Source organism: Zea mays, chromosome 3 (assembly GCF_902167145.1).
Source record: "Zea mays cultivar B73 chromosome 3, Zm-B73-REFERENCE-NAM-5.0, whole genome shotgun sequence".
Taxonomy (NCBI): domain Eukaryota; kingdom Viridiplantae; phylum Streptophyta; class Magnoliopsida; order Poales; family Poaceae; genus Zea; species Zea mays.
The window spans coordinates 68,309,432-68,381,520 of NC_050098.1; the positions used below are offsets into that span (position 1 = coordinate 68,309,432).

The following is a 72,089-nucleotide window of genomic DNA, read 5'->3' on the forward strand; positions in this document are numbered from 1 at the left end:
GTGTGTTTACATGGAGTACCGAAGAAGATTGTTTCGGATAGAGGCTCACAGTTTAATTCCAGATTTTGGAAAAGCTTTCATGAGAATATGAACATAAAGTTGAGTTTTAGTTCGGCCTATCATCCTCAAACTGATGGCCAGACTGAAAGGACTAATCAAGTACTTGAGGATATGTTGAGAGCTGGTGCCCTTCAGCATGGAGGCAGTTGGGACAAGAGTCTACCATACGTTGAGTTCTCACATAATAATAGTTACTAGGACAGTCTGAAGATGTCACCATTTGAAGCTTTATATGGCAGGAAGTGCAGGAGTCCTCTATACTAGGATCAGACTGGAGAAAGACAGTTCTTTGGGCCTGAACTTATTCAAGAGGCAGAAGAACAAGTCTGTATAATCCAGGAGAACTTGAGGGTACCTCAAACTAGGCAAAAGAGCTATGCTGATAATCGAAGAAGACCACTAGAGTTTGAGGAAGGTGATCATGTGTAACTCAAGGTGTCACCACTTCGTGGAATGAAGAGATTTAAAGTCAAAGGCAAATTATCCCCTCGCTTTATTGGACCATTCAGAATCTTTAGGCGAGTTGGGGAGATGGCATACCAACTCGAGTTACCTGATAACCTATCTGATGTGCATGATGTATTCCACGTGTCTCAACTTAAGAAGTGTCTCCGTGTCCCTGAGGTACAATTACCAATGGAAGAGCTCAGTGTTCAGGGTGATTTGACTTATACAGAATATCCAATTAAGATTCTTGATACTTTGACTCGAGTTACAAGAAATAAGGTGATAAAGATGTGCAAAGTGCAATGGAGTCACCATGGAGAAGATGAAGCTACTTGGAAGAGAGAAGAAGAGCTTTAGATAGAATTTCCCCATATTTTCCCTAGTCCTTCCTAAATCTCGAGGACGCGATTCTTATTAAGGGGGGTAGGATTTGTAATACCCAAAAATATAAAATTGAAACATAGTTGGATTACATACATGTTTATACATCTATTTATTATAACATGTGAACAAACACCCCAAAAGCCATTAATTAACTAATGACACCAAAAATAATACATGCATCATGCTGGATTTATTTGTGTGTGCATTTAATAGCAACAAAAATAATAATTATAGAAAGACATTGGTATCCACATTGAATTGAGACCCAATCTGCAATTCTAGGATTTGAGAAAAGAGAAGAAAATACTATACAAATAAAATAAAATAAAAATGAATTAAAATTTGGATCATATGGTTATGTAAATGTAGACATTTAACCCGAGTTTGAACTTCACACATATAGATTCAAATTTGAAAAAGAAGAGAAGAGAAAAGAAAATATAAAAGAAAAGAAAAAAGGGAAAGCTCACCTGGGCCCTAGACCTCAATTCGGCCCACCCGGGGAATTCATTAGCGCAGCCCATCCCATCACCGTGGCACCGACACGCGGGCCAGCCAGGTCAGTGGCGCGCGTGTTTCCTTCCTCCCCGTTACGCCGACCCGTGGGGCCCGCTCGGTAGTGCTACTCGCGCCCACGAATCGAACCGGTCATCTCGCTGCGCTTAGGGGGGGCCCACCTGTCACCACTTCGTCGCGCGACCGGGACAACGACGCTCGCGAGATCTGTGGCGAGCACCCGCCACGTTCCCATCAATGTCGCCACCAGCTGAACCACCTCTCACGAGCCATATAGCTTTCGGGCGCACCTCATACCTCCCCTATTCCATTCTCCTGCTCGGGGTCGAGTTCGGGATCGAGCCACCGCCGTCGCGCACCATTGCCGAGAAGCGAGAGGCCGCCGCCGCGGGCAAACCACGCCGGGGTTCGCTGTCGAGCCATGGTGTGTGGCTTCGAAGCATCTGGGGCCCTCCACAAAGACACGCGGGATGAAGTGAGGCGCGCGGGGGTACCCCTAGGACGGGAATTCCTCGTCGTCGGTATGGCCGCCTCTATCAAGTTCGTGATGTGCGCCTTTATGTTTTTCTTGAGTTCACGCGCGGGATTGGGGCGTCTGGCCGAAGCCGAGTGAAATGTCCGGCGATGGACAACGTGCCATGGGGCAGCGCCGCGGTGTCTGTGGTCGGGATAAGGAAGAAAGCCTCGGGACCGTTGATCTGTGGATGGACAACCCTGATTAGCGCACGCATACCCCTTCGCTAGGACTCTCCTGGGTCGTCGGATCGGGATCCCGTGGCCCAGGATTGATCTAGGGCGTTTTTAATCAGCACCGTAGATTCCTAATCTTACGGACATAAATTCATACCGGTTCGCTTCATTCTAGATCTAATCTGGGTCGTTAGATTTTGATCCGATGGCGGGGGAACAGCCATACCCCTTCGACCTGTTCATTTCGCAAAAGAGACCCTGGGCTTGTTAATAATCGACCCGCTGTCCGTGCAGTGGTGCTCTAAGTCTTAGGAAGATTTATACCGAGACCCCTGCCTTTCTCTGAAATCATGCGTGCAATCCAAGAACTAGTGAAAATTGGAGAATTAGTTATAGAAACTAATTTTTAATACAAAAATAATGATAGAACTTGTTTAATTCATATAAAATTCATATTAATTCCAAATTGATCCATTCTAGTTCCTATAATTTTGTTTTAATATTTTTATCACTCAGTAACACTGTTTTAGCATGAAACTCATAATAAAATTTATCTCTTAATTAATCTTGTATCAAATACCTAAAACCTTTAGAAATTCATAACTTAAAATCCATAACTCCAAATTTAATGATTCTTGTTCCTATGATCTTATTTTAATGTAGATTATTAATGTGCCTATTGTATACATGTTTGGTGTGAGGTTAATTTCCTCTTTATACTACGCTTGTTTGTATTGTGGCGAGTAGAAGAGCTAGTGGCTGAGGATCCCGATGTTCAGCAGGTAAAAGTTGCTGAGCAGGAGCTTATTGAAGGCAAGTTGTGCCCTTGACCACTTTTATTACCCAATAATGTCATTTATTATCACTTATCAATGCATATGTTTCATTTTGATGGGACCCAGTAGATCACCCTAGACTGGTTATCTTTTTACCTTGTTCATCCCTGAATCATTTGGGTAGTTTTGCTATTGCTTTATATGTTTTTGGGTTAATATTACATTATATCCATGTTCCAATTATTCTGTTATTTTATTTATGTTCATGTCAAGATCATTATTTTTAATTGGAACATGGAGCTAAACTTGAGAAACACATGCCACCACAAGGGTGGAATGGGACGCCCTTGGCTGACTAACTAGGAAAGCTAGTGGACGACTACATTACCCAATTGGGGCAAGGGCAGTAGGGGAGTAGGCGTGTAGGGAGGTTACCGGGTTGATTTTGCTGCGATGGCGGTCAGACGGGGTATTCCTGCATTGCTTTTCCTAGAAACTGTAGCGGGTTTTCTAAAGCTAGTGGAACTGGGTAAAGGCCTCGTAGTGTTGCCCTGCCTCGCTTCCTTGGTAGAGGTGTATGGGAGTCGCGATCCCTTGGCAGATGGGTGACATGACTTGTGGGTACAGGGTACAACCTTTGTAGAGCAGGCCCGTCTCCAGAAAAATGAGGCCCCCGGAATGAGACTAAAATAGATGCTCTAAAATTATAAAAATAATATGTACTTAATAATATATACTTCTGAACTATAGTGCTTACCTCATGTTCTACTAAAAAGCAACATCCACCTTGTGTTTCTTGAAATAAAATCTTCAATTACGCCTTCATAATCAGTATCCTCGAAGACATCACTTTCAATTGATATCATTGCCAATCCATTGAGTCTTTCTTGTGTCATAGTAGAACGCATGTAAGACTTCAACAACTTTAGTTTAGAAAAGCTTCTTTCTGCAGATGCAACAGTAACCGAAATGGTTAACAAAATTCTATATGCAATGATGGCATTTGGATAAAAGGGACGCTTTTTTAGAAACTTCAAAATATCAAGAGGGCCCATAGATTTTTTTAGTAAATCTTGGATCAAAATCAACTCCCCAAATAATTCTGTCCCATCAATATCTTTGTGTTCTTTACTCTTAAGGGCATCCTCCATATTAACACAACCAGCCATCAGACTTTTATCATCCAAGGATCGCAGCTTGTCTGAAGTAAACAAAAAACCAAAAGTTTTTTCAAACCCTTGATATTGTTCAAATCTCCTAGTAAGTGAAGCTATAGCTAGATCACACTACAGGAAACGCCTAAATTTTCGTGGGCCAAAAACCCACGAAAATAAGCCTAAACCGACGAAAATAGCCACCGAAAATAAGTTCGACAAAAATAGGCACCTATTTTCGTCGGTACCGATGAAAATAACCTATTTTCGTTGGTACCGACGAAAATAACCTATTTTCGTCGGCTTTCCCAAGGCCGACGAAAATCAATGGTCGGCTGACTATTTTCGTCAGCCCGGTGATGGCCGACGAAAATACGTGCCAGGCTATTTTCGTCGGCCTCGGTGATGGCCGACGAAAATACGTGCCAGGCTATTTTCGTCGGCCTCGGTGGTGGCCGACGAAAATAGCCTGGGAACATATTTTCGTCGGCCACCACCGAGGCCGACGAAAATTGATGGTTCCCCCCCAAAACAGATTTTTCTGCACCTATTAATAATTCACAGCAATATACACAATATCACAATTCACATATACAGATTCACAAGCCTAATACATAATTCACAAAACACATTCACATATACATAAATAGTCCATAGTCCATTCAAATAAGTCTAGAGTCCATAAGTCCATTGTCCATTCAAATACACAATTCACAAAACTCTAGTCCATAAGTCTAGAGTCCATAAGTTCATAAGCTACTCACTACTCACTACTCACTCCTCACTCCGGCGGGCTGTGGGAGTTTTGGCCACTCCCTCCTCCGCCACCAGGAAGGTGGCCACTCCCTCCAGCACCATGGACGAGGAAGTCTTGGACGTTGACACCACCCTCCGATCCATGAGCATGTGACGCTGAACCCTGCAATTCATCAACCATTCAAATAAGGTTGTATTTTGCTATCACTATACCTATACATTGCTGTGTTTGGTCAATATTTGCATAAAACTAAACATGGAACGTCACCTGTGATCCATGGTGAGGAGGAGGTTGTGCATGCATCCACGGGTACTGTTGTGCTGGCCACCCCAGAGGTGGTGGCACCCACCCCGTCGGTGGCGGTGCCATCCACGCTTGAAATGGCTGAGAGCCCGCCGGTGGCTGGGAAACCGGTGGCACCCATCCCGGGACTGGCTGCGATCCTTGGGGTGGAGGCGTCCAAGTGCCTGGAGGTGCTTGCGTCCACCCAACACCGGTCCACTATGGCTGCGACGCTGGAGCTTGTCCTGGCCACTGTCCCCATCCTTGTGCCTGCGAGCCATTTTTGATAATAAAAAAAGAGTTGCTATGGAATTGAAGTGTTCAGATAGTGTTACCTGGGGAGGGTGAAAAGCGGGCAAGTTCATATGAGGGCCGAGTCGAGTAGTCATTTCCTGCAAATGGATGCAACGTTAGATTTACAACATTATACTTTGAATTCAATGACGACACGTGATGAGATAGACGGATTACCTGAAAATAAGAAGCCATATATTGCGTCAGCTGTCCAACCTGCTCCTGCGCTGCTCGAGCCTGCTCCTGTGCTGCTCGAGCCTGCTCCTGTGCTGCCCGAGTCTCCTCCTCCAGTTGAGCCTCTCGAGCAGACCTGGAGGAGCGAGAACTCCCTCCCGAAGACGATGCCTTCCCTTGACCTATTGTCCTGTTATATTCCACAACGCCGGTGCCAAAGGCAAACCTGCATGATACACATAGTTGAGCCATTAAGTGGACACATTCTTGTTAATGAAATCATCGAATCAAACACAACACCTCACCTGCCATGCTTTCTACCCCCACCACTGTGGTACAACGCCGAGGCATCTAAGTCTGAATGCATCCAGTCGAAGTCAGGCCCATGGCGTTGAGTCATTTCCTCCCCATATGCATTCTGCAAAGAAAGTTAGAGTTGGAGTTAGACACAAAACATGCAATTTAATTCGTAAATACAAACTTGTTTACCATTTTCTCCCTTGCCGCCTCGCTGCATAGCACATCAGGGTTCGCCGGATCAGGGCCACGGTGACCACGGACGTAAACCTCCATAAAACTTGGAGCAACTCCACTTTCAGCTTCCTGCATGAAAAAGAAGAGTTAAACCATATAATTTTCATAGATGTAACATACAAGTTTGATTTATATACTTACCATGTGGCATGCGGTACCAAGGTGTCCATCGGCGTCGTACCTGTGCCCCGGTCCTTCAGTGCCACGGTTGGCACGGTGCTTGTTGGACTCTGCAATCCACTCAGGCGACGCCCATCTCTTAGCCAACCACCTCCAGGCTTCCATGTCCTTCGCCAGCCAATCCACAACGCTCTCCAGGTATTGCTCCTCTGTGAGGTAGATCTCATTGGCCCCTAATGCTTTGCTCATTTTCTGCCCCTTTATCTTCTTGTAGTAGTAGTTGACGGCCGCGATGCGAGCATTGTACATGGCATCCTTGATTATCTTATCAGCGCACTTCCAAAAGTGCCTCTTCACACGTGTCCACTGAGCCTGATCCTCCTCGATGTCATCCGGCAATTGGAACCTCCCCTACATATCAATGTAGAAGTTAAGTTAAAGTAAGATTAGGAGAAGCAATAATTCAATGAATTGCTTATATACGAAAGTAAACTCACCCAGAACTCGTCCCACACAGCCACCTGACAAGTCCTTCGTTTTTTTCCGAACTTCCCCCTCCGCTACTGCTTTCCCTTGACTCCCCTGGCTCGACATAGTCCTTTAGACCCCAGTCAGCCCACTGCATAGCCGCGAACCTCTCGCCATTCAGCTCCACCATGCCAGGGTAGTAGAAGCGACAGAGGCTACCCAACACCGCGTTCACCTTCGGACGTCTGCCTGTACCGTCCCAAGTCAAGTCTTCCCATGACCTACAAAAATTAATAAAACAAGTAAACTAGTGCAATCACGTTCACATTAAAAAATTAACACAACAGAAATAAGCCCCACCATTCTCCATGCGGCCGGATGAGCCTCCTCTCGGCAGGTCTCGGACCAAGCGCATTGCTCTTCTTATACCTAAGTATACAAGTAAATTCAATATGATGAAATGATTAGAAACTAATATCAATTAAACTAATATGCATAATAATACCTGAAGGACGTAGAACCATCTAACGCGTCGCCCGCGCTGCCTGCCCCCATTGGGTCAACCTCCTCATCCTGCTCACCCTCCTCATCCTGCTCACCCTCCTCACCCTGCACATGAGCATCCTGCTGAGGAGTCTCCTGCTCACCCTCCTCACCCTGCACTTCGTCTAGACAGTCGAGAAGTTGCTGCTGCCTCTGTCGGCTCTGTGAGGTGCCCTGAAAAAGCCCACTGCCCGAGCTGTCCTCGCTGGCCGCGCTGCCCCCACTCCTCCTCGATCTCCTATGCTTGAACATGTTCAACTGTAGATAAATTAATGTCAAACCACAGTATATGAAACAAATAATATGAAACATACTAATCAAAAGTCATCCGCATCCGATGATGCTTCTTCGGCTCGTTGTTTATTCATACGCTCTTGATTTCGTTGGATCCTTACTGATCTTCTAACGACGACAGGTCGTTTGCGCTTTGACCTAGGTTCTTCAATTAAGTCGCTTGAATTGCAACAGAGATTTTCATGTCCTTCTCCATTGGTCACATGGAATCGGTGAGCTATGTCTTGATTCGACGCCGCTTCTGGTTGAAAAACAGCATCATCGTTGTCCCTGCTCGTACTCACGTAGTCAGCACTCTCTGGAGCGACGACTTGTGGGTTGACTTTGATTGCAACCCACCAAGCCCTAAGGTTTGGGTGAGGATATGGCAGGTAGTACACCTGTTTTGCGTGATTTGCAAGGACAACATCGCTCATACTGCTCGGAATCCTAGAGCTATGCTTCACCTCGACATTACCATACTTGTCGACACGAGTCCCACTATGAGCATCAAACCAGTCGCACTCGAAAAACACGACTTTAAATTCTTTGGGGCCATCAAAAATCAACTCTACAATGTTTTGAAGAACACCGTAATAGTCCACTACTTTGTCATCGTTAACATATGAACTTGCCAACACACCACTATTGGTGGTGGCTGCCAATGGTCGACTCTTCTCCAATTTTGCGGTTCGGAAGCGATATCCATTTACATCATAGCGAGTATAGTTTCGGACGGACACAGAGGTATGTGCCATTTGCTGCAAGTCCGGGTGCACAGAGTTTTTGGAAACCTATACAAGTAATTAGTATATGCATTATATCTTCCAAGTCCAAAATTCAAAGATTAAGTATGGACAATGAGAGAACGACAATTACTAACATAATTACGAAACCACTGCACGAAGTTTGGTCCACCTTTCAACCCATCACGTCGAAGATTTTCTAATTGGATGGCCGTAGGTTTACTAGTAGATTTCAAACATTCTTCATCAAACATGCTGGACATATTACAAACATGGAGATTACACACTATAGAAATTATGAGATGAGAAAATGGATGTAACTATGAGGAAAACTTACTCGAACGCCTCCTGTGTGCTGTCAATATTGCTATACATATATAGCATTAGCGTGTTCAAATCTGATGCTTCAATGTGACGTACACTCCCTTTTCCAATTGCTTTACCCGGATTCGCAAAAATTTGAAGGGTGCTTTGGGGTGATTCATTTTCGACATGAAGTCGCACTGAAGGCGCAAACACATTGTTGTCTCGAGCGAAATACCTGGTTGAGAATTGAGATATCTCCTTAAGGGCAAAAGCCTCCGCAATACACCCTTCGACTCTAGCCTTGTTCCGAACAGACGCCCTGAGCTTTTTCAACGCCCTTTCTATAGGATACATCCACCTGAATTGCACTGGTCTGCCTACCAAAGCTTCCCATGGCAAATGCACAATTAGATGTTGCATCACATTGAAGAATCCTGGCGGGAAAACCTTTTCAAATTTACAAATAAGAATTGGAATTTCTTTCTCAAATTTTTGCATCAACCTCTTCGATACCGTCTTTGCGCATACTTCCCTATAGAAGTAACTCAACTCTGCAAATATGCTCCAAAGCTCATCCTTAAAATAGCCTCGAAACATCACGGGCATCAGCCTCTCCATAATAATATGGTAGTCATGGCTTTTCAAACCGATCAATTTACCGGTCTTCAGATTGACTGCCCGTTTCAGATTTGCCGCATACCGATCTGGAAATTTCAGATTCTTCAACCACTTAAATATTTCTTTCCTTTCATCCGGCTTGAGGCAGTAATCAGCTCGGGGCATACTTTCATGCCCTTTATCGCTTACTTTCAACTCGAGCATCGGCCTCTTACAAATTTCAGCCATGTCTTTTCTTGCCTTCATATTATCTTTCGTTTTATCAGTCACATCGAAACATGTGCTTATGATGCTTTCAGCAACGTTACGCTCTTGGTGCATCAAGTCTATGTTGTGCGGCATGATCAAGGCTTTTGCATACGGAAGCTCCCATATTGATGAAATATAGGTCCAGTTATGGTCCTCCCCGTAGCCTTGGAACCTATCATTTTCTCCTTGCTTCAGACAAGCATGCCATGCCATTATCTGCGGTGCAGTTTGCCTCTTTGGTGGCCCATTTCTGATTTTGGCTCCACCTCTGAATGCAGTAAGCGAATTCCTGAAATCATGCTTGAATGGAGTCCAACGTCGATGAGCATCAAAGAATGACACTTTCCCACCATGCTTCAATCTGAATGCATCCGTATCATTCATACATATGGGACAGCACAACCGACCATGGACACACCATCCAGACCAATCTCCATACGCCAGCAGATCATGCACTGACCACAAATAAGCAGCGCGCATGGTAAACTCATTTTCAGTATGGCTGTCATAAGCCTTCACACCTCTCCACAATTGTTTCAGCTCTTCAATTAAAGGGCGAACAAACATATTCAGCTTTGGCCCTGGATGCTCGGGGCCTGGGATGACTAGTGCAAGGAACATGAACTCTTCTTTATTGACCAACTCAGGAGGAAGATTATATGGCACAATGAAGACAGGCCAACACGAGTAAGGGCTTGCACTGGTATTGAAAGGTGTGAATCCGTCCGTCGATAGACCAAGCCGTACACTCCTAGGGTCGTTTGCAAATTCGGGATCAAACTCGTCAAATGCCTTCCACGCATCACCGTCCGACGGATGGACCATTATGTCTGGATCAGTGGCGAGACGTACACCATTCTTTGGCCACGTCATATGCAGAGCTATTTCCTTGTTGAGGAACAACCTTGAAAGCCGAGGAATGATGGGCAACCGACGAAGTTGCTTAGCTGCGACCTTCGTAACTACCAATTCACCCTCATCATTTGTCACCTCGACATATCTAGAAGCTTCACAATGCTTACAACGGTCCAGCTTGTCATCCTCCTCAAAGAATAGCATGCAACTGTTGGGACACACGTCGATCTTCTCATATGTCATCCCAAGACCAGCCAACATCTTCTTTGCGAAGTACATATTCTTTGGCAACTTATGATTCTCCGGGAGAACCTCGCCCATAAGTTGGACGATGTCGTTGTAAGCACTGTTTGAAATGTTGTGCTTCGACTTTATCGCCATTAGTCTTGTGAGAGTCCCAAGAACTGACATCTGAGTGTGCTCGTGCAGGCTTTCTTCTCCCGCGACGAGTAGCCGGAAGAATTCTTGAGCATCGCGTGGAAGCTGCCCCGGCTCCTCAGCGTTCATTTCAACCTCCCTACCAAGATCATGCAACATATCGTCCATCCTATCATGATCGTCATCAAGCTCCACCTCCGCGTCAACGTGTCTAATAGACTCTCCATGCCGGTACCATACAAGGTAGTTCGGCATAAACCCACTTTTGCAAAGGTGTTTCTCCATTTCTTCCTTCTTCTGAGGCCACTTGTTCTCGCAGCGATTGCAAGGACACTTCACTAGACGACCAGTTGCATCTTTGAAAGCGTGATCAAGAAAAGCCTTTGTTACTGTTGGGGGCCTTCGGCTTCCGAAGGTCCTCAAAAGTATGATTTAACAATGTTTCTGGAGTAAAAGTACATTAACAGGTACCTTCGGATTCGGATCAGAGCCACGGTACGAAGAAGCACAAAGGTTGGCGCAGAGCCGAAGCTGTGTGTAGAAGAGCTTCGGAGTAGCGGCGGAAAAGGAAACCGACTTAAAGATGAAAAACCAGATTAGACCTCGAAGAGTTATCATAGAGTTATTGATAAATGTAAAGGGCATTATTGTAATTTTCCATGGGCTGCGACCCGTGCCTATAAATAGGTGAACAGTATCCCTGTACAGGGCACGTTGATTTGGCATTGACTTTCGCGTCACACTTGTACTTTTACCTTCTCACGAGTCGAAGGTACATTTGTAATTTGATATTATTTCTATTCCGTCATCATAATAAAATAGAAATGGGTTGTTAATAATACATAACCGTTTATGTTAACTTATATGTTTCATATGATTCCTTCCTCATTATTATATTTTATGCTTATGAAGGTATGTCCTTCATAACCTTCGTCCAAAAATCATTATATCCTTAGGGAAATAGTGTTTCAAAGGACGAAGGATATTAACATTTAACATTTTGTGTTGCCTTGTTCTTAATTCGAAGCATTTGAGAACAAGTCCCCAACATTGGCGCCCACCTCCGGTGAACTCACTTCCATTTTTTGAGTCTTGAACACTTTCGGCAAGCATCACCTTCGTCATGCCGCCGAAAAAAGCTTCAACGACAGGGGCTGGTACTTTACAGCCGCTGGATCCCAATCAGGATGTCCTTTCTCTTAGAGAGGCCCGAAGCCAGAAGAGGAAGGCTGTCAGTCCAACACCTCCGGAGGATGACCTGGATCAGGAGATCCAAAACCTGGAGATCCTTCAGCAGCAGGTTCAACGCAAGAAGGAGAAGATGGCTCGTCTAGCTGATCTTCAGAGACAGATAGACGAAGCTTCTGAAGAGGTTCGTCATCTTTTTCAAGATGATCAAAGCCGAAGGCCTCCACGCAGAGAGCTTCATCAGGAAGGCTTCCACAATGAGGATGACTGGTATGAAGATTTCCATCATGGAAACTTTGCTTTTGATGATGCTTCGCCTCTTTCAACAGAATTGCAGGCTACACCATGGCCACAGTCTTACAAGCCACCCCAGCTCCCCTTGTATGACGGTCACACAGACCCGAAGCAATTCCTAATGAGCTATGAAGCAACAATATCTTCGTATGGTGGCAATACGGCAGTCATGGCAAAATCTTTTGTCATGGCCGTCAGGAGCGTTGCTCAGACTTGGTACTCCTCCCTTCGGCCAGGGACAATCACTTCTTAGCAGAAATTGAAGGATATGCTGATAACTAGCTTCCAAGGGTTTCAGACGAAGCCAGTCACCGCTCAGGCTCTCTTCCAGTGTACCCAGGACCACGAAGAGTACCTTCAGGCGTATGTCTGGAGGTTTCTGCGCCAGAGGGCACAAGCGCCAACAGTGCCCAATGAAATTGTCATTGAGGCCATGATTAAGGGGCTTCGGCCGGGGCCATCAGCGCAGTACTTTGCCAGGAAGCCACCACAAACGTTGGAGAAGCTGCTCTAGAAGATGGACGAATACATTCGAGCTGACAATGGCTTCCGCCAAAGAAGGGAGGAAGCATTCAGGTTTTCTGAAATGACCAGGGGCTTCGGAGGAAGATTTCACCCGAGGCATGTTAGGTCAATCCATAACTCTGCTCAAACTGATGATCGAGGAAGCCAGTAGCAAAGGCCACAACACTCTTCACAAGCTTCGGCCCAACAGAAGAGTTCTTTTCGGCTGCCAGCGCCAAGGGGCAGAGGCGCCAGGGGCTTCGGGGGAAGGTTTGGAGACCAGCCAAGAAAAATGTATTGCCTATTCTGTGGTGAAGACAAGGGCCATACTACCAGGATGTGCCATGTTACCATCCAGAAGCAGAAGGAAATAGCGGAAGCAGCAGCGCAACAGAGTCAGCCGAAGCAGGTCATGCATACTGCTTCGTATCACTCACCTTATATTCCAGAATATGTAGGCAACCACCCTGCAGCTTCTGTTGCTTCGGCGAGCCAATCCCAAGCATTCTGGCAGCAACCTCCACCGCCACCGCCGATCCAAAGAGGTCAGCAGCCAGAAGGGAGTCAGCGCACTAACCTTCAGCGGGACTTCAGAGAGGAGTCTGAAGCTCGCACAGTCAATAGCACTGTGCCAGAGTCGAAGCACATTTACTGACGAATATCCTACCTCAACAGCAGTTCTTTTGCATTTTTCTACATTCCATATTACCCTTTTGTTAATAAGGAACAATTATGAAGAGTTTAAATGTCTTTAATTGAATTTCAATTTATTGTAATACTTCCGTCTTTTACCATAATAAAAATATGTTTTTTCCATAGGCTCGAGTTGCCGAAGCATACGAACTTATACTGATTTGAAGGATTTTTGTATTATCAAAAATTTGATCTAATGGACACAGTACAAATTGTTCGAAGCAGTAAAAAGTCGTTCCTAAGGGAGCGCAGTGTAAGTTTTCTAAACGTACAGCGAAAAATAAACGCTGATTCCGCTGAAAGTAAAAGGCGAAGAAGCTCCTAAGGGAGGCTTACAGCGAAAAATAAACGCTGATTCCGCTGAAAGTAAAAGGCGAAGAAGCTCCTAAGGGAGGCTTACAGCGAAAAATAAACGCTGATTCCGCTGAAAGTAAAAGGCGAAGAAGCTCCTAAGGGAGGCTTACAGCGAAAAGTCAGCGCTGATATAAAAAGTGTGTGTGCTTTATTACAAGGATATGTATCTGCGGCACAAATATCATTTTTGCATAACATAACATCATCACATCATTTTTGCATAACATAAGCATCATACAGCATAATGCATCTGGAACAAGAAGGGGATACAGTATTGACCTTCGGAACATATTTTGGGAAAGAGAAAATCGTGCTAAGGCACAAGGCAAATCGGGATGAAGTGCAGCCTCATCGGAAAAGCAACACAAAACTTTTTTACAGCTTCGAAGAATATTTCACGAAGCTTGGACATTTTTTATCAGAAAAGTAAGCAAATTCTTATAGAAAAGATTTTCTTCACGAAGCATGAAAAGAAGGGAAGGTGATTTTTCGCCAAAGGCTCAAAAAATGGTATGTATGCAAAGTTTCATGCATCGTAAAGAATTAAACTATAAATAGATTGTATATTACATTTAAAGTTACAATATATTACACATTTTTACATTTCAAATGTTTTTACAATGGCATTCAATCCTCTTTAAGCACTATTTCTGCAGCTTCGTTCAATAGTTGGTTGACAACTTTGTCCATAATGGCTTCGGCCATTTGTCTAATTTCATCGTCCCCCTTCGGGTGGGGGCCCGGAGATGCCTCAGCAGCTTCTGAGGGAAGAAAAGATACGGCTATATTACTATTACAAACCGAGAATGGAGTTTGAAAATAAAAATTACAGCATGATAAAAACCACTAATTAATACCTATGTGCCCTTCGGGCTCTGTACTTTTTTCGGCAGCTTCCGCTACTTTTCTAGCATCGTGGATGTCTTTTTCACTCTTTTGAATAATTTCTTGCGCCAGTTCTCGGCCGCCGTTATCCCAGATATCGGTGAAGAATTTTCCGCCGACCATGCTTGCTTCGGGTGAGGGGTCTTTAATGTCTTCAGTAGACAAAGTAGCTTCGGACTGCGCTAAGGATTTTACATGCTCGCAGCCTTTCTTCTCCAAAACAGTAGCAATCCCTCTAGCACCCGAAAAAGCGCGCCGCGGCTGTTCAGAATTTCCTCGAAGGCCTCTGCTTCGTGACTGATCCATTCCATGGGACCTTCAGGATTGCCTCTTGAAAAATTCTCTTCACTAGAAAATGCACCAACGCTGGCGAAGCTGGATTTTATTTTCTTTACGCACTCTATGGATTTAACATAGCATTTTCTCTGGGATGCACGAAGCTCTTTAACACTTATCTCCAAGTGATTGGCCAATTGGTCACTAAGCTCTCGTTTTGTCTCTTCAAGTATACGTTCTTCTCTAGCTCTAGCTAGCTGTTTCTGAAGATCTTTAATTTCACGTTTGTGAGCTTCGGCCTGAACCTTTGAAGCAGCTTCGTCCTTTTTTACCTTGTCTATCAATGTAAGCAGAATTTTATCTTTTTCTAGAGCTTCGTTTCTCAGTTTAATAACTTCTGATCGTAGATTGTTGAACGCAATTTCATAGCTCTCGTCCTCGGCACTCTTTTGTGCTCTCAATGCGTTGCTTAGAATTAAACCCTATATGAAAACGAGTCCGTATAAGAATAAAAGAATGAGTTACGAATTATAAAATTTTCAAACGTCTAATTCCCATACCTTCAGGCTATTGTACGCAAGACTATCCACGAGATCTTCTTTCGTCATAGCGCTTAAGCCAGCTTCGAGCTTCGGAAACCCCATGCTTCTAGACATCTCCCGGCAGACCGATAATTCTTTACTGTCTAGGAGGCAGTATAGGAAGGACGCGGGGGGCGTCCAACGCGCGTTGGACCCGGAGCCGTCCAACGGCCGCACGACCGTCCGATTAAATAGCCAGTGGCCGTACGATTAAAAGAGGAACGTGGCTTCCGTTCGGCTAATCCAGCCGCCCCCACGAGCCTACGTACGTAGCCGTAAAACATGGTTTGTCATCCAGATTGTGGAGTAGAGGACAATGTTCTTGGAAGATTGTGGAGTAGAGGACAATGTTCATAGTTATATTATATTTGATGGACGCTGGCAGCGAACCATTCAATATAATATTTCTAATGATCACTGGGTCACTGGATTCTAAAGAAAATAGTGTAAGTTTATTATACCACTTTATTTTAAATATTGGGTCTTTGGGTATCACCATACATGTTTTATGTTGCTATGCAGGCTGTGCAAATTCCAATGCATGGATCTGCAATAAACCTTCTAAACTCAATGACTTTTTCTAATACAGGAGGTATTCAGACTTGTCATTACTAATTGTAGTATGTTCCGTTATCTAGTTTTAATTTTTATATTTATTTCAGATTCAAGCACTGTGCAGTTTGGATATATGAAATCCGATTGAAAAGAAAATGATGATTTTGATAGACTGCAGAGATGAAGGATGAAGAATTAATTTTGATAGTCTGCAGAGATGATAGACTGCAGATATGAAATCCGGTTGAGAAGAATTAATTTCTATACAGATTAGATGAAAATGTAATTTAATTTTTACATAAGTACAATTATTTGTAGTTACAATGATTTTAATCTAGATATTTCTATCATCCGTTGTGCACTGCAATCAAGAGTAATGAGTGATTTTACCAATGGATTACAAGATTAACGACAGTGTTTAACAAGCAGGCTGAATAAAAACTAATCTGGATGACAAACCATGTTTTACGGCTACGTACGTAGGCTCGTGGGGGCGGCTGGATTAGCCGAACGGAAGCCACGTTCCTCTTTTAATCGTACGGCCACTGGCTATTTAATCGGACGGTCGTGCGGCCGTTGGACGGCTCTGGGTCCAACGCGCGTTGGACGCCCCCCGCGTCCGTATAGGAAATCCTCTTCGTCCGTCCCATTGAATACTAGTGCCCCCTCGGATATTTCAATTCTTTGGCATAGTGATTAGCTTCAAAAACTTCTTCTTCCGATAACTTTTTCCCCGAAGCATGACGCATAATATAATCGTATGTTTTGGAAGATGCTTCGGGGACGGCGGTATCAACTTCTTCAACCGAAGCTGGCTCCGACATTTTCAGTTCTTCGGTTGCCTTTGCAATTTTTACTTCTTCTGCTTCCGAAGGTATTACCTTGGTTGGTTCTGAAGGCCCAGATTCAACTCCAGTTTGTTGCTTTGGAGCTTCAGCAACAGACACTTCAGCAAGTGCCTCAGAAGTTTCAGCAGTTTTCTTTGGAGTTGTGCTTGGAAGTTTAATTGTTTCCAAAACATCTAACACATTAACCATTCTTTTCCTTTTTGGGGTTACTGTCGGCCCCTTCTTAATTTCTGATGCTTCAATTTCCTCTGAAGGATTTAAAATTTCTGATGCCTTCACTCCCTCAACTGATGTTTTCGCTTCTTCTGCCTCTGGTTCTTTTATCTTTTCTGTCGCTGGCACTTCGGCCATTTCTGCGACTTCTGGCAGCAGGGTTGGCTCTTCAGCCTCGGTGGCCGAAGAGGTTTCTCCGGTAAACTCAGGCACCGTGGCTGGTTCAATATAGCATGGCCGATGTGTCAGAACCTTTACCCTTTTTCTCTTCGGTGCTGGCTCACTAGGAGCAGCTGCAGCTTTTTCTTTCGCAGAAGTTGTGCCTTTTCTTTTCTGCCCTCGAATGGGATAGCGGTAGTCGGGGTAGACGAACCCGATTGCATCAAATACCTGGTTGAGTCTTTTCCTTTTTCGGCCTCCAAAGGCCGCTGACAAAGCAGTATCTTCGACCTTTGAATATGCCCCAAACAATTCATCACTTACAGTCTCAATGCTCTTTAACCAATCATCATCTGGTTCAACGAATTTGTCTCCATACTCGAATGTGTACTTCAGCCGGACTAGCCCACCTTCGTCAGTTTCTTTAATAGTTTCTTTTGGCATTTCCCAATTATCCGCAAGAGGCCACACTCTGAAGGCAATATGTTCTTGTGTTAAATCCCTCGACCCAATAAAAGAACAAACAACTCCGAAGGCTCTCTGGCATTCTTCGGTTGCTTCATTCATTTCCACCTTCGGCCTTCGCAGGCCGAAGCGTTGCCAGATGGGATGCATAATAATCTTCTTTATATCTTCTCGAGATTTCAAGTCATTTTTCACGTAAAACCATTCCGTCATCCAATCGCCAGGCCACCTCTTCCGAAAGGTCGGCACGGGGCAGCTTGACCTAGACCGAGAGCCGAAGCTATAGCAGCCAAAGTTGTTGTGATATTGTTCCTTACCCCAGGGTTTTGTCTCGTATAACAATTCGTGTATATTGCAGAAGCTCTTTGCATCAGGTTCCAAGCCTTGGCTCCTCACAGCCCACACGAAAATATTCATCCTTATGATCGCTTCGGGGATAAGTTGGTGAAGGTGGATTTCAAATATCTTCAGCACCTCCACAACAAAACGGCTCAGGGGAAATCGTAGTCCAGCTTTCAAGAAGCTTCGAAATACTACAACTTCATTTTCCTCAGGAGTTGGGCAAGTCTTCTCTCCTTCGTCGGCCCTTACAATAGACAAATCCCGGAAATATCTTCCCCTCATGTTAGCAAGATGACTTTCTTCAATACTTGATTTGCCGAAAACCGCATGGCTTGGTCGCCAAGGTCGATCTTCGGAGTCTTCGCCACCACTATCCGCATCATAGTTGTCGCTATCACAAGTATCTTCAGATAAACCTTCCAAAATTTCTTTAGTGATCTTCTCTGTATTAGTTTTCGACATAGATTGAAGAAAACCCAGATGCATCTCTTCAGAAAGACTCAGCTTCATTTCGGCAACAACCTTCTTCTCCTCAGACATCTCTTCGGAATTCTTGCCTCTCGCTTCCGAAGCTTAAAACTAGGGAGGCAACAAAATATTTGTGGGCAGAAAACTATTTGAGCAGGCAAAACAGATTGCAAGGGAGCGTGCCGAATAAATTGTGGCGAGCCTGTATTTATAAACCCATTATGTCGGAGACTGGAGGGCCCCATTTGCCAATGACTGTTGCTATTCTAGCAAAAGGAAGGTGTTTTTTCGGACCTTCGGCTTATAGCCTTCGTCCATTTCGCAATCTGAATTCATCATTCTGACAAATTAATATTGCGCGGGGCTACTGTTGGGGGCCTTCGGCTTCCGAAGGTCCTCAAAAGTATGATTTAACAATGTTTCTAGAGTAAAAGTACATTAACAGGTACCTTCGGATTCGGATCAGAGCCATGGTACGAAGAAGCACAAAGGTTGGCGCAGAGCCGAAGCTGTGTGTAGAAGAGCTTCAGAGTAGCGGCGGAAAAGGAAACCGACTTAAAGATGAAAAACCAGATTAGACCTCGAAGAGTTATCATAGAGTTATTGATAAATGTAAAGGGCATTATTGTAATTTTCCATGGGCTGCGACCCGTGCTTATAAATAGGTGAACAGTATCCCTGTACGGGGCACGTTGATTTGGCATTGACTTTCGCGTCACACTTGTACTTTTACCTTCTCACGAGTCGAAGGTACATTTGTAATTTGATATTATTTCTATTCCGACATCATAATAAAATAGAAATGGGTTGTTAATAATACATAACCGTTTATGTTAACTTATATGTTTCATATGATTCCTTCCTCATTATTATATTTTATGCTTATGAAGGTATGTCCTTCATAACCTTCGTCCAAAAATCATTATATCCTTAGGGAAATAGTGTTTCAAAGGACGAAGGATATTAACATTTAACATTTTGTGTTGCCTTGTTCTTAATTCGAAGCATTTGAGAACAAGTCCCCAACAGTTACACCCATCCATTCATTCGAATGTACCCCATCCTTTCTCCACCCGTCATACATCACCCTCCGATCACCGTCCATTTTAAAGGCTAAACAAAAGTCAAAGAACATCAACGATCGTCCGTGGCTTAATTAGGTGAACTCCCTATTAGGTAAAGGCCCTAAACCCAACCAAGAGTGTAGGCTGATGCTTGTGATTTATGACGTGTAGCCTACGATTGTCGCTAAATTTCGGCAGCATAACCCCGCTGCTCTCCAAGCACACGCCTGAACATGGTGTGTTGGAGAACAACTGGGTTACACAACCGAAATTCCGCGTCAATCGTAAGGCACATGTCACAAATCACAAGCATCGGCTTACACTCTCAGGCTGTCCAAAATATGTGGACAATTCCAGAACGGCGAACCTCACAAGCCAATGTGACGTTCGCCGTTCCCGAACGGGTGACGCATACGGTTCGCTACGGTTAACGATTAAAACTGATAATAATGTATACCTGAGAAATTACGAAAACAATGTATACCTGAGAATAATGTACGAGTCTAGCTAACTGTGGAGAAGATCAAGTCGGAAGAACACCTATGTACAAAAAATATTATTGTCAATAAAAAATTCGGCAGCACCTCCCCTATAAACTAATGTTTCTAAAACCTGCAAATAAACAACAACACGATGGTTGCCAACACAGAAAACTATACGATAGCTACATAATAAACAATATGCTGACCAGTATATGCTAAACAATATGTTGACCAGTATATGCTAAACAATATGCTACAAGTATATGCTAAACAATATGCTACAAGTATATGCTAACTATATACTCACTAACTTTCCTTCATCAAATATACTAACAATTTCCTAACTATATAATCACTATATGGTTAGTTTAACATAATGCTATGTTAAACAATATACTTTACCATGTGCTAAGTAACTAAAAAATTTAAAATTTTACCTGTCGGACTAGGAGGCGAGGCGGAGCTCGGTGCGGCTGCGGCTGCGGCGGGGGACGGCGGTGGAGAGAGCCGGTGCCCGAGGCTCTCGGGCCGAGGGCGGTGGTGGGGGCGAGGCTGCCGCGCAGTGGGGGCGCGTGTCGCCAGAGCTGCACGGGCGAGCGGTGCCCCTTCGAGGAGCCGGGACGCAATAGGGCGGGCGCCGCCGGAGCTGCAGGGGGCCGGGGCGCGATGGGGCGGGCCGCCCGATCGCTGGTGGAGGGAAGGGCGCGCGGCGGGCGCGCAGCGGCGACGGCGAGAGGCGGCCGCGCAGCGGCGAGGGCGTGTGAGGACGGGCGGCGTTGCGGCGAGGGAGGACGGGGGGCGGGCGCCAACGGCGGCGCGGCGACGGAGGGCGGGCGGGCGGCGGCGCAAAGAGAGATTGACGAGCGAGAGAGAGAAACTGCGCGCTGAGACCGATTAACGGGCCTATATTTTCGTCGGCCTCAGTGAGGCCGACGAAAATAGTGGTCAGTTAATGCCTTATTTTCGTCGGCCGGGAGAAGGTCGACGAAAATAATTGACTTATGTTCGTCGGCCTGGCTATGACCGACGAAAATAAACCTTATTTTCGTCGGTCTCGGGGCCCACGAAAATATCGTTCCTATTTTCGTAGGCAGGCCGACGAAAATATGTACTGGCCCACGAAAATAAGGTGTATTTTCGTCGGTCCCGAGGGCCGACGAAAATAACTATGTATTTTCGTGGGCCGACCGATGAAAATATCTAGGCCCACGAAAATTTAGGCGTTTCCTGTAGTGTCAACAATAGGTAAAAAATAATTGATCCTAAATGACTCCTCTGTGGATTGTGACTCGATAGATGGATCATCCACACACTCATCAAATTGTCTTTTTCTCTTAATTTTACGCTTTGTTCAGAACATTGGATGAATATCCATCCCCGCTGCAATTTCCTTTGCATCTTCCAATGATTTTGAAAATCCATCTTCTCTGTACCTTGTGAAAAAGGAAATCAGTCCCTGTACACTCTCAATTGCAATATCAATAAGCATATCTTTTGATTGCAACTCCTTACTGATCGAATCAACTTTAGATAATATTTCATACCAGATAATGATTGACACTAAAAATTCAAATCCACCAAGTTCATTTTCTGCTAATGATTTAGCTTCACTACTTGCCAATGGATCATTATCACTTTCAGCCACCTGTAGCAAAGCCTCTCTTATTTCTGGGAGCTGAAATCTTATAGCCTTAACACTGTCAACACGACTCTCCCAACGAGTAGATGACAATGACTTTAGAGTCAATCCTTTTATGTTTTCTTTAAGAATGTTCCATCTCTTTGTAGAATTTGCAAACGTTGTGTATATGCGTTGGATCACTCCAAAAAAATATGTTGCTTTACGACAAGACTTTGCCATATCACATAGTGTCAAATTCAAACTATGACAACCACAAGCTGAATAAAAGGCTCTTGGATTTATATCCAAAAGTTTCTTTTGTACTCCTTGATGTTTTCCCTTCATATTGGACCCATTATCATATCCCTGTCCTCTCACATTGTCCACATCAAGGTCAAGACTTTTTAGTTCCTCTTGTAGAACATCAAACAATCCTTGATCAGTGGTGTCATTCACATCCAAAAAACCTAAGAAGGATTCTTCAATGCAAGTAGAATCTGTAGTTGCATCGACATACCTTATTATCAAAGACATCTGTTCTTGGTGGCTTGCATCAGGGGTATAGTCAAGGATAACTGAGAAGTACTTTGCTTCTTTTACCTTTGCAATGATTGCAGATTTGATCACAGAAGCTAACAGATTAATTAACTCATTCTGGATAGAAGGACCAAGATAATGATCACGGATTTTATCATTGGTGATGCGGTCAACATGCTCTTTGATAACCGGGTCAAATTTAGCCAACGTTTCAATTAGTCCTAAGAAATTACCATTGTTGCCTTGATACAACCTGCTATTACTACCACGAAATGCTATATTATGTTCTGCAAGAAATCTTACAATCAAAATACTCCTGAGCAATACTTTTCTCCAATGCTCCCTTTCTTTTTCAAGCTCTCGTTGAGCAACTCTATCAATAGTTTGATTCTGTTGAAATCTGAGACGCAAATCATACCATGCAGCCATATTTGTGACATGTTCTCTACTAACTTCATGCTCTTTTAGTCTAGTGCCAATATGACCCCAATCACTGAAACCATCATTTGCTAACTGACCTCTCACGTGTCCCTTTTTTAGTAACTTGTAGCAAAAACAAAAAACTTTATCAAGCTCTTTGCTATATACAAGCCATTCTCTGTCACATTTTTCTCCGTTTGGGAGAACTCTATTGTAAAATATTGTCGAAAACCTTCTAGATAATTTGTCTCTAGGACCATGTGTCACACCCGTTTCTAAAGGGCAGAGCCGGGTGCATAGCATATGTGTGCCAGGATCTATTTCCACACATATGTTGACGTCACAAGTGTAATATATCAAAAGAACAATGCATAAAAGCGTAAATAGTGATTATATTAACATATTACACTTTGAACAGACATAATGTCTTAACCTTTATCCATCAAAGTACAGCGAAACAAGGACATCCATCCACATGAAGATGACCGGGGGTATCACTAGACTAGCATCCATGGAGTTCAGCATCATATCTTCATCTGCAAACTTCTGATCAAAATTAAGCAAGGGTGAGCTCACTTATGGTCGGGGCTCAGCAAGTGGGGGAAAAACTAATGCAGGTTTAACAAGGTGAGGCTAAGGTTGAGCAGTAAGCATTTTAGTTGGTCAACATTTTATTAACAACACCTGTCTTACTAATAAGTGTGAATCCCAAGTATTCCCATTAAACAAAGGTACAAGAGTATATCAAAAACACTTAAGTGAAACCACTTAAGCAAACCATTGGCAGATCATCGGATCTCGATTTATTTCCATCTTCAAGTTCAATTATCATGTGAGGAGTCCAGGCTGCTCATAACCGTGAGCACGGCTGATATATCAGTTTTACACTCTGCAGAGGTGGCGCATCTTTACCCATGAGTCGCGATTCCCTTCTAGCCCGGGTTAGCTAGACCCGTATTCACTTCCGAGGTGAATGGCCAAGGTCTCACTACGAGGCTTCTCCCTAGAGTCCTCTTTACGCAAATGCTGGAAATGGTCAAACTGCATAAGGCACACCTACCGTAACCAACTTATAGTCCAGACTACAGGGTAAAGCTTTGGGAACTATGCCCATATCCAATCTGCCTGAGCCGGAACTATAAGAGCTTGCCAGATGCCCCCGTTCCTGTCGACCACGACCAGCACCCAACATAAGACTTCCCTAGTTATTTAGCCAAGACCAGAGCCATGATAGTTCTCATGGTAGCACTGTTTTCCCGGGGGGTCACTCCATGTTCCAATTAATATGCAATAATCTTGTTTAACCATCGGGTTAACAACAATAAAGTAAACTTACCATTTGGAACATCAGTATCATAAATAGGAGTGACTGCATAAATTTAAAGTTGTAGCAATAGCATAGCTACTAAGGTAAAGTATAATTCCCAAGTTTGATCAAGGAATAAGGTTGGAAAGGTTATCTAAATAGGTAACCCGTCAAATTATGCATATATTCGTCGAAAAATAAACTTTATTAAATGTATTGTTTGGGATCAAACAGAGTATGCAGAGGGAGAAGTCCACTTGCCTTGCTTATTGAAAACTTGAGGTTCTTCCACGGATAGGAATAGATCTTGATTCTTAACTACTAGATCAACCACTGAATATCACACAAACAAACAAGAAGAACAAACACCACTCAATAACATACAACATTCACCATACGTAAAGCTAAAAGAGAGCCTAACGAAAAGAGCGTTCGCTTATCAAAAACGTCGTAAGTAATGGTTATATTAAGAGGGTATTCTTTTCAAAATTGTGTGATCTATACTTTATAAAACAAGACATGAGCTTAAAAATATCTTAATTAAACTATACAAATATTAGGTTCACTAATTTAATATTTTATAAAACGTCATACGCGATACGTCTAAGATAAAGGATTTATAAGACGATAAAACATGTTATAACGATATTAAACATTTTTAACCTTTTAGAATAGATATAAGTTATATATCTAGGGTTAATGGTCTACTAATCACGTTATTAATTTTAGAAGCATTATGGAGCATATAATTCATTGTTAAACCTATCACTTATGATAAATTAAGATATAAGTCTAAATAGGTTTTATGTGAAAAGGTCATTATTATTATTAAACATCTATTTATGGAAAGTTATGGTATATGCCTTAAATGAACTTTTATGTAAAAGACAATGAACAAACAACTATCTTTTAATTTCATTTAGAAAACACATAGCCTATATTATTATATTCGAAGTCAAAATATAAAGTAACATTTTAAGTTATAAAAGAAATTAAACTCTTATTATTTTATTTTACCCTTTAGGAAAAACTAAATGATTTATATAACATGGACTAAATATGATAAAATAATTAATCAAGCCCATATAACTAGTTATGAACAAGTTGACAATAGGTGTGACTAATAAATTATGATAAAGGATAATTAATCTACTAATTATCTTTAATTCTATTGTAGGAACAAATGATCTAGATAATTAAAATGAATACTATATTTATTGGTATTAACTATCATTTAAGTTATGACGGTGTGAGCACTTAATTAAGCCATTATATCATTATTAAAAAAGTTATATGACATATTACTATTTAGTACGGCTATACTTAAACATTTATAACAAACCTTATTAAATTAAAACATGATCTATTAAAAAGGGTCGTTTTACAGCTAGAAACAAATTCTCTAATTCCTTAGTAAGAAACCTATATTTACCAATATAACTATCAATTTCTTTGTTAGAAAAGTATAAGCGCCTAGTTAAGTCATTTTAGCATTATTATAAATTCTACTCTTTCGATTTCTCATTTCTTTTCTAAATAGAATTTATATGTATATCTAAAAATTGTTTATTTATAATTCTTCTAACATTAATATACTAGAATTAATTGTAAATTACTAAATGAGACTTTTAATAACCTATTCATGGTTATTATGACATAAATAAATGTCTTACTAATTCTAAGTACTTAAGTGCCATACTTATGAATACATTTATCATGACTAGTGAAATCTATATTTTTATTTTACCGGAAATACGTGGCTTAGTACCTATTTCAATTTATCCCTAAAATTATACTTATATCCATACTAATCAACTATCTCTCTACACACTAAAGCGAAATCAAATCCGTAAACGTATTCTAGTATGAAAATCACCGCGGTACTGACTAGTGACTGTGTTCATTTTTAGAATTATAAAATCATACACATATTTAAAATATTATCGCGAGTTTCGATTTTGGCTACACGTATACATCACATCTCTAAAAATCATACGTGAATCGCCAAATCGCATCATCATAATATTACAACGATAATTCATAAATTCGTAAATTAATTCAACACATGATTTAGACAATAAATTAATGGGTTGAGGTTGTCTTCAACCTTGGGTGAACGGACGACGGCGAACGGGCTCGAGCGCGCGACTAGGCGAAGAGTTGGATGGGGTTCGGGCACGTCTCCGGCGAGTTCCATGGGAAGTCCGAGCACGGCGGGGCAGTGGATGGTCCAGCCGGGGTGCTGCGTAGCTGCGTCGACAGTGGTCGATGAGCGCCAAATTTACAAAAGTCAGGGACCAAAACAGAAATCGATCATCTTCTACCTCCGGTTTTTGGTTTCCACGGCAAAGGAGACAACAGGCTAGAGACTGGGTCAGCTTCACTGCGGCGGACAGCGTTCTGGGCAGTGATTCGTCGAAGGGGACGCTAGTGACTTGTGTTCACCTTCGCCGGCGACGGGGGAGGAGCAGGGACCTCTAGTCACGGCGAGCGGCGTGATGGCGGGAACACATACGCAAACAAGCGAGCAGCAAAGTGGAGCGTGTGAGAGCGAGCTTGGGGATGGAGAAGGAGGAGGGAGAAGAAAGGAGTTCGGCTGCTCTTTTATAGAGGATGGGAGAGAGATGCAGGGTCGGCCGGGGTGCTTCATGGCCAATAATGGCGTCAGCATCAATGGAGAGAGGAGTAATGGCGCCAATAACTCGGAGAAACGCTCGGTTGACGCTCCATTACACAGGTGAGGAACGGACGCGCGGCACTTGGGGTCGCTTGGTCTTCCGTTGTTGCTCGATGGCTCGGCTTCATGGCAGCGAGGCACAGGGGCGCGGGGTCGGGTGCACGGCGTCGCACTGGTTCCTGGCGGCGCGGTCAGCATCGGATCCTGCAGGACTCGACCGCGGTCGGCGTCGGGCTTGGCTTGAGCGCGCGGCTGGAACTTCGTGGCGCGGCGGCTTCGGAGTCGGGGCACTCGCACGGTCGCTCAACGGCGTCGGCCGGTCGGGCTCGGGGCGGCTGGCGTCCATGCGGCTCGGCGGGCTGGGCGCATCGGAGAGAGGAGCGAGGGGGAGGAGAGAGAAGGAGGCAGGTGGGAGAGAGAGGAAACGGCTCCTTACGGCGCGCTGGCGTGCGAGAACAGAGGGATAGAGAGAGAAAGAGAAGAAGAGGGGGAGAGAGTCCCTGGCGGCGGCTGGGAACAGGAGAGGAGTGGCGGCCGGCTAGGTCAGGGGGCGCGGCTGATGGGCCCTAGTGGGCCGGCTAGGGTTAGATTAGGTTTGATTTTCTTTTTTTTTCTTTTCTAATTTCGAAATACCTATTCAAATAATCATAAAATTCATAATAATCAAACCAAAATTATTTATAAATAAAATATTAATTCTTAGATTAATATTTATTATATTATTTATGTGATTTTTAATTTAAGAAGAAATGATATTCAATATTCAAAATTACTTATGAGCAATCAAAAATCATTCCGAATGAAATAAATAACAAACACTTCAATGGAAAATTTATTATCATAAATACCATTATTAACTAAATGTATTATTTTTATTTAATGATTTTCATAGTGTCACAAATCTACCCCTCTTAAAAAGAATCTCGTCCTCGAGATTAGAAAAGGCTAGCACGAAAGCAAGGGAGATACATGGTTTATTTGTAGGTTCTTAGTTCTCATTGAACTCCTCCAGACTTAAGGAACTTCCTTACTTCTCTGCTCCGAAATGTATACTAATCAAGCGACCTTCATCATCATACTTATAAAATGGTGGGTCTTCTGAAGTATTGCTTAGGTCATGCTTGGCAGCTTTCTTCTTTATTCGGTCTAGACGCTTCTTGGGGCATTCGCGAATAAGATGTCCTTCGTTTTTGCAGTAGTAGCAAGCACCTCTTGCTTTGAGTTTTTGCGAGTCAACTTTGCTTGATCAACAGGGGGTGAGGGTTGATTGGGTGTCTGTATCTCATGTAGCTGAGCCTGACTTGATTCTTCTGTTTGGGTATCCATGTGTTTCGTGGCTTTCGCTTGAGGTGGACTAATCATGTATCCAAACATTTTTCTATTCCTTTTGTTGGTCTTCATTCCATTCATCAGATATCTCTGTGACTCATTTTTCTCGTTCATAGTTGTTAAGGTAGGAATATTGTCGTTGGCACCATTTACTTCATTTCCATTGGGGTTCGTCATCTAGTCAGAGGATAAAAGAGTTAGTGAGACAGACTGCATAAGAGGCTTGTATGACATTAAGATGAAGAGTGAACACAACTTTTTGATTTCCAATATAAGATTAGTCAAGGAACAAGGATGGTTTCTAGCTTCCTCATAATTCAAGAGTTTACAGGTGTTATATTCCTTAACAAAGATCTTTTGAACTTTATAGATTTCAGAGCATGATATCCAAATCATCTTTCTGATCCAAAAGTATTTCTTTGAGCACAAATTGAGAGAATGACTTGAGCGGGATTTTAGGCCAACTAGAGTATCACATTGTTTGCATATAACAGATGACACCATACTTTATTTTCTTTATAAAGAGGCAAAACACAATGGGTGCGAAAGATTCTCCAAATTTATTCATATATCACTTAGCACAATTACAATTTCTCAAAGGGGCAACAACTTGACACTTTTTTTCGTGAGACATACTCCTTCTTCTAGCTAAACGATATATTATTCTTCCTTGATAGATGTACCAATCTGAGCTGGAGGTTGATTGTCTTCAACTACTATTCTTTCTCCAGACGGGGTTTCCAAACACATGGTTCTCTCAGTATGTTTGATTACTGCCTTAGTTCTTTGTAACCAATTATTTCCAAGAATCACATCCTTTCCCATTGATTCTATCACTAGGAGATCAGCTAGAAAATCTATCCCGTTGATTTTAACACTTACTTTTGGACATATATAGTTTACTAACATTTTTCCTTCGGGTGCACTAATGGTCTTTCTTGATCTTAAGGGACACTTAAAGATACCATACTTTGTTGCAAACTGGGCACTGATAAGAGAATGTGTTATACGAGGATCATACAACACGGTGGCGATGGTTTTGTGAATGACTAGTGTTCCAAAAATCACTGCATTATCATATGGAATGGTTCCTGTCACTGCATAACTTATCTTTCCTGTGATCTCTTTTCGTTGTCTATTCTTTGTTGATGCATGGGTTTGAGGGTGTTGTCTTTTCTTTTGGACCTTATTGATCTCCACATCCTTCTTAGGACAACCATTAACAAGATGGCCGATATCACCACATCCAAAGCAAGCACGAATTGATAAGTTACATGGTGGAGTTGTCTTTACGTTGTTGGTAGAAGTTTCTGTGCATTTTTGTTCACATTCCATGTCTGGAGACTGAGGTTGCTTTATCTCGGGGGTGTCCGATAGTGAACTCTTCTCATGACAGTTACGGAAGTAATGACCTTCACGTCCACATTGATAGCAAGCTTTTCTTGAAGTTATTTCTTGACTCTTTCCATGTTTCCCTTTTTGTTTCTTGGATCTGATGCGACGACGAGGCTGAAACTGTGTGCAAGTAATAGTCCATCCATCAATGTAACACTCATGTATTTCTTCTTGGGGCTGGGCATCCTTGTGATGTTTCCTTTTTGGAATACTTTGCAATTCATCAACTGACAATGCGTTAGGTATGAGAGACTCTGCTATTACTTGTTCTTGGAGAGACATTTGTCTTTTAATGCCAGAAAACAAAATCCGGTTCTTCTGTTTTGTAGTTTCACTTTCGTTTGTAGTGATCTGGCGACAAGGAATTCCATAGTACTCACAACAACAACATTTTCCAAGATCACTTGTCTGTTGGTTTGGTTGTTCATCCTTTTGTGTCTTGAAGGTCTGTTCATCAGTTGTTTCATTTATAGTGCTGTTTTGACTTGCCAACACACCGCATTCTTTGCATTTAGTGACATCACTTGTAGTTGACATTCCAAGGACTGACATCTGTATGGGTATGGAAGAATGGGAGGGACGAAAGGGTTGAGTAAAGACAGATTATAGAGAGCAGAGAAAACCCATCTATCTAAGGTTTTACCTAGCTAACTGATGCCATTGTGGACAAAAGTCACACAATACACCAACAATCATTTCAAATAAGCAAATCAAACATGAACACAAAGGACAATAAATTCAAACATACCAGCACAACACAATCCAATTCTACTCATTCAACCAAAACAAAAGGTGAGACAAGGTTTGGAATAAGAAAGATATTATAAAGTCAAGGAATCATATTGGAAATATCAAGGAGTTAGACAAGACATATTTGTTCATGGACAAGAGTGAAATAAGATAACCATGAACTATTAAAGTGAGGATAAATGATACAACCAAGGATATGAAGTGAGTTAGGGAGAAAGTATTATCTAGGAGAGAATAGAGAGGCAAAAGTTTAATATATCAAGGTAGATATTGCACAAGGGTGGCAATAATGGAAAGAAAACAAAAGTTTAAGGAGTCAAGGGTTATATAGCAGTATTAGGGATTAAAAAACCACTTATAATATAATATCGCAATTACCGATCTAGTCGAAAATCTTAATACTATAGAACAATCCTATCAACCTAACCAAGAAGAATGGTAATAGATCCAAGAGATCTATAACGAAAACTTCTTGCGGGGCGGAGATAAGACAGAGAATGGGGCATCTTCAATAGCTTTTAAAGGATTTCTTCAGGTAGACTTCACTTCGAGTTCCACAATCCTAACTTGATCATCTTGTAGTGCTTCTGAGTAGAGTCTTCTGATAGACCAAAATCAGACTAGTAGAGTTGAAAATAAAAGAGACGAGTTTTGATATAAAGTAAGTTTTTATTGAGACAAATAAGTCAAGTTTTGAACGACTGATTGGGCTTTCCATTTCTAACTAATCTAGCGACCTACGGTCACATTGCTTTGATACCACTTTGATCACACCCGTTTCTAAAGGGCAGAGCCGGGTGCATAGCATATGTGTGCCAGGATCTATTTCCACACATATGTTGACGTCACAAGTGTAATATATCAAAAGAACAATGCATAAAAGCGTAAATAGTGATTATATTAACATATTACACTTTGAACAGACATAATGTCTTAACCTTTATCCATCAAAGTACAGCGAAACAAGGACATCCATCCACAGGAAGATGACCGGGGGTATCACTAGACTAGCATCCATGGAGTTCAGCATCATATCTTCATCTGCAAACTTCTGATCAAAATTAAGCAAGGGTGAGCTCACTTATGGTCGGGGCTCAGCAAGTGGGGGAAAAACTAATGCAGGTTTAACAAGGTGAGGCTAAGGTTGAGCAGTAAGCATTTTAGTTGGTCAACATTTTATTAACAACACCTGTCTTACTAATAAGTGTGAATCCCAAGTATTCCCATTAAACAAAGGTACAAGAGTATATCAAAAACACTTAAGTGAAACCACTTAAGCAAACCATTGGCAGATCATCGGATCTCGATTTATTTCCATCTTCAAGTTCAATTATCATGTGAGGAGTCCAGGCTGCTCATAACCGTGAGCACGGCTGATATATCAGTTTTACACTCTGCAGAGGTGGCGTATCTTTACCCATGAGTCGCGATTCCCTTCTAGCCCGGGTTAGCTAGACCCGTATTCACTTCCGAGGTGAATGGCCAGGGTCTCACTACGAGGCTTCTCCCTAGAGTCCTCATTACGCAAATGCTGGAAATGGTCAAACTGCATAAGGCACACCTACCGTAACCAACTTATAGTCCAGACTACAGGGTAAAGCTTTGGGAACTATGCCCATATCCAATCTGCCTGAGCCGGAACTATAAGAGCTTGCCAGATGCCCCCGTTCCTGTCGACCACGACCAGCACCCAACATAAGACTTCCCTAGTTATTTAGCCAAGACCAGAGCCATGATAGTCCTCATGGTAGCACTGTTTTCCCGGGGGGTCACTCCATGTTCCAATTAATATGCAATAATCTTGTTTAACCATCGGGTTAACAACAATAAAGTAAACTTACCATTTGGAACATCAGTATCATAAATAGGAGTGACTGCATAAATTTAAAGTTGTAGCAATAGCATAGCTACTAAGGTAAAGTATAATTCCCAAGTTTGATCAAGGAATAAGGTTGGAAAGGTTATCTAAATAGGTAACCCGTCAAATTATGCATATATTCGTTGAAAAATAAACTTTATTAAATGTATTATTTGGGATCAAACAGAGTATGCAGAGGGAGAAGTCCACTTGTCTTGCTTATTGAAAACTTGAGGTTCTTCCACGGATAGGAATAGATATTGATTCTTAACTACTAGATCAACCACTGAATATCACACAAACAAAAAAGAAGAACAAACACCACTCAATAACATACAACATTCACCATACGTAAAGCTAAAAGAGAGCCTAACGAAAAGAGCGTTCGCTTATCAAAAACGTCGTAAGTAATGGTTATATTAAGAGGGTATTCTTTTCAAAAATGTGTGATCTATACTTTATAAAACAAGACATGAGCTTAAAAATATCTTAATTAAACTATACAAATATTAGGTTCACTAATTTAATATTTTATAAAACGTCATACGCGATACGTCTAAGATAAAGGATTTATAAGACGATAAAACATGTTATAACGATATTAAACATTTTTAACCTTTTAGAATAGATATAAGTTATATATCTAGGGTTAATGGTCTACTAATCACGTTATTAATTTTAGAAGCATTATGGAGCATATAATTCATTGTTAAACCTATCACTTATGATAAATTAAGATATAAGTCTAAATAGGTTTTATGTGAAAAGGTCATTATTATTATTAAACACCTATTTATGGAAAGTTATGGTATATGCCTTAAATGAACTTTTATGTAAAAGACAATGAACAAACAACTATCTTTTAATTTCATTTAGAAAACACATAGCCTATATTATTATATTCGAAGTCAAAATATAAAGTAACATTTTAAGTTATAAAAGAAATTAAACTCTTATTATTTTATTTTACCCTTTAGGAAAAACTAAATGATTTATATAACATGGACTAAATATGATAAAATAATTAATCAAGCCCATATAACTAGTTATGAACAAGTTGACAATAGGTGTGACTAATAAATTATGATAAAGGATAATTAATCTACTAATTATCTTTAATTCTATTGTAGGAACAAATGATCTAGATAATTAAAATGAATACTATATTTATTGGTATTAACTATCATTTAAGTTATGACGGTGTGAGCACTTAATTAAGCCATTATATCATTATTAAAAAAGTTATATGACATATTACTATTTAGTACGGCTATACTTAAACATTTATAACAAACCTTATTAAATTAAAACATGATCTATTAAAAAGGGTCGTTTTACAGTTAGAAACAAATTCTCTAATTCCTTAGTAAGAAACCTATATTTACCAATATAACTATCAATTTCTTTGTTAGAAAAGTATAAGCGCCTAGTTAAGTCATTTTAACATTATTATAAATTCTACTCTTTCGATTTCTCATTTCTTTTCTAAATAGAATTTATATATATATCTAAAAATTGTTTATTTATAATTCTTCTAACATTAATATACTAGAATTAATTGTAAATTACTAAATGAGACTTTTAATAACCTATTCATGGTTATTATGACATAAATAAATGTCTTACTAATTCTAAGTACTTAAGTGCCATACTTATGAATATATTTATCATGACTAGTGAAATCTATATTTTTATTTTACCGGAAATACGTGGCTTAGTACCTATTTCAATTTATCCCTAAAATTATACTTATATCCATACTAATCAACTATCTCTCTACACACTAAAGCGAAATCAAATCCGTAAACGTATTCTAGTATGAAAATCACCGCGGTACTGACTAGTGACTGTGTTCATTTTTAGAATTATAAAATCATACACATATTTAAAATATTATCGCGAGTTTCGATTTTGGCTACACGTATACATCACATCTCTAAAAATCATACGCGAATCGCCAAATCGCATCATCATAATATTACAACGATAATTCATAAATTCGTAAATTAATTCAACACATGATTTAGACAATAAATTAATGGGTTGAGGTTGTCTTCAACCTTGGGTGAATGGACAACGGCGAACGGGCTCGAGCGCGCGACTAGGCGAAGAGTTGGATGGGGTTCGGGCACGTCTCCGGCGAGTTCCACGGGAAGTCCGAGCACGGCGGGGCAGTGGATGGTCCAGCCGGGGTGCTGCGTCGACAGTGGTCGATGAGCGCCAAATTTACAAAAGTCAGGGACCAAAACAGAAATCGATCATCTTCTACCTCCGGTTTTTGGTTTCCACGGCAAAGGAGACAACGGGCTAGAGACTGGGTCGGCTTCACTACGGCGGACAGCGTTCTGGGCAGTGATTCGTCGAAGGGGACGCCAGTGACTTGTGTTCACCTTCGCCGGTGACGGGGGAGGAGCAGGGACCTCTAGTCACGGCGAGCGGCGTGATGGCGGGAACACATACGCAAACAAGCGAGCAGCAAAGTGGAGCGTGTGAGAGCGAGCTTGGGGATGGAGAAGGAGGAGGGAGAAGAAAGGAGTTCGGCTGCCCTTTTATAGAGGATGGGAGAGAGATGCAGGGTCGGCCGGGGTGCTTCATGGCCAATAATGGCGTCGGCATCAATGGAGAGAGGAGTAATGGCGCCAATAACTCGGAGAAACGCTCGGTTGACGCTCCATTACACAGGTGAGGAACGGACGCGCGGCACTTGGGGTCGCTTGGTCTTCTGTTGTTGCTCGATGGCTCGGCTTCATGGCAGCGAGGCACAGGGGCGCGGGGTCGGGTGCACGGCGTCGCACTGGTTCCTGGCGGCGCGGTCAGCATCGGATCCTGCAGGACTCGACCGCGGTCGGCGTCGGGCTTGGCTTGAGCGCGCGGCTGGAACTTCGTGGCGCGGCGGCTTCGGAGTCGGGGCACACGCGCGGTCGCTCAACGGCGTCGGCCGGTCGGGCTCGGGGCGGCTGGCGTCCATGCGGCTCGGCGGGCTGGGCGCATCGGAGAGAGGAGCGAGGGGGAGGAGAGAGAAGGAGGCAGGTGGGAGAGAGAGGAAACGGCTCCTTGCGGCGCGCTGGCGTGCGAGAGCAGAGGGATAGAGAGAGAAAGAGAAGAAGAGGGGGAGAGAGTCCCTGGCGGCGGCTGGGAACAGGAGAGGAGTGGCGGCCGGCTAGGTCAGGGGGCGCGGCTGATGGGCCCTAGTGGGCCGGCTAGGGTTAGATTAGGTTTGATTTTCTTTTTTTTTCTTTTCTAATTTCGAAATACCTATTCAAATAATCATAAAATTCATAATAATCAAACCAAAATTATTTATAAATAAAATATTAATTCTTAGATTAATATTTATTATATTATTTATGTGATTTTTAATTTAAGAAGAAATGATATTCAATAATCAAAATTACTTATGAGCAATCAAAAATCATTCCGAATGAAATAAATAACAAACACTTCAATGGAAAATTTATTATCATAAATACCATTATTAACTAAATGTATTATTTTTATTTAATGATTTTCATAGTGTCACACCATGCTCAACAGACAAGTCCCTTTTAGGACCCTTCTTGAGCAAAGTATCAACCATTTTAGGATTAAGTGAATCCCATATTCTTGGATCAAATATATCATACTGAAAAGAAGTATTAATATCATCGACAATATTAGCATCTAGAGTTTCATCCAGGCCTGTTGCAGGAGCCTCGACACCTTCATCTATTTCTGCAGCATTACCTTCATTAGTCTCTCTCACAACATATCTATCAGACTGAAAAGACTATTAGACTGAAAAGAAGTATTACCTTCATCTACTGCATTGGGAGCATCCACAACCTGTATTGGGTCAGGGTCATCACCATGATCGTCGTCGATATTAACACCATTAGTTTATCTCACAAACAAATCTATCAAGAGCTCCCTTTTGAGATTGAGCTGCTGCTTCTAATCTCCGTTTCTTTTTATGTTTTTCAGCACCAGAATCATACTTTCTATTTCGTTAATACATGATCCTAATCCCTATGGTACAAACCAAAAAATATTTAGTTGGATACATAATCCTAATCCCTATGGTACGAAGTAGATTGTTCAATACTCAATAGAGACGAACCTGTTCGCTTGTATTTTGTTCAGGTCTTCAAAACTTAGGAGGTCCTCGCGACGTTCCTGAATCCTGATCCCGTCGTCAGTGGCGGCGCTCTAGCCTCTGGTGTTCGGCTGTTCACGCGGTGCCCTCTGGTGTTGGCAATTGGCATACGATGCATCTGGATTCTGGCCTATGGGCATCCCGCATCTGGCGGACTGGCCGAGCGGCACTTGCAGCTGCCAACTGGTTGGGCCTTCTCGTGTAAGGCTGTAAGCAAAGTAGCAGAATTAGCTAATGGCCATGGGTTTTAAGTATTTGGATTTTGGAGGCCCTGTTAACTTTGGGGGCCCTGTGCCATTGCCCAGATGGCACTTGGCCATCGATGGGCCTGCTGCAGAGTGTAAAACTGGTATACTAGTCGTGCTCGCGGTCATGAGCAGCTCTGGACTCTCACATGATTAAACCATGGAATTAAATTCAATTTGTCATTTGCATTGCTTGAGATTATTTATTAATGTTGTTATATTCTTATTATGGTTTGGAATTTACTTACATTTTGTAATTGCTAATAAAATTTGACCAACTTATTAAAAGCAGTGCTCGGCTTTGGTGAGTTTATGCACATTTGTCGGGGACCATAATTAGGGGTACCCTCAAGACGCCTAATTCTCAGCTGGTAACCCCCATCAGCATAAAGCTGCAAAGGCCTGATGGGTACGATTAAGTCAGGGATCAGTCCACACGAGTGACTCGATCACGCTTCACCCGAGCCTAGCCTCGGCCAAGGGCAGCCGACCTCGAGAGACTTCCGTCTCGCCCGAGGCCCCCCTTTTTACGGCGGACACATCACCGGCTCGCCCGAGGCCTTGGCTTCGCTCAGAAGCAACCCTGACTAAATCGCCACACCGACTGACCAAGTTGCAGGAGCATTTAACGCAAAGGTGGCCTGACACCTTTATCCTGACACGCGCCCCCCCCGGCAGAGCCGAAGTGACCGCCGTCACTCCACCGCTCCACTGACCAGTCTGACAGAATGACAGCGCCGCCTGCGCCACTCCGACTGCGGTGCCACTCGACAGAGTGAGTCTGACAGGCAGTCAGGCCTTGCCAAAGGCGCCACGGCGAACTCCGCTCCGCCCGACCCCAGGGCTCGGACTCGGGCTAAGACCCGGAAGACGGCGAACTCCGCTCCGCCCGACCCCAGGGCTCGGACTCGGGCTAAGACCCGGAAGACGGCGAACTCCGCTCCGCCCGACCCCAGGGCTCGGACTCGGGCTAAGACCCGGAAGACGGCGAACTCCGCTCCGCCCGACCCCAGGGCTCGAACTCGGGCTAAGACCCGGAAGACGGCGAACTCCGCTCCGCCCGACCCAGGGCTCGGACTCGGGCTAAGACCCGGAAGACGGCGAACTCCGCTCCGCCCGACCCCACGGCTCGGACTCAGGCTAAGACCCGGAAGACGACGAAACTCCGCCTCGCCCGACCCCAGGGCTCGGACTCCGCCCTGGCCTCGGCCGAACAACCTCCGCCTCGCCCGACCCCATGGCTCGGACTCGGCCTCGGTAACAGAAGACAGACTCAACCTCGGCTTCGGAGGAGCCCCCACGTCACCCTGCCTAGGACACAGGCCCGCCACGTCAACAGGAAGCGCCATCATCGTTCTACCCCGAATCGACTCGGGTCACGGAGAACAAGACCGGCGTCCCATCCGGCCAGCTCCGCCGGATGGGCAATGATGGCGCTCCACAAGCTCTGTGACGACGGCGGCCCCCAGCTCTCTTACGGAAGTAGGGCGACGTCAGCAAGGACTCGACCGCTCCAACAGCTGTCCCTCCGCCAGGCTCCGTCGCACCTCCGACAGCCACGACATCACGCCAGCAAGGTGCCAAGACCTCTCCGGCTGCCACATTGGCATGTACCTAGGGCGCTAGCTCTCTCTCCGCTAGACACGTAGCACTCTGCTACACCCCCCATTGTACACCTGGATCCTCTCCTTACGACTATAAAAGGGAGGACCAGGGCCTTCTTAGAGAGGGTGGGCCGCGCGGGACCGAGGACGGGACAGGCGCTCTCTTGGGGCCGCTCGCTTCCCTCACCCGCATGGACGCTTGTAACCCCCCTACTGCAAGCGCACCCGACCTAGGCGCGGGACGAACACGAAGGCCGCGGGACTTCCACCTCTCTCACGCTCGACTCCGGCCACCTCGCCTCTCCCCCCTTCGCGCTCGCCCACGCGCTCGACCCATCTGGGCTGGGGCACGCAGCACACTCACTCGTCGGCTTAGGGACCCCCCTGTCTCGAAACACCGACAGTTGGCGCGCCAGGTAGGGGCCTGCTGCGTGCTGACGAACAGCTCCCCGTCAAGCTCCAGATGGGCAGTCTCCAGCAACCTCTCCGGCCCAGGGCGGTGCTTCGTTTCGGGACTCTTGAGTTCATGTCCTTCGACGGCAGCTACGACATGATACTTCTTCCACCGCCGCGCGACAACGACAATGGCGGCCGACAACCCGCCCGCCGGCGGCGGAATCGACGACATCTTCCCCGTGTGGTGGAAGAGCAACATTCGAGCTCGCTCCGTTCTCTCCCCCGCCAACGGAGGAGGAGGCGGGGCCATCAAGGCCAAGAGGGAGGCTGCGCTTCGTTGGCCGTCGAGCGAATCGACGCCCCCGACGCCCCGATGGAAGGCACACCGGACGTCGACCTCGCGTTCAAGACGAAGGCAAGCGCCGTCCCCCGCGACACGCTGACCCCGAGCAAGAAGACGACGCCGGCGCGCTCGCGGAAAGCCTGCAGGACGTCGCCCTCGTACCTGAGATGACGGTGCAACCAGTCCCCGATGTGACTACGCCGCTCCTCGTCGACCAAAAGGTACCAACTGACTCCCATCTTACGTCATTTCGACTCGGCCTCAGCCCGCCAAACGACCTCGCTTTGGCGGGCGCTCTCATTGAGGCGAGTGCAACCCCACTGGGGTTTCGTATGCGGTCGCCTTGGGACCGACTGACGGACGTCTCGACCTACGGGCCCTCTGGGTCCGAGGAAGATGACGATCCCAGCATCTGTTGGGATTTCTCCGGACTTGGCAACCCCAGTGCCATGCGGGACTTCATGACCGCATGTGACTACTGCCTCTCCGACTGTTCCGACGGAAGCCGCAGCCTTGGCGACGAGAGCTGCGGCCCAAGCCGCGAATGTTTCCACATCGAGCTAGGGGATCCCTCCGAAGGCAACCATCTCGGCATGCCGGAGGACGGTGATCCTCCTAGGCCGGTGCCTCGCGCCGACATCCCACGGGAGCTAGCTGTGGTCCCCGCTCCGGCGGGGGGTTACGACCCACAACTCGAGCAAGTCCGCGAGGCGCAGGCCAGGCTCGACGAGGGAACAGGAGCGCTTGAGCCGATCCGTCGGGACGTCGGGCAGGTATGGGCGGGCCAACCCCTGGCCGGAGAAATACGTCACCTGCCCCAAGGTCTCCAGCACCGCGTCGCCAATGATGCCAGGGTCAGGCCGCCGCCCGCATCCAGCGGGGTTGGTCAGAACCTGGCAGCCGCAGCGATGCTCCTCCGCGCGATGCCGGAGCCATCAACCACCGAGGGTCGGCGAATCCAGGGAGAGCTCAAGAATCTCCTGGAAGGCGCTGCGGCCCGACGGGCCGAGAGCACTGCCTCCCGAAGGCAGGGATATCCCTCGGAACCTCATGCCGCGACTTCCCGATTCATGTGGGAAGCCTCGGTCTACACCGGGCGCACGCGCAACACCGCGCCTGTGGCCCCGGGCCACCTCGGCAACGAGCACCACCGACGTGACCGTCGGGCTCACCTCGACGAAAGGGTGCGCCGAGGCTACCACCCCAGGCGTGGGGGGCGCTACGACAGCGGGGAGGATCGGAGTCCCTCGCCCGAACCACCCGGTCCGCAGGCCTTCAGTCGGGCCATCCGACGGGCGCCATTCCCGACCCGGTTCCGACCCCCGACTACTATCACGAAGTACTCGGGGGAAACGAGACCGGAACTGTGGCTCGCGGACTACCGCCTTGCTTGCCAACTGGGTGGGACGGACGACGACAACCTCATCATCCGTAACCTCCCCCTGTTCCTCTCCGACACTGCTCGCGCCTGGTTGGAGCACCTGCCTCCGGGGCAGATCTCCAACTGGGACGACTTGGTCCACGCCTTCGCTGGCAATTTCCAGGGCACATACGTGTGCCCCGGGAATTCCTGGGACCTTCGAAGCTGCCGGCAACAGCCGGGGGAGTCACTCCGGGACTACATCCGGCGATTCTCGAAGCAGCGCACCGAGCTGCCCAACATCACCGACTCGGATGTCATCGGCGCGTTCCTCGCCGGCACCACTTGCCGCGACCTGGTGAGCAAGCTGGGTCGCAAGACCCCCACCAGGGCGAGCGAGCTGATGGACATCGCCACCAAGTTCGCCTCTGGCCAGGAGGCGGTCGAGGCTATCTTCCGAAAGGACAAGCAGCCCCAGGGCCGCCCATCGGAAGAGGCTCCCGAGGCGTCTGCTCCGCGCGGCGCCAAGAAGAAAGGCAAGAAGAAGTCGCGATCGAAACGCGACGCCGCTGACGTGGACCTTGTCGCCGCCGCCGAGTACAAGAACCCTCGGAAGCCCCCCGGAGGTGCAAACCTCTTCGACAAGATGCTCAAGGAGCCGTGCCCCTACCATCAGGGGCCCGTCAAGCACACCCTCGAGGAGTGCGTTATGCTTCGGCGTCACTTCCACAGGGCCGGGCCACCCGCCGAGGGTGGCAGGGCCCGCGATGACGACAAGAACGAAGATCACCAAGCAGGAGAGTTCCCCGAGGTCCGCGACTGCTTCATGATCTATGGAGGGCATGCGGCGAATGCCTCGGCTCGGCATCGCAAGCAAGAGCGCCGGGAGGTCTGCTCGGTGAAGGTGGCGGCGCCAGTCTATCTAGACTAGTCCGACAAGCCCATTACCTTCGACCAGGCCGACCACCCCGACCATGTGCCGAGCCCGGGGAAATACCCGCTCGTCGTCGACCCCGTTGTCGGCAATGTCAGGCTCACCAAGGTCCTGATGGATGGGGGCAGCTGCCTCAACATCATCTACGCCGAGACCCTCAAGCTCCTGCGTGTCGATCTGTCCTCCGTCCGAGCAGGCGCTGCGCCCTTCCACGGGATCATCCCTGGGAAGCGCGTCCAGCCCCTCTGGCGACTCGACCTCCCCGTCTGCTTCGGGACGCCCTCCAACTTCCGAAGGGAGACCCTGACGTTCGAGGTGGTCGGGTTCCGAGGAACCTACCACGCCGTACTAGGGAGGCCATGCTACGCGAAGTTCATGGCCGTCCCCAACTACACCTACCTGAAGCTCAAGATGCCGGGCCCCAACGGGGTCATCACCGTCGGCCCCACGTACAAACACGCGTTCGAATGCGACGTGGAGTGCGTGGAGTACGCCGAGGCCCTCGCCGAGTCCGAGGCCCTCATTGCCGACCTGGAGAACCTCTCCAAGGAGGTGCCAGACGTGAAGCGCCATGCCGGCAACTTCGAGCCAGCAGAGACGGTTAAGGCCGTCCCTCTTGACCCCAGTGGCGACACCACCAAGCAGATCCGGATCGGTTCCGGGCTCGACCCCAAATAGGAAGCAGTGCTCGTCGACTTTCTCCGCGCAAACGCCGACGTCTTTGCGCGGAGTCCCTCGGACATGCCCGGCATACCGAGGGATGTCGCCAAACACTCGCTGGATATCCGGGCCGGAGCCCGATCCGTCAGACAGCCTCTACGCCTCGGTCATCAAGGAAGGGTCGGCCTCGCCTTGGCAGAGCCCGACCCTCCCTCGGGGGCTAAAAAGGGGGAACCCCTCTGCGTCAGGATCGGGCATACTTCTCTGTATCAAAAATTTTCAATCAAAAAAGGGGCCTCTTGCGTTCTCCCGGCTGCGTTCTCCCGGCTATGTCAGAAGCAGGGTCTCGAGGAGCGAACGCGGGTACATGTAAATGGCAAGGCCGACTGAGCCGAGGAGCTCCTGTGCCTCCGGGTTAGGGATACCTCACTCATCACCTGCCACGAAGAATGGCCCGACTCGAGAAGCCACCCTATTATTGACAAGCCAGGACGAACATGCAGATGGAAAGAAAGGAGAGTACGACTCCATGCAAGAAAGACAAAGTGTTCAGGCCTCAGCAGCCGCGGTGAGACGCACATCCAACAAGAAACTGTTCAAACAAGAATTAGGCGCCGCCTTGGGAAGGAGCCGCGCCCTCAGCTCCATCCCCGCCGTCGGTGGGGTCCATCTCGGCCTCCGGTGACGTCGCAGGGGGAAGGATCTCCGCCTCAAAGGTGGTCGCCAGCACCGCGCTCGGACCCGCGGCGACCGCGTCGAGCCGTTGGACCTCCGCTAGGGCAGCATCGTCTTTGTCAGGAAGGCAGTACCCCTCACTAACCCGCTCCAGGTCCACAACGTAGTGGGAAGCAAGCACGGCGAAGGCCCGCCTGACGCCGTGGTGTAGCGCTTCGCGGACTCTGCCGTGCGCGTGATCACCCAAGGCTCGAAGGCGGCTCTGAGGGGAGCTTCCTGAAGGGACGTCGCCGGAGCCGAGGACACGATAAAAGTCCGAGACGGCCTCGGACATGGCCGCAAGGTCCGCATCCCTCTGCTCGGCAGCTCCGGCAAGCGCCTCAGCAAGCGCCTTGGCGGACTCGTCAAGGGCGGACTCAAGCTCTGCAAGCAACCAGGAGAAATACCTCAAGCACAAGCAAAGGAAACGGACAAGAAAAAGAACCAGGGAGGATCAAGACGTACCTCCGGCTCGGGCACGATGCTCCGAGGCCGCGACCTGGGCCGCGGCTAAGTCAGCCGCAAGGGTCTCGGCACGGCTTTCGGCCTCGGCAGCCCAGCCCTGAGATCGGTCCCGTTCCTCGACAACCTGGGCGAGCTCCGATCGCTGCCGCTGCGCCTCCGCACGCGCTGCTGCCGCCTCGGCTCTCAGGTCGGCGCAGAGCAGCTGGAGGTCCGCCACCTTGGCATCCTGCTGAGAAAGGCGCGCGGTAGCCCCGGCGAGCGAGGACCTCAGGGATCGCAACGAGCCCCAGACATCAACCTCGCGGCGGATGAACGACGACTTGGCGGCGCTCCGGTCCGACAGATCCTAGGGAAAGGAAACAGGGCGTCACGACGAGTGTCTCGCCCACAGATGGAAAAAAGGTATGCCCGAAACCACTACCTGGAGGATTTTGGGGACGTCTCTGCAGAAAACCTCCAGCGACGACCGGAGCGACCCCACCGTCGCCTCTGCGCACTCGCGGAGCTCACCCCAGGACTGGTCCTCCTGCTCATCATCGAGAATGAAGACGGGGTCCGAGGCCTCGCGGGTCTGGAATCGGAGCAACGGGCGCCGGGCCTCGGGGCTCCGCCGCACAGCGATGAGGCTGTCGCCCGGCTGGACGGATTGCGCGTCCACGCCCACCTCTTCTGAGGTCTTGGGCGCCGACGCATCAGCCATCCCGGCGCTGGCGGCAACTGGACGCCCTTCGACAGGGACGGCGGCAACCTCGGCGGTGGCAGGCGCCGGCATGACTGGCACGACAGGCGAACTCAGGGCCGCGTGGGCGTCAGCCGCCTCCTCAACCACGATAGTCGCCTCGGCTGAAGAGCCAGCCTCGGGAGCCCGCTCCTCAGAGATTGGCGACGCCCAAGCCCCCGGTGGTGAAGTACCCCGCGAAAGGGTCGGTGGAATGGCGCTGGCCACACAGTTCGGCGCCGTCTTGAGGGCCTTCCGGGGTGCCAGGTCGGTCTGGCCATGACTTCGCTTGCTGGATATAAAAAAAAGAGAGGAGGAAAGAAAGATCACGACCGAGACATATGAATGGGAAGCCAAGACGAAGACATTCCGAGATACTCACCCACTTCGGGCCATGATCCACCGCGCCTGGGGGGAGCCTTCTTGGATCCCGGCTCCCGAAACAGCCGCCGAGGTCCGCTTCGCCGGCACCTTCGGCACCACCCTTGCTTGGGGCGCCCGGGAAGCGGATTCCCCGGGCACGGCCGCGACGACTTGAGGGTCACCCCCATGCGCCACCGACACGAGCGGCGGCCCCTGGGGAACAGACGCCTTGGCCTGGACCACCGGAGCTGCCTCAGCTCCTCCGGTTGAGGGGTCAGGTGACCTCTCGGTTCGCCCCCGTGCCTCGGGTCGGGAGCCCGACGCCCCGACTTCGGGGGCTGACGGAGTCGGCCCGCTCGGGGGCTGGCTCGACGGCTCCTGGCCACACCCCAAGCTGGGGCTGAGGCCGAGACGGGCGGCCATGTCATCCCCTTCATCATCATCATCGTCATCATCGTCGTCGGGCGTCTCCGGCGACGGCTCCCTCGGGAGTCTGTCCCTCTCCTGCTGGCGACGGCGCTTCTCCAAGGCGTCCCGAGCCCGCCTCCGCTCGCGGGCCCGGGCCTTCTCCGCGTCCTTCTTTTTCTTCTTCTCCTCCGCGGCGACCCGCCGTGCTGCACGGTCCACCGCGTCCTCCGGGACCCGTGGCTGGGAGGGTTTGTGCCACCCCACATCCTAAAAGGAGGGGAGAAAGGAACCCGATCATAAGGACCCAGAGCGACCCGATATACGAAGAAGGAAGGAGCGAACACTCACCAAAGTCACGCACCCCTGGTCGGGGCGCATCCGAAGCTGGGAGTATGCGTGGGGGTCCGGCTTCCCCATCGCAGCCGACACCCGCCATTGGAGGGCGTTGAAGGGGAGAGGATCAGGGGACATTCGTGAGCCCTCCCAGTCAGCTTCCGGGGTCATCTCCCAGAGCGGCAGCCGCCGCTCCGCCAATGGAAGCACCCTCCGACGGTGGATAGCGGCGATCACTCCCGCAGCGGTAAGTCCCCCCTCCCGCAACTCCTTCAGGGCCTGGAGAAGGGGTTCGAGATTCTTCTGCCTCTCGTGCGGGGTCCCGTGGCGCCAGGCGTCGGTGGCAGCCGTAACTACTCGCTGGGAAAACGGTGGGAGCAACTCACCGTCATTCCGGAGGTAGAACCACCGGCGCTGCCACCCCTTGTTCGAAGACGCAAGAATGGCAGGAATGTACTGCAACGCCCGCGACTGCCTCAACAAGAGAATGCAGCCGCCGGCCCGCACCGCTGCACGGATCCTCCTCTCCCCCGTCGACAAGGCGAAAGGCTCGGCGAGGAAGAGATGAGTCCACAAATCCCAATGAGGAGCGATCCCCAAGTACCCTTCGCATATCGCTACAAAGATAGCGGCCTGCGAGATGGAGTTGGGGGAGAGGTTGTGCAACTCCACCCCGTAGTGGAATAGGATGGCCCGCATAAAGCGGCCCGTCGGCACACCAAATCCCCGCTCATGGAAGGAGACGAAGCTCACGACATACCCCGGCAGTGGGGACGGAGCGGCTCCGCCCACGGGAGGAATCCACTCTGGCCGCTGCTTGTCGGTGAGGGGGCGGAGCAAACCTTCGCCGACCAGCTCCTCCAGATCACTCGCCGTCACCGTGGAGAAGGGCCACGGATCGCGCGGGGGGATTATGGTCACTCGATCCGCCATCACCAAAATGGAGAAGATGGCGGCGCGGGGGGCAGGGAGAGCGGTTTCTCTCTTCTCCGACTAAAGTTTCCCGGGTTGCGAAAACCTAAAGGGAAAAGAAGGGAGCAGAGCGAAGAACCGTCACCGGACCCCCTCTCAAGTATATGAAGGCCAGGGCGAAACCGTTTCCAGCACACCGCCTGGACCGGACGCGGGATTCAAAAAGCGCGAAGCGGTACAGCCGTTCCTCAAACGGCTCGCGCACGCGTAACAGCCACCCCGCCAACCACTCGCCCCGTCGCATTAACTCCGCGGCGGGACACGCGGCGCCTCTAGCGGGAGAAGCGCGCGACGCTTCGCCCTCGCCGTAATAACCGCGTCAAATAGAGGTACGCCACGTCGTTCGATTTCGTATCCCTTTCCTTTTTTCTCTTTCTCTATCTCTTGCAACATGGACCGGGAAAGGGGGATACCCCGAAAAGGATCCTTCTCCGCGAAAGAACCAGGCTCCGAGCCCCCCCCTACTGATCAGGGGTTCGAAGACTAGCCCTCCGAAGGGTTCAATAGTCGCCTCAGATCGCGTGGGCCCGACACCCACTACTGGTCAGGGGTTCGAAGGCCAGCCCCCCGAAGGGTTCCATGGCCGCCTCAGGCTACTCGGGCTCCGCGCCCATTACTGATCAGGGGTTCGAAGGCTGGCCCCCGAAGGGTTCACAGTCGCCTTAGACACCGAGCGAGGGATGACCAGGGGTACGTTCGATACATAACCGAGGCTCGGGCTGTGCTCCCGAGGTACCCTAGGACATTTCCGAGACCAGCGGGAACGATCTTGTAACGGAATCCCATCGGAGGGAGGCATCGAGCCCTCGGACCCCGTCGCCAGGGGACCGGGTCCGGCAAATCACCCGCAGGTACTTTTGGGCGTGCCTCTGGGCCCCTAGCCGACCCCCAACGAACGGGGCACGAACGTCCACTCGGATTACCCGCTTGCAGCTCACCGGAGACACCATGTTCGGTGCCCATCGAGGGTAACATGGCGCACTCCCCCCCTCCTCCTTGCGGAAAGGCGACGTAGGGGCGTATGTAAAAAGTCGAGTCTGTCCCTGATCGTCCTCTCGCCCTGAGCAGAGGCTCGGGGGCTGCTCTCGCAAAAACCGGCTCCGGCCAAACCGTTGACAGCGTCAACATACCAGCCCGAGAGCTTGGGCCCCGACCGTGCACCCGGGCTACGGCCAGTTCGCATGAGGGAACGACCAGACCAGCCGAAGCATTACGAAAGGTATTAAGACCTCGAAGGAGTGTAACCACTCCTCCGAGGCCTCGGGGGCTACACCCGGCGGGTGCGCTCGCGCGCACCCACCGGAACAAAATGCAACCGAGAAAGGCTGGTCCCCTTGCAAAAAAGTGCGACGAAAGCCTCCAAGCGAGTGCTAACACTCCCTTCGAGGCTCGGGGGCTACTGTCGGGGACCATAATTAGGGGTACCCTCAAGACGCCTAATTCTCAGCTGGTAACCCCCATCAGCATAAACCTGCAAAGGCCTGATGGGTACGATTAAGTCAGGGATCAGTCCACACGAGTGACTCGATCACGCTTCACCCGAGCCTAGCCTCGGCCAAGGGCAGCCGACCTCGAGAGACTTCCGTCTCGCCCGAGGCCCCCCTTTTTACGGCGGACACATCACCGGCTCGCCCGAGGCCTTGGCTTCGCTCAGAAGCAACCCTGACTAAATCGCCACACCGACTGACCAAGTTGCAGGAGCATTTAACGCAAAGGTGGCATGACACCTTTATCCTGACACGCGCCCCCCCGGCAGAGCCGAAGTGACCGCCGTCACTCCACCGCTCCACTGACCAGTCTGACAGAAAGACAGCGCCGCCTGCGCCACTCCGACTGCGGTGCCACTCGACAGAGTGAGTCTGACAGGCAGTCAGGCCTTGCCAAAGGCGCCACGGCGAACTCCGCTCCGCCCGACCCCAGGGCTCGGACTCGGGCTAAGACCCGGAAGACGGCGAACTCCGCTCCGCCCGACCCCAGGGCTCGGACTCGGGCTAAGACCCGGAAGACAGCGAACTCCGCTCCGCCCGACCCCAGGGCTCGGACTCGGGCTAAGACCCGGAAGACGGCGAACTCCGCTCCGCCCGACCCCAGGGCTCGGACTCGGGCTAAGACCCGGAAGACGGCGAACTCCGCTCCGCCCAACCCCAGGGCTCGGACTCAGGCTAAGACCCGGAAGACGACGAAACTCCGCCTCGCCCGACCCCAGGGCTCGGACTCCGCCCTGGCCTCGGCCGAACAACCTCCGCCTCGCCCGACCCCATGGCTCGGACTCGGCCTTGGCAACAGAAGATAGACTCAACCTCGGCTTCGGAGGAGCCCCCACGTCACCCTGCCTAGGACACAGGCCCGCCACGTCAACAGGAAGCGCCATCATCGTTCTACCCCGAATCGACTCGGGTCACGGAGAACAAGACCGGCGTCCCATCAGGCCAGCTCCGCCGGATGGGCAATGATGGCGCTCCACAAGCTCTGTGACGACGGCGGCCCCCAGCTCTCTTACGGAAGCAGGGCGACGTCAGCAAGGACTCGACCGCTCCAACAGCTGTCCCTCCGCCAGGCTCCGTCGCACCTCCGACAGCCACGACATCACGCCAGCAAGGTGCCAAGACCTCTCCGGCTGCCACATTGGCATGTACCTAGGGCGCTAGCTCTCTCTCCGCTAGACACGTAGCACTCTGCTACACCCCCCATTGTACACCTGGATCCTCTCCTTACGACTATAAAAGGGAGGACCAGGGCCTTCTTAGAGAGGGTGGGCCGCGCGGGACCGAGGACGGGACAGGCGCTCTCTTGGGGCCGCTCGCTTCCCTCACCCGCGTGGACGCTTGTAACCCCCCTACTGCAAGCGCACCCGACCTGGGCGCGGGACGAACACGAAGGCCGCGGGACTTCCACCTCTCTCACGCTCGACTCCGGCCACCTCGCCTCTCCCCCCTTCGCGCTCGCCCACGCGCTCGACCCATCTGGGCTGGGGCACGCAGCACACTCACTCGTCGGCTTAGGGACCCCCCTATCTCGAAACGCCGACAACATTATTCCCCACAACTTGTTGAGCGATGAACATATGTGAGCTCACCCTTCCTGCCTCACAACCTCTCCCACATGAGAAGAACATGTGGCCTAGGAAGAGCCACACAACGAGTAGTTTGACTTGATCTAGGTGGCATCTCCCAGTCGACTTTATGGCGCTAAGGATGGACTTTAATTCGTTTTATATTTATCTTTTTATTTTGCAAGACTTCCACTATGTAATAAATACTTTTTTGATATTGTGACATTTATCTCTATCCACTTTGTTATTATATGTGTTGTCTTCTTTGGTGCATATATGAGATGCACCCGGCTTTATCCCTTAAATTCGGGTGTGACAATGTGTACTCAGCCTTGCTTAAACACAAAACACCAGGTTGTCCACATTGCAATTGCAACCCCTACTCAGGAGAAGATGAAGGCCATGTGGAGGACTTTCAGGAGTTCCAAGACATCGAGGAGCTCTAAACTAGATTAACAGCAAACCCCTAGTCAGATGCCTATGAAGGCCTTATCTTTACTATGTTTCGCTTTAGCACTTTGATTAATGTTTTAGTTAATGACTATGTGGATGTCTCTGACATCATGATGTAATAAAGTAATACTTATTTATGTTATTATTCGAGCATTGTGTAATGATGTCCAGTTATGTAATCGCTATGTACGTGAATTTCTGATCCTGGCACGTACATGGTTCGCATTCGGTTTGCCTTCCAAAATCGGGTGCGACAATGGGCTTCTTTCAGTATAGTTTCTCAAAGATTGTCTATTTCAGGCACCCATATCCTGTTTTTGAACCATATTGTTGCCTGATCATCCTCCATGAAATCTAGACCTTTTCCTTTTTCCATTATTATTTTAATCTCTTGTATAATGGCATCATCCTTCTAACCTTTTTGAATATCTCGCTCCAACGTGGGTTCCACTGTAACTCCCCCTATATGGGTAACTATCCCTAGGTTAAGCCTATCAAATTCCTCTGTCAACTTTTCCGGCGTTGGAGACACAATGGCCATATGTGCTTGGGACTTTCGACTCAAGGCATCTGCCACTAGATTTGCCTTGCTCGGGTGGTAATGCATCTCCAAGTCATAGTCCTTGATGAGTTCCAACCAATAGCGTTGCCTAAGGTTTAGTTTCTTCTCGGTAAATATGTACTTCTGGCTCTTATGGTCTGTATGGATTTGACACTTGGTCCCTAATATATAATGTTTCCAAACCTTGAGAGCATGCACTACGGTGGCCAGTTTTAGGTCATGAGTGGGGTAGTTCATCTCGTATTTCCTCAACTAGAGAGACGCGTAGGCAATGACATGTCCTTCATGCATAATAACACAACCCAATCCTTTTTGCATCACAATATATATCAAATCCTTTTTTGCAGATTTGGCATGAGTAATACTAGGAGTGACGTCAACTTCAACCTCAGCTAATTGAAACCGTCCTGGTAGGCCTGAGTCCACTTAAATTCCTTCCCCTTTTCTAACAGCGAGGTCATCGGTTTTGCTATTTTGGAGAATCCCTCGATAAAGCGCTGGTAATATCCTGCAAGTCCTAAGAAACTCTAGATTTTAGTGACCGATTCAAGTATCTTCCAACCCACTATTTCTTTTACTTTGGCTAGATCTACTACGATTCCTCCTTTGGAGATAATATGCCTAAGGAAAGGTATTTCATCCAAATAGAACTCGCACTTGCTGAACTTGGCATAGAGTTGATTATCTCTCAACTTCTGCAATACTAGCCGAAGATGTTCCTCATGTTCTCCATCATCCTTGGAATAAATCGGAATGTCGTCGATGAATACCACAACAAATTTATCAAGATATTCCATGAACACCTTATTCATCAGATTCATGAAGTAGGTTGGTACATTGGTTAAGCCAAATGGCATAACTGTGAACTCATATAGCCCATATCGGGTAGAGAAAGCCATTTTGGGAATGTCAAAAGGCCTAATCTTCATCTAATGATATCCAGACCTAAGATCAATCTTGGAAAACTCTAGCACCTCTCATTTGGTTGAACAGATCCTCAATATGTGGTAAGGGGAACTTATTTTTGATAGTTACATCATTGAGAGACTAGTAATCCACACACATCCTCTCGGAACCATCTTTCTTTTGAACAAATTGGACAGGCGTTCCCCATGGTGAGGAACAAGGATGAATACACCCGGATTCCTACAACTCTTTCAGCTGCTTCTTCAGTTCTTTTAATTCTTATATGGACATTCCGTAGGATCCCTTTGAGATAGGAGTAGTTCCTAGTAGGATGTCAATAACAAATTCCACATCTCTATCTGGTGGTATTCCGGGTAATTCTTTTGGAAAAACATCTAGGAACTCTCTAACAACTCAGATATGGTTGCCCACAAATTTATCGTCATTCTAGTAGATGGCAAGTTAAGTGGATGGGGTTGGGGTAACTTTGACCTCGAATCTATCACCATCAGGACTAGTAAGCTCTACAGTTCCTCTAGCACAATGTATGACTGTCTTCTATGGTTTTAATCAGTTCATACCAAGGATTAAGTCTATGCTACTCTCTTCTAGCACTACAGACATGACCCAAAATTTTCTCCCCATGATTGTTACTTCGATCTTATGGCTCATATATGTTGTTTCAAAAAGCCCTTCAGGTGTAATGACTATCATGGGTCTATGCATAATAATGAAAGGTAGACTATGTGTATTAACATAACGAGCAGATATGAATAAATGTGAAGCTCTAGAATCAAATAATATGGAAGCTAGCATGGATTTAATGAGGAACGTACCAATGATGATGATAGAACCATCATCATTAGCTTCAACATTGATTTGATTAACCCTGGCAATATTATATTCGTGGTTGCTGGATGGAGTGTGATTCTGCTTGTTAGGATACTGCCTCGACCTGGAGTATTTGCATTTCTCTTAGGACAGACATTGGCATAATGCCCCACTTCACATTTGAAACAAGAATTGCTCAGGGTAGTATTCTGGCTAGGAGGTTTTGCTGGGGTTGCAGGGCGAGGGCGTGGTGTTTGTGGTGTTTGCGAAGTAGGGCGTGGATATGACTGATGTCCACCACGCCAAGGCGAGCTAGGGTTCCTTGTGGTGGAGCATAGCGACGGCGGCTACTACTTCCCGCTTGACCCTCGGTGATAGCTTCCTCTTCATCTCGCCAAGCTAAACATGCTTGTATTCCAGAGCTATTGCCTTGTCCAAAAGTTTCTGGAAGGACGTGAATGAGTGGGACATTAGTTGGTACTGGAGTGGCCCGATCAATCCCTCTAGTGGCCTGATCAATCCCTCTAAAAATAGTTTCTGCTTTTTCTCATCATCTACAACTTCCTCCAGAGCATATCGTGATAGCTAAATGAATTTATCTTTGTATTCTCTTACTAACATGCCTCCCTGCTTGAGGGATAGGAACTTCTTTTTCTTAATCTTCATAAGACCAGCATGAATGTGGTAGTTCCTAAAGTTGGTGGAGAATTCTGCCAAGGATATGGTGTCAACAGCAGCATGTGCTACGTAGTAAGCATCCCACCAATCCGCGGCGGGGCCGATGAGGCGACCCAATGCATATAGTACTTTCTCCCTATTGGTGCATTGGGAAATGTTGGGCATCTTTTCTATGGACTTTAGCCAATCATCAGCTTGTAGTGGGTCGGGGAAGCTAGAAAATGTGGGTAGCTTGTGGCTCATGAACTCACAATGTTTATCTCTAGGTGGTGGTTGGTGTGGTTGTTGTTGAGCTGGGCTTGCATGTTAGCCATGACATTGGACATTGTTGGAACTTGCTCTCCGGTGCAAGTTGATCCAACGGGGGAGTGTAGCAACGCAAATAGGGTTTTTTTCACGAGATGGCAATAGCTTTGTTAATCTAGCCTCTCAAGGGCACTGTGCGGGGGTATTCATAGGTATCTGAGTGCCCAGCGTCCAGTGTTAAGGACGTATGTGCCCCCAGGCGCCTAGGTTATCCCTGGAATATTCCCATAAAGCAGGGTTATAGACCGTAATTACAGGGAGACTTTTACAAAATAGGCCCATAACGTGCAGCGGCCACGCAGGGCCTGTTACAATGGGCCGGATCACACATGGGCCTCCATGCAGGACGAGGTCGCGAGATGAGATGACCTCGTCATAGGTCTTCGTCCGGCGACGTGTCGGACGAAGGGTAAGTCTGTCCGTCGTCTTGTCTCCGTTGATCCAGCGAGGTCGGCGAAAGCATCGAGCGAAGGGTGGTGTCTTCGCCTTCGCCCCAACATTTGCCCTCCGAGGGACCAGTTCGACTGAGTCATCTGGTGCCGAAGACGTCGCTAGATGGTGGAGACGCTGCCCTCGCTCGAAGTGGTCCCGCGGGGGTTCGTTGATTGACGCGGTACTGTTGGATTGCGGGTCTCCCGAAGCGCCGCGCCCTGTGTATAAAAGGGGGTGGGGGGCGACGCGTTTTGAACTTTATCTTTCCGCGCTCTGCGAAAACCCTAACCGCCTTCTCAAATCGCTCGCTGCTCGTCTGCCCTCCTTGCTCTTGCTCGTCAGAGATCTGGCCCGTGTGAAGCAGACCGCCCGCCGCCGCCGACGATACGTAGCGATGTCGTCCTCTTCCTCTTCTGCTGCCGCTACACCGCCGACCGGCGCGTCGTCCGAGGGGACGCTGAGCACTGTGGCGGCGGAGGAGTTGCGCGCCGGTGACACAGTTGAGTTCGGCATGTCGCGGATGTCCTCAGTTCGCGTGCAAGACATGCAACAGCTTGGTTATTTCGGCGGCGGAGTGGCACGTGTCCCGGGGACGGAGGAGGTCCCCGAGCCAGAAGGAGAATTGGTTGTGTTCGAGGCTTTTTTCGCTGCCGGACTTCGTCTGCCCGCACATCGGTTTGTGGGAGAAGTTCTGCGAAGGTTCAATGTCCAGGTCCACCAGTTGACGCCCAATGTCGTGGTGGCTCTGGCGAAATACGTCTGGGCAACGACTTCGTACGGCGGGCAGCCCTCGGTCGAAGTCTTCGCAAAGTATTATTGTCTGCAGTGGCAGAAAAGGAAAATTGGAAATAAGATTGCTCAATTTGGATCTTGCACGTTTACGCCGAAGACGGGCAAGACTTCGATGGAGGTCGTTGAGTTGGTTCCTTGTGCCCGCAATAAATGGGGCAACTGGTGGGAATTTTGGTTTTATGTTGCCGAGGGCACAGTCGAAGACCATCCGGGGCTTCCCGTGGCCGAGATGTGTTCGCATTATTACTCTGCGTACCCGCAGTTTGAAGTAGCGGAGGAGGATGCAGACGAAGGGGCCCGTGGTGCGCGGCCGGCCTAAGTAGCGGGCGCGATCTGGTTGAGGAGTTCGTCGCATATGGGGTGTGGCCCTTGGCGCGTGGCTGGGCGCTGGGCGAAGTATGCCCTCGCCAGATGCCTTCCCGTGGCGGGATGCTGGTGCGGAGTCCCGCCTTCGCACTGGACTTGCATGGCCGAGATCCCGCCGCATTCGTGCGTGAGGCGGAGGATGGGGCAGCGCGGATTGTTGGTCGCTACGTGCCAAAGACGGAGGGCCAGCATAGTTGGGACATACGCGGATCCAATGATCGTTTGAATATAGTCTTCGAGTTGAACCGTCTGCCGTATGGCGGGTATCCCGGGCAGGACGATGTCGACCGCCGCGGGAAAAAACCGGCGGCCGAGACTGAAGACGACCCCGCGCCGGCGGCTGCCCCGTCCACCAAGAAGAGGAAGCTAGGTACTGCGATGGGAGGACTGGGGGTCTCCGATAGTTTTGCTATGGAGCTGATGGGGACCTGCGCGGCCCCCGGGGGAAGGATGTCTTCGCCCGAGCTCCGGGAGTCTTCGGCGCGGATGCTGAAGGTTACCGGGGGTTGGTGGCCTAAGAACGTTCCTATTCCTCGCGCGGCGGGCGAAGACTTTTTTACATCTCGCATGGTTCGTGATATGATAGTGTTTCCTTATGGGCGGAATATTGCTGCTGTTGTGTCGGCAGTGATGGACAAGGATCGTCAGGAGGCTGCGCAGAAGCGTCGGGCAGTCGTCAGGCTGCCCGAGGCTAGGCCGAAGAGGGCGCGGGGGACTGCGAAGTCTGCCGCCCCCGGCGGCAGTCAGTCGACGCTGGCGGCGAAGACTGCCGCCCCTGGGTCCTGCAAGGTGCCGGAGGTCGTGAAGGCAGCCGGAGTCGGTGGAACCAAGTCCGCCTCGGCCGGAGCCGCGAAGACCCGAGAATTGCCTTCGCAGGCGAGGCGTGTCGCCGACTTCGACACCGATATTAGCGTGGACGATTATCTTGTTGGTAAGCCGTTAGCCCGAGTTTTTTTTTGACTATTGATATGTTGCAGGGTCGGGCGAGGGGCAACTTGTTGTTGTTCTGCCAGTGGTGGCGACCGCGGTGTCTGTCGCGGTGTCTGGGGTGAAGGGTATCGCTCTCAGCGCTGGTGGTGAGATTCCGGCGCTCGCTGCCATCAAGGACGAGGCGGGCGCTGTGTCCCGCCGGCTGAAAGAGGCGTCGCAGCGGCTAAGTCAGGTAAGTTGCGCTAGACTTCGGTTTTTACCGGTTTCGTTGGGATTGTGGTCTTATGTGTGTCTTTTAGGCGGCTGACTTCGCTGATCGCGTGGTGTCGGGGTCCATGACGGCAGTTGTGTCTGCCGAAGTCGATAGACTTCGGGCGCAGCATGCTGAGGTCGTCCGGGAAAAGTCGGCTGCCGATAGCAAGTGCCGCAAACTGGCGGAGAAGGTGGTCACGCTGGAGGGCGAGAGGACTGAGCTCCGGCGCCAGCTGGCGGAGGAGAGGAGGGAAGCTAATCAGGCCCTCGCCAAGGCGTAGTCTGCGCAGGCGGAGGCCAATGTGGCGCGGGTGGAGGGTAGCCTCGCCAGGCAACGTGCCGAGGAATGGGAGGAGCGGTTCAACGCTCTGCAGGCCCGCCTGGAGAGGGCCGAGGCTTCTACGCGCTCGGAAGTTGAGCGGACGCGCAAGCAGCTTATGGACTCATACCACGAGCTGGGCGCGCGGACCGCTGACTTTGAAGTGCCTGACCGAGAGTCAGGCCTTCGCTGCCTCGAGTGGCTGCAAGAGGAGTTGTTGGCGCTCCCGACCATTGTGGAGGGATTTATGTCCTATGCCTCCCTGGTCACCTGCAAAGGGGCGATGAACACGCTGTCCCGCGAAGGGTGCCGTCACTATGAGGTCTTCGACCGATCTGATGAGGATTTCGAGCACGAGATTTACAAGGTTGAGGACCCTGTGGTGAAGGAATCCGCGGGAACCCTCTTTGACCGGATGTGGGGCCCCCACGGTCGGGAGGTGGTCAGGGAGCGGTCCGACACGGCGAGGGGTCAGGTAATGTTTGACTTTTGTTTAGTGTTGTTGAATGTGGGTTATATGTGGGCTTGCTGAATCTGTGTGCTGTGTTTTAGGAGGCGCGTGACGAGAAAGTGGAGGACTTCGCGGCTTTGAACAGCGCGCGGCCTGAGGCGGAGTCGAACCCGGTGGCGGCTGGGCCCGAGGGCGCCCCGGCGCTGCCCCCAGAAACCGTCGAAGGCTCCCTCGATGCCCCCGCAGCTACTGCGGCCGGTGGTGGGTCGTCGCCAACCGCTGTGCCGAGGGCTGAGGATCCCCCGAAGACGGCGACGGAGCTGGCAGCGGAGGATCCCACGGCGGCTGGGTCTTCGCAGGTGGCTTAGTGGGTGTGGGTAGTTAGGGAATTTTGTATGTGTTGCTGAACCTTGGTTGCTGCGCAGGTTCAAGATTTTGGACCTGCGCATGCAACCGCTACTGCTAATTTTTTGGCGGCTTCGACCGTGGATGCTGGGAATGAATCGGATGAGTCTGCGTCTAAGTTTTCTGACTTTGGTGACTCTGGGAGTTCGGTTGAGTGGATGGAAGAGTCGTCGGACGAGGACTTGGATTATTTTGCGGCCTTGGATGTGGCGGCAGCGGAGGCTTCGCCGCGTGCTGCGGATGCTGAAGTTGTGCATGGTCCAAGTGCTGGGCGTAGGCGGCGAAGGGCGGTTGCGAAGCGTAGAGTGAGTGAGGCGGACGGTGGTCGGCTTCATGTGGGCAGGGCTGGCAAGCAGGAACTGTTGTCCTCGCCGGCCGTTGCGAGTGTAGGTGAGGGGGAGCTGCGAAGTCTTTTTGAGGGTGAGGAGCTGAGGATAATGCTATTTAACTATAGGGAGATGGGAATCATTCCGAAGGTTGAACCGATGTAAGGTGTGATGCCCTCGCTGTACATATGTAATGGCTTGTATGATGAGGTTGTGCGCCTTCGCACATTCGGCTATGCTCACAAAGGCGTTGCGCACTTTGTCTGGTGTATTTGTTATGTCGGTCCGGCGCGCATGTAGTCGGTCTTTGCGCGGACAGTTTGGTGTAGTCTTTTTGAGGAAGACTTTGATTTTTCGCACTTGTTGTGCTTGGTCCGGCTGCACCCTTAGGCGACTTTTGCACGGATAGTCTTTTTGAGGAAGACTTCGATTTTTCGCACTTGTTGTGCTAGTCCGGCTGCACCCTTAGGCGACTTTTGCACGGATAGTCTTTTTGAGGAAGACTTCGATTTTTCGCACTTGTTGTGCTAGTCCGGCTACACCCTTAGGCGACTTTTGCACGGATAGTCTTTTTGAGGAAGACTTCGATTTTTCGCACTTGTTGTGCTAGTCCGGCTACACCCTTAGGCGACTTTTGCATGGATAGTCTTTTTGGGGAAGACTTCAATTTTTCGCACTTGTTGTGCTAGTCCGGCTGCACCCTTAGGCGACTTTTGCGCGGAGTGTCGCACGCGAGGGTAGCTAGCGCTGGACCTCGCAGTGACTTTGTATTGGTCGAATGTCGAAGACCGTCGGCGCGGTCTTTTTTCGACGTAGATTTTTGTGGGGGATTTTTCACTTGTATATTACATGACTCCGCCTCGTTAAAAACCTCACCCCCCGGGAGGAAAAGAGTGCGGGCCAGAATAAAATTGTTTTTGCGAATTACAAGGGCGAGCTGGCCCTGATGAGTCAAACAAAAAATTTGCAGAGATTATCAATGTTCCAGGAATGCTCCAAGTCTTCGCCGTTTGGCGTTGCGAGCCTGTATGCGCTGGGGGATGCCTTCGTCTTGACAATGAAAGGGCCCTCCCACTTGGGCTCCAGCTTGCCCCTGGACTCTGTCTGAGCTGTTCGGACGAGTACGAGGTCCCCTTCGCTGAATTCCCTCGGGATGACTGTGTGGTCGCGCCATGCTTTTGTTTGAGCTTGGTATTTATTTAGAGCATGTAGGGCGAAGACGCGGTCTCCATCGATGAGATCCTTCGAAGTGGGTTCGTCCACGTCGGGGACAACTGACGAGACTGTCCGTGGGGACCCATGTTTTATTTCCTGTGGGGTCATGGCCTCCGATCCATATAGAAGGCAGAAAGGGGTGAACCCAGTCGCCCTGCACTCAGTCGTGTTTAGCGCCCAGACCGCTTCAGGTAACAAATCGGCCCACCTGCCCTTTTTCTTGTCGAGGAGCATCTTCTTGGCAGCTGTGAAAATTTTGCCATTGGCGCGTTCCACAACTCCGTTGGACTCTGGGTGGTATACTGAGGCGAAGGCAAGCTTGGTGCCAATGGAGAAGCAGAAATCCTTGAAGTCTTGGCTGTCAAACTGCTTGCCATTGTCAACTGTGAGTTCGGACGATACTCCGAAGCGGCAAACAATGTTTTGCCAGAAGAATTTCTATGCAGTCTTTGATGTTATTGTGGATACAGCCCTCGCCTCGATCCATTTGGTAAAATACTCGACAGCGACGAAGGTGAGCTTGAGGTTCCCCTGCGTCGTGGGCAGGGGCCCGACAATGTCCAGGCCCCAGCGCTGGAGAGGCAATGTGTGGGCGATTAGTTTTGTGAATTGTGAAGGGCTGCCTGATCGAGGAGAAAACTTCTGGCAGGCTTCGCAGGACCTTGTGACCCGATTTGCGGTGCAGATCATTGCGGGCCAGTAGAAACCTTGACGGATCACCTTTGCGGCTAGGGCCCTTGGCCCTGCGTGAGAGCCGCAAGTACCGCTGTGGACTTCGCGCAGGATTTGGACGCCTTCGGTCTCAGTGACACATTTAAGCATTGGCTGACTGACCCCCTTCTTGTAAAGCTGGCCCTCAATCAGTGCGAAGTTTCGGCTTCGATGTTTGAGGCGCTTGGCCTCGTTGATGTCGGTTGGGTGGTAGTACCCCTGTAGAAACAGGGTTATTGGTGCCCGCCAGTCTTCGGTCATAATAAGGTTGACTATTCGGTGGCCCTCGCTGTCATTGGTTATTTGGAGCCCTTCGGGGCTCCGGACGGCTGGCGTGCCGATAACATGGTAGAATACGTCGGAGGGCAGGGACTCGCCTCTGGCGGCAGCCTTGGCCAATGCGTCGGCTTCTTCATTCTTGGCCCGGTCCACATGCTGCAAGGTGAATCCCTTGAATTGCCTCTCGAGACTTCGGATGGCCGCGAGGTATTGCATAAGTGCGGGGTCCTTTGCTGCGTAGTCTTTCTCGACTTGGCCGGCGACTACCTTGGAGTCTGTTCTGACAATGCAGGTGGTGACACTAAGAGCCCTTAGCTTGCGGAGGCCGAGGATGACAGCTTCGTATTCTGCTATGTTGTTTGTGCATCTGTCAGATTCCAGAGCGAAGCTGAGGCGTGCCGCGTATCTGTGCTTGACCCCGGCGGGTGAGGTGATGACTGCAGCAGCGCCTGCCCCCGCATGGCACCATGCGCCGTCGCAGTGGATTGTCCAAACCTTCTCTGCGGACGGGTCCGGCTGTGTTATTGGCCCAGTCCAGTCGACGACGAAGTCTGCCAGAACTTGTGACTTGATGGTTGTCCTGGGCTCGAAAGTGATGTGGTAGGCGGAGAGTTCGGTCGCCCATTTGGCAATCCTGACCGATGCCTCCGGGTTTCTGAACAATTCGCCTAGTCCCCTATCTGAGGTGACCCGGACCTTGAATGCTTCAAAATAGTGGCGCAATTTGCGCGAAGTAATAACAACTGCATAGGAAATCTTTTCCAGTTCTGTCATATTACATTTTGATGGTGTTAGCACTTCGGAGACGTAATAGACTGGACACTGCCTGATCACGCCCTCTACTGTCTGCTCCTAAACCAGTGCCGCGCTGACCGCATGCGGCGAAGCCGCAACATAAAGCAACAGGGGTAGCGAAGACTCGGGGCTTGTAAGGACTGCCAATTCTGATAGGTACTGTTTTAATGAGGCGAAGGCCGCTGCGTGCTCTGGTCCCCAAGCGAAGTCTTTTGCGCCGCGGAGAGTTTTGAGGAAGGGGAGACTTCGCTCTGTGGACTTGGAGATGAATCTGTTCAGGGCGGCCAATCTGCCTGTCAGGCGCTGGACGTCTCTGGCTGATTGCGGGGGTGTCATGTTGATGATGGCCTGAATTTTGGTTGGGTTGGCCTCGATTCCGCGGTGTGACACTAGGTAGCCCAATATTTTTCCCTAACGAACGCCGAAAACGCACTTTTCGGGGTTTAGGCGAAGACGTGCGTCCCGCATGTTCGCAAACGTTTCGGCGAGGTCAGCAAGATGATCCTCCTTGCTTCTGCTGGCGACGACGATGTCGTCCACATACGTGAATATATTTCTGCCGACCTGCCCTTCGAGCACCGTTTTGGTAAGCCGGAAGAAAGTGGACCCGGCGTTCTTGAGTCCCTCCGGCATTCTGATGAAGCAATACGTGCTGAAGGGTGTTATGAAGCTGGTGCTGGCCTTGTCCTCCTCCTTCATGTATATTTGATGGTAACCGGAGAAGCAGTCGAGGAGTGACATGACTTCGCACCCGGTCGCGTTATCGACTATTTTGTCGATTCGGGGTAGCGGGAAGTTGTCCTTTGGGCAGGCCTTGTTGAGATGGGTGAAGTCGATGCACATCCGCCATTTGCCGCTTTTTTCTGCACCATCACAACGTTGGCGAGCCACGTGGGGTAGGCCACTGGCTCGATAAATTTGGCCTCCAGGAGGCGATGTACCTCGGCCTTGGCGGCTTCTGTCTTCTCATCAGACATTTTGCGGAGCCGCTGTTTTTTCGGTCTCACCAAAGGGTCGATTCCCAAGCTGTGCTCGATGATGGATCGGCTGACCCCGACCAGGTCGAAGGCGGACCAGGCGAAAACGTCTTTGTTCTTGGACAAACAGCAGAGGAGCTTCTCCTCGTCATGCGAAGTGAGGTCTTCGCTGATGGTGACCGTCTGCTTGGGCGTGGCCTGGTCGAGGGGAACAGACTTGGTCCCGTCGTTGCTCTGCAGTTGTGCTTTGTCGTGTTCTTTGTCAGCTTGGCTGGCGGACGCGGGGACCTCGCGCTGGGCCGTGAGGCAGTGCACGTTTCTTTGTCCGGGGACGAAGTCCCGCTCTATGTTTCGCGCAGTCTGCTGATTGTCGTAGACCGTGATGGCGCCTAGCGGACCTGGTATCTTCATGCACAGGTAAAGCCCATGAATGGCTGCCTCAAACTTGTTGATGGAGCCTCGGCCCATGATGGCGTTGTACGGATACACCATATCGACGATGTCGAAGGTCACTTGCTCACTTCGGGCATTGGGTGCTACACCGAAGGAGAGAGGCAACTCTATTTTGCCGACTGGAAATGTGCCCTTGCCGCCGAAACCATACAACGGGTTGTCCGAAGGCTTGAGCAGGCTGTGGCTTATGCCCATGCGGTCGAAGGCATGGAGGAAAATGATGTCTGCTTGACTGCCATTGTCGACTAGGACTTTGTGCAGGTCCCAGCCTGCCACGCTGCAGTTGATAACCATGGCGTCGATGTGGGGGGGGCGCTTCGCAGATCGACGTCTCGGGCGTCGAAGGTTAGCGGCACATGGGACCACTTCGTCTGCACGACTGGACCGGTGATGGCGACGTGCTTGATGTTGTGGTAGTGGTCCCGCTTCTGCCGTTTCGTGTCGAAGTCGGTGCTGGACCCCCTAGTGATCATGTGAATGACTCCGCGATACGGCTGATCGGCGAAGTCTTCTTGCTTTGGGGCGTGGGGGTGGTGGATGTTTTGTTGTTGCTGGTGTGGAGGTGGTGGTGGGGAGGTACGATTTGTACTTCCTGGTGGTGTTGGTATGCGTGGTGCTGTGGATGCGGAGCGGGGGCGTGGATGTATGGTGGAGGGGGTTGCTGATATGTGTGTGCGACAACTCTAGGGTTATCGGCTGGTTGCGCCCGTGCCATCCTGTCTCTGGTGGCCTTCGTCTCTGGGCAGTCTCTGGTTTGGTGGGCGCAGTCTTCGCCGTGAAACAGGCAGTAGAATCGGCGTGGCGGCTGCGCACGTCCCCGGCCCCGTCCGCGAGTTCCGTTTCCGCGGCCCTGGGGGGGATATTCCTGGCGGCGAGGGGCCTCACCGGCGGGGGGCTGGTTGGCGATGTTGTGCACCTGCTGCTGATTGCGGCCGTCCCGACCGGAGTCTGGCTGCGGAGTCCTCGTCCACGTGCGGCTAGACTGTGGAGCGTCTTTGGGTTTCCTCTGAGACTCGACTTTGCGCTGGTGGAGCTCTTCGGATTTGGCGTATTTTTCAAATAGCTGATACAACTCCTGGGGGTTCTTGGGCGGATCCCTGATGCAGTGGCTGTAAAGGACGCCGGCCCGAAGGCCACTGATGGCGTAGTGGATGGCGATCTGGTCGTCGACCGAGGGCAGCTGTGACTTGAGTGTCAGAAATTTGCGGTAGTACTCCCACAGAGTCTCTTTTTCTAGCTGCTTGCAGAGTGAGAGTTCAGCCAAGGCGTCGGTGTCTGGGCGGTACCCTTGGAAGTTGAGCAGGAATTTGTCCTGGAGGCTTCTCCAGGAGTCAATGGACAACGGGGGCAGCCTTGTGAACCAGGTGAGAGCTGGGCCTTCGAGGGCGATGATGAAAGACTTGGCCATCGTGGCGTCGTCCCCTCCGGAAGATGCAACGGCGACCTGGTAACTCATGATGAGCATCGTCTTCAGTGGCCTCTTGGTGGGTGGTATGGGTGAGGGCGAGGGCCTTGCCCTTTTTTGCGGCCAGCAGTGCTGCCTTCGCAGCCTCGTCAGCCTTCGAGCTAGCTTTCTTGGGTGCCATCGCGGGTGGTTTTTTCGTAGCACGAACGGTGGGCGCCAAATGTTGGAACTTGCTCTCCGGTGCAAGTTGATCCAACGGGGGAGTGTAGCAACGCAAACAGGGTTTTTTTCACGAGATGGCAATAGCTCTGTTAATCTAGCCTCTCAAGGGCACTATGCGGGGGTATTTATAGGTATCTGAGTGCCCAGCGTCCAGTGTTAATGATGCATGTGCCCCCAGGCGCCTAGGTTATCCCCGGAATATTCCCATAAAGCAGGGTTACAGACCGTAATTACAGGGAGACTTTTACAAAATAGGCCCGTAACGCGCAGCGGCCACGCAGGGCCTGTTACAATGGGCCGGATCACACGTGGGCCTCCATGCAGGACGAGGTCGCGAGATGAGATGACCTCGTCATAGGTCTTCGTCCGGCGGCGTGTCGGACGAAGGGTAAGTATGTCCGTCGTCTTGTCTCCGTTGATCCAGCGAGGTCGACGAAAGCATCGAGCGAAGGGTGGCGTCTTCGCCTTCGCCCCAACAGACATATGTTGCAGTAGCTGGATTTGGGCGGCGAAAAAGTCTTCCGACCCAGCAGGGAGAGGGTTTGAGGATTCCTCTCTAGTTCTAGATTAACTACTGCCCTTCTTCGGCGAATGAGTGCAGGTTGATCGATGCCTCCTCCTGTCCTAGTATTGACCATCTAAGTTAGAGACATATGGTAAGATAGATTTGCAGATAAGACAAATAGCTAGACGAGTAACACATGTCTTGTGGGGTCAACATAGCTCAGCAGATTAGAGTGTCACCATCCTAACATTGCTACACTACATCTATGGTGGTACATGCTAGGATGTACCCACTATACTAGGTTTTAGGGTGTATGTAGCCCCACAAATATTTCAAACAATCAAAGAAGCAAATCAAGAAGTTATCATAAGAACAAACATTCAAGCGTCTAAATACCGATAATATATATATATATATATAAGGTTGTCTTAGGTCCCCTATCTCTTTGGGAATTCGTAGATATAGGATTCCAAGGTGTGAAATCCTTTTTGTCTTCTAGAGTAGAAAAGATAAGAGTAGTCAGAGTAAAGCAGCAAAAGATGAGACATGATCAAGGAAAGTCTAGAAAGAATCAGAGTAAAGGTAAGTAGGTAAGGGTTTTGTCCAGGTCTATCTAGGTTACGTCCTATAGTCAACATTCCCTCTGATACCACTTCTGTCACACCCGATTTTAAGGGCAAACCCGACTACGTCTCAAATGTGCGCCAAACAAGATCAACACATACAATGACACAGTGTATAGAGACGAATGTCAAAAACTTTATTATATTACAAGAATGTCTTACAAAATAGCGGATAATAAATAAATCAAGTTAATATAGCTATCTCCTTGGCACCAACGGTTGACCGGGAGACGACACCTAGATCTCATCGAACTCGTCATAATAGTCTTCCTTCGGGGGTACCTGCTCTTCACCTGTGGGGGTTTATAGCAAGAGTGAACTCACAAGTTGGGGAATAATGTGCATGAGCTCACTTATGGTGGGGGCTCATGTGAAGTGTAAAGCATGTTAAAAATAATGGTTAAGGTTGAGCATTGCTTTTAGTAAGTTGATTAAAATTTTATTAGCAGTTACTAAGTATAAGTAGATACCATCCCAATCAAATAATAGATCACAATTAATAATAAGTCCCACAATGCAATGCAAATGACAGTTTAAGTTTAATTCCATAGGTTACTCATGTGAGGGTCCGAGCTGCTCATGACCATGAGCACAGTTGATATATCAGTTTTACACACTATAGAGGTGGCACATCTTTACCCATAAGTCGCGTATAAGTTCAGAGATCTTTGCACCCAACCATGACTTTGTCGACCAGCACAATACCACACTACTAAGGTGTGGTGGCATAGGGACGCTACGAGGTCTTTACAAAGTTCCACTAGCATGAAAAACCTCGCTACGGTCTCCGGAAGAAGGAAACATAGGAATCCCTCGTCCGAACAGCTATAACAGATAGTTTGATCCAAGAACCTCCCTATACTCTGCAATGACGCACTTGTCGGGAAAGGGTTATCCCATACTAGCTCTCCAAATTAATTGGCCAAGACAAGAGCCATATAGTCCTTGTCGTTGCACTGTTTTCACGGGTGGCCGCTCTATGTTCCAATTAGACAATATGATCTTATCATGTATCATAATAAATCCAATAGCCATTAATAACAAAGGAACATGAGCATGATTCATAAGTAGTAGTAACCCAAAAACTAGGTAGAGCAATAGCAGGTCTAGCAAATGATTCATTTGCATGCAAGGTGTGGGGTAAACAAAGCTAGGGTAACCTATTAGGTCCCATCAAATTAACCTAAGCATTTTAGGGTGATTATAGAGAACATTATTGGTTAAAGAAGAGTGATCAAGGGCACAACCTGCTCCGAATCTTCCACTTGGGTTGCTTCGGGGCCCTTAGTCGCTTACTCGTCTACTCGTAATAATACAAACAAATAATATAGGGACAATATTAACATCACACTGAACATGAGAACAAACTGCATAATATTATTCTATGTGTTGCTACGAGATTGTAGGTTCAAGAACCATCGAAATCGGAGTTAAAACGGAGAAGTTATTGATTTTATAAGATATTTGGAATTTTTTATACTAATAATATTTTTATTTTATTGATTCTAGGAACCCTGGACGGCTGTTTTTTATTTTTAAAAGCACAGGGGTCTGAATGCAAATAAAAAGAACCGATTCTAAATAGTTCTATACTTTATGTGGACCGCATGTTAGTTCCCTAGAAACTAAGGGCTTCTTTAGGAAAACTAACGAGGCCGAAGGGGTAGGGGTGCTGTTGGGGGCCTTCATCTTTTGAAGGTCCTCAAAAACAAAGCTAACCATTTGTCATCAGCATATTGACGAATATTACAAGAGCTTCGACACCAGAATAGCTTCGATGCGGAATGATGGAGGGCGATGAAGGTAGCTTCGTCATAACAACACAAGAAGATGATGCAAGGAGAAGGTGTCATCCTAAATGTTGAACGCAAAAGACAATGTTGCCATGTATTATTTGTAAATCCTGTGTGTAATCCTTGAGGGTATAAATGTAATTTCATACGAAGTTGTACATTCCCCTATAAATAGATGAATAGTGTCGTGCATAAAATACCTTTTTGGAGGACTGGATAATTCATGTGTGTAATCTTTTCTCCAAGGCACCTTCGTTCTAACTCATTTTGTAAGACTGAAGGTACGATTATAAACTCATTGTATGAAATACGAGAAATGTGATATTATCATATTTGAGATGAGTTATCATGTTTAAACTTTCCTACGTTCTTCATATATCTACTTATTTATTTTTTTATGCAATCTAATTATGATTCATTCGATTAAGTCTTGACCTTCATCCTTGAAGCAGTTATCTCGAAGGGATAATTGCTTAAAAACGAAGGTTGATCGCCTTTATAACATTGTGTTGCCTTGTCTTCGATTGTGTATGGTGATTGAAAACAAGTGACCAATAGGCGCATCTGGTCGCTCGATCCAATTTCAGCGGCTAGGATTAGATAGGGGTAGCACGTGTCGCTCGCATAACTTGGAGCCATTAGATCCCACATTAACGAACCAGTATCTGCCCTGCTGCCCACTTACACAAATCCCCTGATCACCAGACCGACTGTCCATATCAAAACGACGAAAGGTTATCTAGAATCAAACCTCGGTCGTTGATCCCTATATCAACATCACATGGTCGTCATCCCCAACTATCTACTAGCTATGGTGGTGCGCTGATGCACATTGGCGGAGCTATGCCGACGAGATACATATAGTAGTCCTGGTCAATCCAAATCCGAAACTAATTGGGGCAACATGGTGCCCTGAGAATGGCGATTCGATGGGGAGATCTGTTGGTATTTGTGACCCGACTGTGCACCACGGGGTTACCCACATGATGCTTTTGGATAGGACGACATTGTTGACTATGACTTGATGGTACGTGTAGGGGCATGTCGATCTTACACAAAGGTTTATACAGGTTCAGGCCACTTTAGAATGTGTAACACCCTACTTCCTATTGATTCTGTGTATTGGGTTTTTCTCTGGAGTATGAATACTACAAGTGAGTTTTGTGGGTGCTTAGGTGTTGTCAGTGAGGGTGAGTGTCAAGTAAGATGGGGTGAGATGAGATGATTTTGTAGGGGACTCACCTCAGCTTATATACATGACCAGAGAGTTATCCCTTTACAAGTTGTGATCACTATCCACTCTACTTATCTCCTCCTTTATCACGGTTTGCAGCCCTACATATCCGGTGTTCGATCACCTTCTCAGCTGAGTCATCGCCGAATGCCTAGCTCCTCATGTGTGTGCAACTGCATCACCCAAGATATTAGCGCTTCAGTAGAGTATAACTCAGACGTTGGTCTTTATCTTCTTGGATCAAGTTCGCCCGACCTAATTATAACCTGCTGATCCATCCCACAGGGCAAACCATTGGGAAGCCCATCAGGCGGCCCAAGATACGTTTTAGTGTCCGTGAGGACCCGGGGGATATCTATCCCCCACAAGCCCTCGAGGCTCAAGCCAACTTTTAAGAGTAGTTGGCTCGAGACTCTAAGGAGGAATGATGCCCTTTGTTTTTTCTTAGCTTTTTGAAGGCAGTTTTGTTCCATCTCTATATCCATTGGGTGTAGCCCTCGAGCTCTGAATTGATTTGAATATCAATCAACTCAAAGGTCTCCATAATCTGCTTTTGAATTTAGCGATTTCTTTGTCCTTGTATCCATTGGGTGCACATGTAGCCCTCGAGCTTTGAATTGATTTGAGTATCAATCAACTCAAAGGTCTTAATAATCCGCTTTTGAGTTCAGCGTTTGCTTTTTCATTATATCCATTGGGTGCATCGTAGGTGCGCCCAAAGGGTGTTCCCCCGGGCTTTGAATTGATTTGAGCATCAATCAATTCAAATGTATTCACAATCTGCCTTAATAAAATTCTAGTTTACTATAACAATCGTGAACGACTAAGCTTTGCCCACCTGAGCTCGTGATGACTGAGATCTAGCCAACTGAGACCTGACCGACTTGGTTTGAGCCAATAGAAGTCTGGGTGAATGGCATTCGGCCAGGGTTTTTAATGCGGCCACTGACTGGGTTCCAACCGATAGAAGTCCAATTGGCTCCAGTTTGACCAATCTTGAGTTTGTTGTTTTGTAACTTCTACGGATATCTCATGGATCATGTTGCTTCAGAAAATCGCAAAAAATCGATTTGTACACCCAATGGGTGTGTACGCTATCTTGTCTCAAAATAATAACCTAACGCGACAAGGTGTAGTAATGCGCCTAAGCGGTTGGCATTACTCTTCTCCGATGTCGTGTTACGCCAATGGGTGTCACTAGCTTGCTCATCTTCTTGGAAATTTACACGGCTCTTGAAGTCTTTGCGACTGTTCGCTATACGGACGAGAGCCAAAGGGTCGCCCATTGGCTTCTTTAAATAGACTGCTCGCCTATGACTGTCTTCTTCACTCGCTATAGTTTCTCTTCTCGCTTTCACTCCTCCACTGAAAGAAAACCACAATGGCTAGGGGCAAAGGTGGCAAGGGTGATGTTTGTTGAGATCAGTATAGTCAACGCACATGTGTCAATCAACTTTATTCTTTTTAGTACAAGAATAGGATTTTCAAGCCAATCAGGGTGCATTGCTTCTCTAGTGAAGCCTGCTGCTACTAGGCAAGCTAACTCGACCTATATAGCTTCTCTTTTGCCGAGTGTGAAACGATGTAGCTTCTACTAGATCAACTTTGCTTAAGGATACACCTTCAATTTGTGCTCGGCTAGCTCTCTAGGGACTCCTGGCATGTCTGCAAGTTGCCACATGAACACGTCTCAGTTGTCTTGCAGTGAGGCTCGAATTGATGGTCACCGTATTGCGCTCGTCGGAGAAAACAAGGTTATCCCTCTTGGTTTCTTTGGTCGGCCGCATAGTGGTAGCTGTAGATGCTTTATTTGTGGGGATTGTGAGATCATCCCCTATAGATGTGTCGTCGTTCGGCACCGGAAGTGATATCGAGGGCCCGACAGCGAGGGTCGTCTAGATAACCCCCCGAAAGCATTTCACAGCTCCTTGGAAGTTAGCTCGAACGATGATGATACCTAAGGTCCAGGCATCTTGAGTATCTTGTATAGGTAGTGTGGGATGGACATGAATTTGGCTAGCCTCAGCCTCCCGATGATGGTGTTGTACCCGCAATCGAACCAAGCAACTTCGAAGCGTGGGAACTTAGTCTGCTAGTTGTCTAGAGTGCCAAAGGTGACTGATATGAAGAGGTGCCCTAGCGGGTACTCCCCTTCATTCGGTACGATGCCGAAGAATGGAGTATCCGACTAAATAAGGTCGACAGTCAAGATCCCTAGGGCCTAGAGTGTTCTAGGGAAGGTGACATTGATGCTGCTGCCACCGTCCACCAGAACCTTCTTGACTCAACTCTCTTGAATCACAGGGTCGACGAGCAGAGGGTACTTGCTAGGGTGATTGAAGTTGAGCCACTAGTCAGCTCGGCTAAACGTGATGGCAGGTTCTGACCATCGATACGAGGTCGGGGCACTGTTGGTTGCCACCAGGACCTGCCAATCAGTGAGCTTCTGTTGCCTTTTGTTCTCCTAGGACCCATGGCCCCCAAACATGCCATTGACCTCCCTATCAATGCGCAGGAAAGCTCTGCCACCACCCCCACCTGCTATTATGGTTGATCTTGCTCGACAGGTTCTCCTCGTGGTGGGGACGGCAGCGGATGGAACGGTCGACCGTGGCCGATAGAGTTTTTGGATTCCTTGCAATTCCGTAGGGTGTGGCACATTTCCTTATGGTACGGGCACTGGGAGTCGATGATCTCGTCCAGTGTTCGTATGTTGCCTCGTGGCACGCTGCGGGGCTGAGTCGTCGAGGGCCCAGCGGCGTGCACTTCTTCTCTGAGCCTCTTGTCCTAGTGCTTGTCCTACTGCTAGTTCCTACCCTTCTTTGGTGCCGAGGGTGCAGGCTTCATGTGGCCGATGAGGTCATGAGCTCGTTCGTCTATGGTGATGTAGATGTCTGCCTCCCAGAACAACTGTTCTGAGGTGATGGGAGCCTTCTGGAGGATGGCCCGGACAAAGGATGAGTCGTTAGACTTATGGTAGAAGTCCTTGATCACGACAGCCTCATGGTTTGGAAGCACCCATGAATGAGCAGATGGTCTCGTCGCTTTGGAGCTTGATGGACTTGAGGTCCCAAAGTTGTGTCGGTTTATTGTCAAGGGGTTGAAAGTTTATGATAATCGCTGGTGACGGGATGTCAGAGCCATTGCAGCGCATATTGCCTGAGGACAATGGGCAAGTATGTTGTCATGACGTCCTCCGTCGCCCCAGCGGCTGAGGCGGTAGTCATGTAGACGGTCATCCAGCCGCTCGGGTCCTGCTTGGGCTCGTACTTGTCGATGTTGGAGACCTTGAAGTTCGGCGGCCATTGAATTGCTCGGAGTCGGGGGGTAAGGGCTGAAACTCTGCACGTCTCCTGGTCCTCTCGGCGATGGTTGTGATGACGGTCCCTAGAGTGGGCCTGTTCGTGGAGGCTGCTGCCGACTCAGTTCTGGCACGGTTGCGCGCTGGTGCACCATGATATCAGTCGTACTCCTCTTGCTGTCTCATCTCTTCCTCATGCTGGCGGTTGCACGGAGCGTTGATATTGCTCCATGCGTCTCGTTGAAAGTTAATGGCATGGCATAGATCGTTCAGTGAATGTGCGAGGAGAAGAAGATGGTTTCGCCGCCTGGGTGAGGATCTACCAGTAGCCTTCCGCGTCTGGTGTGCGCAGCAAGCCGTTGGCAATTTGAGCCAGGACTCCCCCGACTAAACCCGACATATTCAATGCCCGAGCGAAGTCAAGCAACAGGTTCCGAGGGAGAAGCGGGTTCTCGCGTTGGAGCCTGACGTCCTGCTCCGCTTGGGCATGGCGATGATCATGATGACGGGAGTTGTGGCGCTCGCAGAGCGCTCTGTTGTCCGGGGTTTCCCTACTTTAGAGGCTTCGTCCCGGGAGACAGGTTGTGCAAGATCACGTTCCCCGGCCTCATGGTGACGTCGTATGTTACATCGCATGTTTCGATGTCGACGTGCGTGACGCTAGGGGACTCCTCCCCCAATACAGTGGGCTCATCGTCGGAGACCGGCGCGTCCTCTACTCTTCCCTAGATGAAGTGGATGTCCGGGAAAAAAGAGCTTGGTGCGATGCTTCATGCTCCAACCATCCCTTTTGAGGGCGGAGTTTTCTCAGGAGTATGAAGATTACAAGTGAGCTTTGTGGGTGCTTAGGTGTTGTCGATGAGGGTGAGTATCGAGTGAGATGGGGTCCGTCCTCGGCCTTATATACACGACCAAAGAGTTATCCCTTTACAAGTTGTGATCACTATCCACTCTACTAATCTCCTCCTTTATCGCAGTTTGCGACCCTACATATTCGGATTTCGATCACCTTCTCAGTCGAGTCATCGTCGAATGTTTAGCTCCTAAGGTGTGCGCAACTGCATCACCCGAGATATCAATGCTTCTGTAGCATATAACTCGGACGCCGGTCTTCGTCTTCTTGTATCAAGTTCACACGACCTGATTATAACCTGCTGGCCCATCCTACAGGACAAACCATTGGGAAGCCCATTAGGCGGCCCATGATACGTTTTAGTGTTTGTGAGAACCCAGTGGATATCTATCCCCCACAAAATTCTCACCGAAATCGCGACGTGAGAGTTCCAAGCCACAACGTGAAGCGGCTCAGCTGCAAGCCCGACATCTGGCGAGCAATCCGTGACTAACCTACGCACTACTCAGCACAAGTTTGACACTACCCGAAGAGAGGGATGAGGCGACGCTAAGGAAGAAGGTGTCACCGAGGGCGGAGGTGGGGATCACGCTGGACCCAACGAGAGGCAGATTGCTGGTCCCGAAATCACCCAGACAAGTAATTGAGTAGCCTCCGGTCAGTCGCGCGCGTGGCAACCCACACCAAAATAATCCCTGGCCGAAGGTGGATCTTCACGACCACCCGTCGAAGCCAGGGCGGTGAAGACCGGGGCTAATCGTAGAGGCAGTGGTGGCAACCTAACTCGGTTCTCCCAAAATCACTACTTCTCCCCCGATGATGGAGATGGACTTGGTGCATTTGCGTGAGGAAGAACCGGAGGGGAGGTCACATTATTTATAGGCACATGAACATGGCATCCCCCAGCCAGGCGAATCCAGCTGGCCGCGCGTGATCCTCGGGATATCCCAACGACCTCGACACGGTTGTTGCGGGAAGACGACACCTGACATAGCGAGCCCACCGTAAGTCTCATGTGATCAGCTAATGCGGATGCATCACTAGCTATAGGCTGGGCCCCGCTTGGTGGTGAGCTATGTGGCTCACGCCGTGGGGCCACATGTCGGCGCAGGGGTTTAGTGCGGCCG

The 72,089-nt window shown here is 48.7% G+C and overlaps 1 pseudogene; it reads right to left on the reverse strand.

The window, feature by feature from the left end:
- Window positions 1-3,631: 3,631 nt before the first annotated feature.
- Window positions 3,632-52,182, reverse strand: LOC103651994 (zinc finger MYM-type protein 1-like; annotated as a pseudogene).
- Between the last annotated feature and the right edge of the window lie 19,907 nt (window positions 52,183-72,089).